General features: G+C 40.1%; 4 protein-coding genes across 6 annotated transcripts; 2 read left to right on the forward strand and 2 right to left on the reverse strand.

The window, feature by feature from the left end:
- Window positions 1-5,094: 5,094 nt before the first annotated feature.
- C2H3orf38 (chromosome 2 C3orf38 homolog) lies at window positions 5,095-11,253 on the reverse strand. 2 transcript variants are annotated; one of them, XM_064643818.1, is made up of 3 exons: window positions 11,009-11,253; window positions 8,673-8,865; window positions 5,095-7,030 (listed from the first exon to the last, which is right to left on the reverse strand). In XM_064643818.1, the coding sequence occupies exons 1-3, from the start codon at window positions 11,236-11,238 to the stop codon at window positions 6,455-6,457; spliced, it is 999 nt and encodes a 332-aa protein (XP_064499888.1). In that variant the 5' UTR covers window positions 11,239-11,253; the 3' UTR covers window positions 5,095-6,454. The 2 variants fall into 2 exon arrangements, with proteins under 2 accessions (XP_064499888.1, XP_064499894.1); XM_064643824.1 differs by having other exon boundaries at window positions 8,673-8,893; window positions 11,009-11,226.
- Window positions 11,254-15,291: 4,038 nt separating this feature from the next.
- On the reverse strand, window positions 15,292-47,963 carry ZNF654 (zinc finger protein 654). The gene is made up of 9 exons (XM_064643814.1): window positions 47,800-47,963; window positions 38,626-38,771; window positions 35,410-35,491; window positions 33,639-33,774; window positions 30,633-30,835; window positions 29,743-29,882; window positions 25,039-25,180; window positions 20,060-22,385; window positions 15,292-19,714 (listed from the first exon to the last, which is right to left on the reverse strand). The coding sequence occupies exons 1-9, from the start codon at window positions 47,929-47,931 to the stop codon at window positions 19,707-19,709; spliced, it is 3,315 nt and encodes a 1,104-aa protein (XP_064499884.1). The 5' UTR covers window positions 47,932-47,963; the 3' UTR covers window positions 15,292-19,706.
- A 303-nt stretch (window positions 47,964-48,266) lies between these two features.
- CGGBP1 (CGG triplet repeat binding protein 1) lies at window positions 48,267-54,970 on the forward strand. Its single transcript, XM_064643908.1, has 2 exons — window positions 48,267-48,352; window positions 50,548-54,970. Exon 2 carries the CDS (start codon window positions 50,570-50,572, stop codon window positions 51,071-51,073), a length of 504 nt encoding a protein of 167 aa, XP_064499978.1. The 5' UTR covers window positions 48,267-48,352; window positions 50,548-50,569; the 3' UTR covers window positions 51,074-54,970.
- Window positions 54,971-58,584: 3,614 nt separating this feature from the next.
- Window positions 58,585-67,712, forward strand: BTLA (B and T lymphocyte associated). 2 transcript variants are annotated; one of them, XM_064643825.1, is made up of 6 exons: window positions 58,585-58,932; window positions 63,662-63,973; window positions 64,910-64,942; window positions 65,612-65,749; window positions 66,036-66,082; window positions 67,159-67,712. In XM_064643825.1, exons 1-6 carry the CDS (start codon window positions 58,845-58,847, stop codon window positions 67,495-67,497), a joined length of 957 nt encoding a protein of 318 aa, XP_064499895.1. In that variant the 5' UTR covers window positions 58,585-58,844; the 3' UTR covers window positions 67,498-67,712. The 2 variants fall into 2 exon arrangements, with proteins under 2 accessions (XP_064499895.1, XP_064499898.1); XM_064643828.1 differs by lacking the exon at window positions 65,612-65,749.
- The last annotated feature ends 3,697 nt before the right edge of the window (window positions 67,713-71,409 follow it).

Genomic DNA, 71,409 nt, shown 5'->3' on the forward strand with positions numbered 1-71,409 from the left:
TCAGCACAAATGAGCTGCAGGACAATTTTGCTTAGCAGTTTTCTCCATGTGAAGTCACACATCCAAAAACCACCAGGATAACCAGACACCCTTACCTCTGTCCTGCTGGAGGACAGGTTTGGTGTTCTTTTCAGAGGAGCCACAGAGCTGTCTCTTTGTGCCACAGGACCACCAAAAGATGACCAGTTTCTCCCCATGAAGCCTTAGACTACTTGGAGCCCACAGCCAGATATTTGCCATGACAGAGTTTAAAAAAATTCTATACATCAAATTCAGCAGTGTCAGCTGGCTGCCAAAATTTGTCAGCTATAGCTTGTGAGCATCCAATTTTCTTCAGGTTTGAATCAAAGCCTTCTGTTCCATATGTAAAAGCATTAGAGCAAACACGGTGTTTGCACTCCCAGTGCAAAATTGCTGGTGGTTGGTTTTCCCTGATGTAAAAACCTCTAACAGTGTTTTAATTAGAATGCTCTAACTTGGTATTTTTATGATGTAATGGTTTTATTGTCACCACTCAGCATACCAGTGACACTGCTTGTGCTCAGCAGCTGTAAATGGGTGGCACGCTGGGCCAAAGCATGAGCTGCCTTGGCAGTCACTCCCTTCTCACTTGGGCTAATCAGGGAGCTCAATCCAGCCCTCCTGGGCTCCAGCTACAGCACCTGACAGATTCCTAATCCCAGTTTGGGCCAATAATATGGAAGATCAACTAGCACTGAGATTCAGCTCACCTGGGGGAGAATTTGCCCTTCTGCTCCTCTGAAAGCCCTTGTCCTCACTATTAACCCTTCACTAAAACCAAAGTAATCTGTGTATCATTCTCCTGCCTCCAGCAAAGTCCTTTCCCTTTATATCTGGGAAAGGCAGTTCCCACCAGACAGAAGTGTCCTTTTTTCTTTCTCAGCCAAAGCAATTCCCTATAAAAAGAGATTTTTATCATTATTCCAGTAGCTGTAAAGTCACGTGTGCCGTGGCAGCACTCAGATATCCATCAGTTCCTGTCACAGGCTACACTGCCACCAGCAGCACCAACACAAGTTTAAATGTAGAAATAGGTGTGCAAGCAGCCAGAGGAGCCCCCAGCACCCCAGCCCAGACATATTCCATATTCCAGCAGCTCCGAGGGGCTGGCAACACCCTGGGATGTGCAGGAGATACACTGGAAATACTGAGATCCTTTTAGAGCCATAACATTTATTTCTAATGGCAATGTTTAAAATGTATCTCATAATCTGAAATTTCTAATTCCAGAAAAAAGAAATGACTGTTCATCTGAGCCTTTCAGATGCACATCAGCCTGCAAGTAATTGAAGACAAAAGTGGTTTTTGCTGTAATAAACCTTCATAATGAAACACCAGAGGAAAATCCTAAAGTTCAACTCAATGCATCATGTTAATCTTCAGAATGGGATTATCTTGCCACTAATCTTGTTAGAGCCAGGGCACTGTGCAAATGTATCTAAACACATAATTACCGAAGAGATATTAAAAGGATCAATTTATTTCAATAAAAAATGCAAACTTTGAGAAGAATTCATTAATACTCAAAACCCAGCCACACAATAAATAATACTAATGAACTGAGAAAAAGGAATAGATGAACAAGTACTGACATGATGTCTGGTGCTTACTGGTGTTAAAGAGGAACTGACAATTACTCCACTTGAAATGTAAACTCTCACAAGGGAAATGCTAGAAAGCGAAAGACTTGTTAAAAATATGTATGTACATATATATACACACATTTTAAAAAGGCATTAGGATGAAAACTAATTTAATTTAGTCCTAAGGAGGCTGTATTACCATTTACATCACCCTTAAACTGTGTTTATGTTAGCAAACAGGGCTGTGCAACAGCTGTTGCCCAAATGCTGCCAGCACACAAACTGTACATTTTGGGGGGGTTACTGCCAGCTGGCTCCACGGTGGTCCTGCAGACTGACTGCCTCACCCCAGGGACAGGGCTGCAGGATCTCCCTGGTTCGGTTTTGCCCCAAGGGAACTCAAAACTGCATCCCCTGTAATGGAATCAAAACAATGAAATTTTCATCAAAAACAGCCTCCTTTACTTGCACTGAAGTGTTTGCTGCAGCAGAAGCACTCAGGACACTGTAAATGGCTCACTCCAGGACGGAACAGCTACACTCACCCACGGTGCCTAAATGATCCCATGACAATGAGGGGTTCCCTAAAATAGCCTTTTCAGTAACAATGGGCTGTGATAGCTGTCAAGAGAGAATGTAAACACATGTTTTTCCTTATGCTTGCAAGCTCCTCCAATTTGCTACAAGGATTTTTGATTTGCTAAATCCAAACCTGTGGTTTGGCATTTGGGGATTACAGTACAGCTATTCAAATAGCACACTTGGAGTTAGCCAGGCTGCTTCAGGGGACACTTGCAATAATTTTCCATAGGCATCCAGTGCAGGCTGAGACACATTCCACCAATACCTGTACATTCACCGCTCCTTAATCTGGCATTTCACAGAACCAGTGAAGTTGGAAAAGACCTCTGAGATAATCAAGTGTAACCTATGACCTAAGGCCACCACTAAGTGCCATGTCCTTAAATACCTCCACCACCTCCCTGGGCAGCCCTTTCTGTGAAAAAATTCCATCCTATTGTCCAACCTAAATCTCCCCTGGCACAGCTTGAGACTATGTCTCCTCATCCTGGAAAAAGCCCCACCTGGCTGCAGCCTCCTGTCAAGGAGTTGTAGACAGCCCTGAGCCTCCTTTTCTCCAGGCTGAACATCCCCAGCTCCCTCAGCCTCTCCAGACTTGTGTTCCAGCCCCTTCACCATCTTCATCGCCCTTCTCTGGACATGCTCCAGCACCTCAATGTCATTCCTGAACTGACAGCTCGGAGCTGGACACAGTCCTACAACTCCCTGGCAAGAGGTTGTAGTGAGCTGGGATTTGGTCTCTTCTCTCAGGTAACAAGTGACAGGAGGAGAGGAAACGGCCTCAAATTGCACCAGGGGAGGTTAAGAGTGGATACCAGGAATAATTTGCTTCACTGAAAGGGTGGTCAGGCATTGGAACAGGCTGTCCAGGGAAGTGGTGGGATCACCAGCCCTGGAACTGTTGCACACCAAGTGTGTGGTTGTGGCACTTGGGGACGTGGTTTAGCAGTGAACACAGTGGTGCTGGGCTGATGGCTGGACTCGGTCTTAGATGTCTTTTCCCAACCTTAGTGATTCTATGATTTTATTTACTCTTTTTAATTTATTTACTTATTTTATTTATTACTCTATTTTATTTTATTTACTCTTTAAGGAGTAACTTGAGAGAGAGGAAGAAGCTGGAAATGCAACCATGCAAAAAAACAGATGTCATAAGTATTTATAATTTTTACCACAAAAGCTACTCCCCCACCCCCAGTTTGTTTGTGTAGCTGAAAGGATTTAGAGTGCCTAGGTCTCCTCAAAAACAAGTTACAATACATCTGTGAAAACGCCTGTCCAGAGAGCTGAGACACTGCACACTGACTAGATACAACAGGCAAAAAAAGTATCAAAACCATAGAAGATACATTAAATGGAAAAATATAAAAATTAAAAACTCTTCCTGACACTTATCCAAGTGGAAAGAAGCATCTCCTCATTGTTTTCTACCTGCCACCTGCAAGTTCTACTCAATTTGCCAATTCTCACAAAAACCTCTGCTTTGTTCTCATCCAGTCTCTAAAGAGCTGCTGTTAGGGCAATTACTACTGGCAATAAACCCAAAAATGCTGGGTTTTGTTCTTTCTGTAAGTTTATCAAAGCAAGTTTCTTAGTTTTCATTCTACTCCATACAAAAAGTGATGGGCTGGGCATGTCCAGCATCTCTGTTCAAACATAATTTCTAATATATTTGGCTGTTTCTTTTGCATTTTTATGATTAGAACTGGGGAACCTGGGGTAGGGGGTAAAAAAGAAGATACACTTGGAACAAAGCATGATGCAGACACATATTACCACTGAATGAAGGTTCTCTTGTTGGGCCTGAGAGGTGATTAAAATTTGCAATTCTGAGCAATACTGAGAAAAAGCAACTACGGTGCCTTAAGGATCCCAGTCAGCAGAGCGAGGACAAAAAAATGGGGAAGGGGATGCCCAAAGAAATGCATCTGTTAACAAGTCACCTGAAATTTTGTTGCCAGGAAGCTACTTCATCACAGCCCTAGAACAACAGGTATCCTGAACGTCACAGCTTGACTTCACCGAGGGGTTGATATCTTTAAAGCATCCTTTCAGAGGCTTATCAAGGGCTGAGGAACTGCCTTCAGCAAGCGATGAATCTGCCAGCAGATGTCACCCACAGGCCATGACGCCTGCTGAGACTTCCCAAGCCTCTGGATTTCCAGCAGACAGGGCAGGGATGGTTAGAGAGCTGTTATTACCCCCGCAGCTACACGAGGTCGCTCCTTTCCACTGCTGAGCTGAAAATGAGTCTAAAAAAAAAAAGAGGATTCCTTGCAATCAACTGGTATCACTCCGTATTGCAGGTTTACTTACGTGGCATGCAGGTGTTAACAGAGAGAGAGGGAAAGAGAGAGAAAAAGAAAGAAAGGAAAGGAAGAAAGAAAGGAAAGGAAGGGAGAAAGGGAGAAAGAAAAGGACAGAAGGAAGGAGAGAAGGAGAGAGAGAGAGAAAGAGAGAGAGAGAAAGAGAGAGAGAGAAAGAGTTAAGTTCACATCAGCCACAAACCGAAACTGGAAATCTCACTGCAAGTATGTCAGCACTGCACAGAAGGCAGAAGAGCCCTGTGTTGGTGAACACATTACACTCAAAACCTAGTGGTTCTGAGTGAAATGCATCTGGAAAAACAGCTGCTGACAACAGTTCCTGTTGATTCCAAGCTGGGAGAGAAACACTACACTTTAACTTTAGATTTCTACTTTGTTTCCAGAAAAACAAAAGAAACTTTCAAACTGCTGTCAGTCTTCAAAACCAAAATTCTTTGAACACTGAAATACATTGCATGGGCTAAAAGCCAAATCCTATGATTTTTGATATCTTTACTGAAGATATATTTTATTTCTATTTACTATATTTCTCTTTTTACAGAATTTGATTAGTGCAAAGTTCAACACATAAAAAGAAACTCTTCTTCTGAATTTTAAATTTTGATTTTTAATTATTATACATCAGTAGCTGAAGAAGCTGCAGCTCAGCTGTTTATTGGCAAAGAACATTCCAACACAGTATTTGAACTTTAGCTTAGAAATTATTTTAGAAAATTCTAAGGAGAAAACAAGATCCAGACTGCTCATGAAAGTCAGTTCTGTGCACACCTGAATCTTCTTGTTTCCCCTCACCCACCCATACTTTACCATTTGTCCTCTTTAACAAATGTGGGAACAGTTCTTTTGGTTTTGTATCTTTTGGGGAATGTTTCCATTTTCACATGAATTGCTGAAGCTAGAAAATTAAAGCAAACTCACAAACAACCCAAATAAGGTGCAGAAAGAGGCGTTTCCATTTCGTTTCACCTCTAATTCCTTATAAATAAATAAAGTAAAAAAAAAAATCAAGGTCTATAATTGCAATAATTTCAGTTATTGAGTAGTATTTGGATACTTTTCTTAGTATGACCTATTGTTGTAACCAGCCAGTGTTAACAAACTGATTTCCAGTCAATGGAATAAAGCAGCTCAGAGTACACAAAATACTTATTTTGAGGAAACATACAAAAATCACAACTATTATATAAAGAACTCTGTTATAATTATATACAAAATAACTATCAAAGCATTTGGTTCATACAGTGCTGCTGCAAGTTATGGAATGAACTACTTGATCCAAGAGAGCCAGTGCTAGAAATGGGTGCCTGGGCAACCATCTCAAACCTGTCTGTTTGGGGACACAGAACAGCAGTTTGTCTGTGTTCATTACGAAGCTGGAACCATAAGGTAAAAGGAAAGGAAGTTATACATCCAAAGGCAAACTAAAAAAGACTTCAACAGTGTTAAATTCCCTGCAATGTCCCATTAAACCACATTCAGAACATAAATGGCAGCTGCCTCCATCCCTCCACTCACAGAATTCTGTCTGCCCTCTCCAAAAGCTTCTTGGGACTTAGATGTCCATTTAGACACCTGCCTATCCCAAATTCCCAAAGTCAAGTGCGATGACTTCCTACTCCATCTCAGGTAAGAGTTTAAACTGGTGTCCTGAAGAGAAGGAATGTGCAGTATGTGAACCCCAGGTCATCTGTTCCACATTCCTGCCAGCCCACAGTGAAATGTAACCACGTTTTGTACCAGGATAACCAAACTAACTCCACTCTACAGTGCAAAACCTGAAGTAATACTCTGAAATATGTGATAGCTCTTGGAAAGGTGCCCACAAGTAATCCCTGTGTTAATACTTTAGACTTTGTATCTCAGTGTGCCACCCAGAAAATCTTACTCAGAAAAGGGTGTAAGCATCCACCCTGACCCAGTGCGAAAAAATTTCTGAGATTCTCAGAATTTCTGAGGTTCAAACACAGTCAGTTCCTTCCCATCATAGAACTCTCTCAGTTGGTTCAGCTCATATTTTATGGAGGGTTCCTCAATCTGCATCCCAGGCTCCAGAGCGTTCTGTCCGACTATTTTAAGATTCACGAGTTTTATTTTCCAGGTGTTATTCCTGACGGGGCAGCTGATGAGTCCAAAGATTTGCTCAAAGATGCCCAAACAAGTGTTGTCTCTGTGCACTGTGCCAGCCACTGCCACCAGCACCAAGCCATGAGGAGACATGGCATATTTGAGGCCATTGCCATGCAGGTTGGGGTTGAAGAGAAGACATTCCTCCTTCACCAAGGAGAGCAGCCGAAGGCTCACCATGTCCGCACCAACGTACTGTTCCATGTTCTTTTCTGAAGTGTTGTAGCAGAATTTCATTCTGGCATCCTCCCAGAAATGCTGTGGTCCCCATGTATCTTCAGATTTTACTCCCAAGGGATGTTGAGAGTTCAGGAGTTCAAAGTACCACTGACAGAATTGTCCTCCCAGACCACCAATGTCATCTTGTGGCGGCTTTTCTCCCTCTCCATGACTCTGCAATCAAGCAAAATTTTTTTCTTAGAACTATTTAGCCTTAAAATGCAAAATTACCACTCAGAACATAAAATCATGCACATACTTATTTTAAACATTCTAAGTATTCTTCAAGTGTTCTGTGACAGAGAAAGCTCAAAGTAAAATCTCATTTATTTTTAAGAACATGATTATCTTATATAGAGAACCTAGAGAGGTTCTTTAAATTAGAAGAGTGCTTCAGTTTTGTCTTGGTCTCCTTACAAACAAAGAGAAAAATCCTGGTTCTAGTTAAAAGGGGCAGGGGAACGATTTTCAACAATATCCATGAGACTAAGATTCTCATACTGAGACAAAGTTTCTGCTGAATAAAGTGTCCGGGTTAGTAACTTTTTGTTGTCCTTTACATTTCCAAAAGAATGCTCCAGACCCAACCTAAAAAGCCAATCTCATATTAAGGCACATGAATTTACTGAAAATTGCTTATAAATAAGCAATTGTGTTGACAGGTTTTTCCTTTTTCATGTTGCCTTCGGCCTCTTCTTTTTGGTACCTTTTAATTTGGTGAATTGTGTTGGTTTCTGCATCTGCTGAGAAGCAGCTGATAAGAACAAATAGTATCTATTGAGAAGTTACCTTTTATTCAAATCCTAATACTGACAGAATAATGCCAATTTATGGGGGTATTTTCCCTGTCAGTGGGATGTGATAACAAAATGCACAACTAATCCAGGAAGAACTGAAACTCAAAACATTAATGTGCTCCAGAACTTTTTCTCCACCACACGATGTACTTACAATTTAGCCCTTTTTGGTAGGAAGACTGCCAAAATCATCCAAAAGATGTTTGGTAACTTTAACAAGAGATGTTTGTAGTCTTCACCAAGTTTGTTAACTCCAAAATCTAGTAAGCAATACATTACCTGTGTTTTAAGTTTTAAGTAATTAAGCACGAAAAGTTTGGAGACTTCTATATAGAAATGCTGTATTTGTTTCACCATCAACTGTAATTAACTTCTAATTGTGTTACATCCAAGATAAATAAAATACTGAAAGTTCATCCCACCGCCAGGATTTGCTAAATATCAAAGTTTTGAACTTCAAAATAACCTGGAATTGCCAAAACACATTTAGTTACACTGTGTTAAGTGTTACCAATATCAAAGGAAAACAAAGCACAGGGATCTGGCACTGCTACAAACTTTGCAAAAAGTTATTTGCGAATATCCTCTATTTTAGCTCACAGTACAATCTAAAAATTAAAAGCCCGGAGAAGACCCTACACATTAGAGTTCAAATGCAGTAATATACTGTGTGAAACAGAGCAGAAGACTGCGCTCTGCAAGTGATACACTGGCACAGACACCTTTAAACGATGTAATTAAAGAAAACTCACAAAAATGTAAAACCCAAACAAAACAAAAAAACCCCACCCCAAACCAAAACAAAAAACAAAACCCCCAAACAAACAAAAATAAAAGAAAACCACACCCCAAAGAAACAAGAAAACCCCAACCAAACCCAAACCAAGAGTTAAAAGGATCTGGTATCTTCCTAAACGCATCTGAAGGGCCCCATTTTGAAGGTGGATTACAACATTTCCACGGGGGTCCTGTGAAAGCAGAGCTGAGCACCCGCAGGTTTTCCAGAGAGCAGGACTCACCTCTGCAGGTGGTTTTGTCTGCCCCGACTCCAAGGCTCGAGCTGAGAGCTGCCCACTCCAGAACTGCCTCACACGGTCAATGAGCAGATGTTTCTCCAAGGAAGGAGGGACTGGAATTCCTTGTGCTGCCAAATACTTAAAGATTATTTCTCGATAGACCTTCCTGCGTCTCAGAAGTTCTTCCACGTTCTGGCTGTAAACCAGAATGGCGTGAATGGCTTCTGCAAGCAAAGAAATGGAAGTTAGCAGGTCCTTCTCTCACAATTAAAACCCAAATTAGACACAGGACACACCTGAAGACTTGCAAACATGTTTGGAAAACAGTGCTGTTTTTACTGAATACTTTTTTGCCTTATAATCTCTAATTCCAGTATCCATGACTGCTTGGAATTTAGTATGTATTATTTAAGATTGATGAAAAGGATGCAACTTTTTCTTCCAAATGGAATCACTAATATTCTTCAAATATTCTTAAGGTGCTTATAAATCTCAAGTGCTTCAAGAAGAGTAACAATTCTTACACACAATGCACTTCTCCTATATTCAACTTCAACATAATGTCATTTAACATGAAATCATTGAGGGGTTCCTGCTTTATGTCACCACACAGCCCTTTAGCAAAGGCTGATCTTGGTTTCCTTCTCCATTTGAGAAGCTCTGGGATATTTCAAAAGAAGCCACCCAGCTGTCTTCTTGGAAGCAAGATTACACAGCAAAAGAAAAACCAGGCTTTTATGGTTCCTCTGAACATGGGATGTGAATCTTACGTCCTGCATCAATGGGTAATTCACAGGATTTGGTCAAAGAACACATTGCTATTCTGAAGAAAATGCAAGTTTTCAAATGTTCCCTGAGAACAGAAAATGGACAGAAATGCAGACAGAGAAGTAACCAAAGTAATCTCTGATTCCTTGTGCAGCTCTTTAAACAAGAGTTCTAGCACCAAAGGTGTCAGTCAGTGGCAGAATTCAGAAACACAACAAACTTAAACTCACTTTTAAAGCAGTTGCAGCAGAGTTCTCACCTGCACTGAGGCTGGTACTTAACAAGGGACTTATAAAAACCCTAAACCTAAACAAGAAGAAACTAAGAGCTAAAGTTAAAAAAACATTCTTGTAAGGTAGCCTACAATCACTGCAAAAACTAGACAAAAAAGCAAGGAACAAGCCTACAGGCAAAAGACCTTTTAAAGAAATAGGTTTGGCAAATCTTACGTCTCAGTTATATCACATGAAACAAACTCAAGGTTTTGGGATTACTATATTTCAGAGCAACATATTGAGAGAGTTAGGCTTAAAAAACTTAACGTAATAAAAATAATAATATAATAAAATAACCCTAATAAAATAATAAAACAACTCTTATAAAAAATTAACGGTTATGAAACAAATCTTAGCAAAGCCACGGAGGGTGGTCACAACCGGGAGTGTTCTGTTCTGGGAAGAGCTAAGTTCAGTGTTAGATTTGTGTTTTACCCTTTCAAAACCTGAAAGCGTATGTCATTAACAGCAATAGCGAGAGACTCCTGAGCTTTAAATACGTTCTGAAGGGGCACAGCAGGAGCTGCCTGGAGGAGTGGGGGGGTCTAAGGGGGGAAAAAGAAGCGCTGGAAAGCTGAAAAATCTCCTAGTTTAGGGGTTTAGAGATGTAACAAGAACTGACAGTATTTACAACAAAAAACCCACAGAGCCAAGTGATTTAAAGAAGCACCGGGGAGAGGAACTGAGGTAGCCAGCGAGGCAACACCCAGGTACTTTTTAACTTGTCCTGAAGGAGTTTACAAAGTGGTCACTTAGAACTTGGGGGTGGATTCAGACAGAGAAGACACCGAAGACCACCAAGACCCTCAGGACACCGTTATAAGGACATGCATATATGCTAATAAGTGTTGGGAATGGTCCTGAATACGTAACAGGGAGGCGGGGAAGGAAAAATGAATAACCATGCCATGCTGACATATAACCTGCAGTGAAATCCCCGCGGAGAAACGATTCGCGGGGCATCCACCCGGCTGTGCTGCTGTGACCGTGCAGCGCGGCCTGATAAAAGCATCGATCTCTAAAACTTACAAATGGAGTGTTTAAAAGTTAAAAGTTTCCTTTAAGCGCCGCTTTTAGGGCAACACCAGCAGCCACCGCGAGTTCCTCGGCCTGAACGACTCCCAGACCCTCAGCAGCCCAATCCCGGCTCCCAGCGGCGACCCCCGGGCAGACACAGCCCCGCGGGCCGGGCAGGGTGCCCGGAACCCCCCGGGCATCCCCACAACGCGGGCCGAGCCAGGGCCCGGGGCAGGGCCCGGCAGGCGGTACCCGCTGTACCCGGAGCCCCCCGCGCACCTTGCCGGCTCTCCGGGTGCACCATGCGGCTGGTTACGGTGTCGGTGAGCGCCATGAGCTCCTCGGTGCTCAGCAGCTCCAGCAGGGCCCGGCAACCCGCCCGCTCCCGCTCGCTCAGCCCCGGCCCCGCCATGGTCGCCGCGGCAGCGCCGCCCCGGTGCGACCGCGGGCGCCGGGTGGAAATGGCGGCGGGCGCCGAGGTTCCATGTCGGAGCCTCTGGGCTCCTCATGACAACCTGAGGAATCTGAGCGGGCTGTGGCCGCCCCCCCAGCCCGTCATATACGTTATGTCTTGTGTGTGTGTGAAGGGTTTGTAATGAAACAGCTCTGTAATTAACCGCCCTCCCCTCCCGCCGGCTGGGCGGGGGAGGCCATTGTCCTGCTCTGCTCTGACCTGGGGAGGCCTCACCTGCGATATTGGGGCGTTTTGGGGCACAGCGATACATAAGGAAGATATGGAGCCATCAGTGTCCAAAGGAGGGTAGTGAAGATGGGGAAGGGGAAGCCAGATGAGGGGTGGCTGGGGGCACTTGGTCTGTTCAGCCTCCTCATGGCACCCACATGAGGGAACAGAGGGGCAGATGTTGGTCTCTTTGCTCTCGTGACCAGGGACAGGACCCAAGGAAATTGCTTTGTGAAGCTTTATCAGGGGAGGTTTAGGTTGGATACTGGGAAAAGGTTTTTCACCCAGAGGTTGGCACTGAACAGGCTCCCCAGGGCAGTGGGCACAGCACCAAGGCTGACAGAGCTCAGGGAGCGTTCGGACAACACTCTCAGGCACGTGGTGTGACCCTCCGGGTGGTCCGGGAGTTGGACTTGATGATCCTTGTGGGTCCCTTCCAACTCAGGATGTTCTGTAATGTTATTCTATGATTTCTAGTTTTACTCCCCTTGCCCCTCCGGCCAGTGGGACATTGCCAGGAAGCATCCTTCTGACCCTGGGCGCTGGCTCAGGGCACACGGACACGGCCCCTCCTCGCAAGTGAAGACGAACAGAAAGCGAACCTCCCACAAGTGTTTACTTTAATGACAGTTTCCCATCGTTGATGCAGAGCCCACACACCCAGTCTTGTCAGGGTGTGCCTGGAGTTGGAGGACTCCTACAAACAAGGCTTCCAGCAGGATCCAGCTGTGCGCCAGATCCTCGGGAATGGCTCAGTGTGCCTGCTGTGGTCCAGGCAGATGCTCGTGGTGGAAACAGCCTTTGGAAGCCAACTGAGAAGCTTCAAGCTTCTATGGTGGTCGCAGGACCAACTCGTTTTTGAATATCTGAGATGCAGCCCCTGTGGCATCAAGCAAATCATCCACTTGTGACTGAGAGAGCTGTGGAACTCCTTAAGAACTCATGCCAAGCAAGAGATACACATCCCCAGGAGTGGGAAATCTGACAGCACAGCACATGCCTAATGAAGTTCTGTAAGTCAAAGGTGCTTTTTTTTACCACATGCAAGGCCTCAGCCTTGTGCTGCTCCTCCACTTGGCAGTATTTTCTCTGCCAGGGACAGAAAAAACAGTGATGGTCATTTTAAGAGTGAGAGAAAGAAAAGGAAAATGAGGAAAGATGAACAAAAAAAGGGGAAAGAAGGCAGCAGGAGCTTCAGTTGAGCTATGTGCCAAGAAAAAATTAAGGGGCAACGAGTGCTTGACATTGGTGTGGCAGAAAAAGGAGCCCTCTCATTAATCCCATGTTTTAATATGGGTGTGTAAGGAGGCCACGTTTTGGTGCCAAAGCTGCCTGTAATTTCAAAACCAGGAAGACTTACTGTATTCTGTAAGAATACAGAAGACAGACCATCACCTGCGGATTCAAGTTAAAATTACTGATGATGTTATTGCACAAACAACTGAACTCGTCACTGTGGTGGGCTCTGTTCAGATCCGTAGCAACAAATGCCTGCCTCAAGATCATGTAAACCTAAGACAGAACACTTACATGAACAGAGAACACATTCCTACCCCCCATACTATCCATATGCTTTACATGCTTGTGTCCTCTTTGAGATCTAAAAAGAGTCCCTGCAGATCTCCAGGTTCATCTGAAGGAAAACCAACACACATCCAGCTTGAGGACCAGCTGCTCTCTTGAGCTGGAGCAATGAATTCCAAATAAACCAGAGACAGCTGACCCAATTTTGCCCATGAATTGCAAGTCCAACATTCAGATAAAAACTGAGTCCTAAAGCATCTGGAAAGATTGAACATAATAATGCTTATTGTCTGCTGGGCCAAATTATATTCCATAAATCCAGTGACTTGCACACTCTTCATGTACAAGACAGACCTCCCACCACAACATGTAGTGCATCATTCTACTTATCTGTGGAGTTTACAGAGCAAAATCCTCAAAAATGGGACTACCTACGTGTCACCGTGTTAATTGAGCTGTTGAAATTCTGAATTTATTAATCTCAATCCTGCAAACTAAAAATTAGAAAATGCATCTGAAAAATACAAATTCGTTTTTCTCGTATTTCAACAAACCTTTTTAGATTTGCAGCCTTCAAGGGAATAATATCTTGTTTTAAATCAAGGCCCGCCCTTTCAGCAGGATTATATGTGCACCTTGCAAGTGCTTCCCCTTTGGAGGTGGTGGTGGAAGAAAGGGAATTATTTCTGAAGTAGGTGTTTTGTTTTGTTTTTTCCTTTCTCACAACTTGGAATTTCCTACAGTTTTTATACAACTTTTAATTGACTTGAGCATGGAGCAAGAATCTAAACTAGCATTCCTAAAGGGGAAGAAACAGCAAAATTATTAGCCTATATGAACCTAAAGGTGAATAGAATTCTTGGAATATTAAACTGCTGTCTTAATTCAAGGAGTCATTATAAGGGATCCTCTTGACCCACCAGATTTTTTTTACATTTTCCCTCTCCTGTTCAGTTGAGCAAGTGGATGATAGAGCAGCTTTGGTGTCTGGTCATGGTCAAATCACCACAATTCCTTCAAACACTAAGCAAAATAAATAAGAAATTACAATACAAGCAAACACATAATACATTTTAGTGCCATCTGTAGAAGTAGCTGTTTTGTAGGTGGGCAGAGTCATAAACTATATCAATGTAAAGGATATTTACATACTTAAAATGACACTGGCCACTGCATTAACTGACTCTACCACTGCAATCCTATACTAAATTTTTCAGAAAGTTAGCTTACAATAATAATGTTGGTTATGCTGAGAGCCAAAGGTGACAGGTATGGCCTGAAATACATAAATAATAAATAAATACTGTCAATAGACAACAGCAGGTGGTAACCATATGATGGACATTCAGTTTCACTGTACCTCCCACTCAACTACATTTCATAACCTTTATACCTATTTATATAAATATACTTACAAATTGATATTTATGTATTTTATACCTGTCATAATTGATGGTTATTTTTTCTACGTAATTCTAAAAATAGTTCCCAATGATCTTTTCAACTTCCCAACATACAAAATTCAGTATGTACAAAGTTACCTGCATACTCAAGAACCTCAAAGTTGGCCTTTGTCTTAAACTTACTTAGACTATTTTAAGCCCCCTCGAGCACCCCTTTAGTCTTTTGAGGTCTACCTAGTTCTTAGGTGCTTCCTTGATCCAGGCACCTCAACCTCCCCTTGGGCTCAAAGCTCAATATTTAGTCCTCACAGTTCAGCTGTGTAACATGAAATTCAAAGAACATTAAGAATTTACAGGACTGTGAGTAATAATTCTAAATAAACCAATGTTTTCAGATTAAAGTATTGAACCCCCAGAAGCAAAATCAAAAAAAAGGCAACTACACTGTCTTTATCTCTGGACTACACCATTCAATCAAGGGGACCACACAAAGCAGTGAAAAACAAATGTATCACACCAGAGGCTACTATCTCTCTTGGCAGCATTATCAGAGACAAACATAAGTTCATGAAGTGCAAAAACCGAGGCCCAGCTCCATATATCAGTGCCTTCCCAAGAGGTTTAGGGCAGCATTTTGTACTTGTAATATAAGGTCGCTGAAGAACTTGAACAATTTTATGATGAAGACAATTAACCAGAAGCAGAGGGATCTTAAAACAGCTGCATCCAGACTTGTCTGTGGCCCTGTTTGGGTTTTGAGCCCCAGGAAACCACTTTAGCAGTTAAATGCCCCCTCCACACCCCTATTTTGAAGCTTAGTTTATTCAAATGCAAATATCCACACCTCCGGAACATCAAGACGTGGCACACAACTCTCCCATACCAAACACAACACAGCAGCTATGAAGGTCGCAGCAGCATTTTCAGAGGCATTCTCCAAAAGACAAGATCAATTTCTATCAACAACAAAGACAATGTTTTATTGAACAAATCTATGTACAGTACAAAAAGGTTTTTAAAATGAAACACTACTGTAGATTTATTGCAGTTTGATGGCTCAGTTTTAATTTGTACTCTTATATAAAATGCAAAGTAAAATAATTTAACATTCAACAAGGAAGCACAAATTTCCTTTCTTGCTGAACCTGTAACATCTTTTACAAATTAAGAGTCCCAAAATGCATACACTGCATTTAATCAGAAAGGTGTTATACAGTACCAAATAAATTAAGAAAATAGTAACACTACCACCCTCTTTGGGTCTTTTGTCCATAGCACTGGTGTTAAACAATAAAAGAAATGAGTACAGCTGAACCTTCAACGTGATATTAAAATCACAAAGTTTAATGTTATAAATTATCCAAACTATACAATTTATATAATTTTAATGAATATGGCTAAATAACCAAAGTACCAGTGACCTTTCCCCACAGATATCACCACTTTCAACCTAATTTCAGTATTCCTTTTTTCTGTGAAAGGTGCCCACCAAATGGCAACTCTTTGAAGTTAGAACTTCCATGACCTTTACAGTGAAACATGATCAGGTTAGAGAAGAGTCTTAAAAGGAAAGTCCAAATCCAAGTTACAGCCAACTGGAGGAATGTTATTGGAACACAATTATCCACAACAAATGCACAAACTTTGATCCAACAAAGCTCCCAAGCTCATGTGTAACTTCAGGCAGTTTTAAGGGAGTTGCAGGCTTACATTACACATGGATTTTAGTATTTATTGAATCAAAGTGATATATCTTGAAGGATTTCCAATTATATCATACAATGCTTCTTAATGCTTGGGAAAAAAACAACTTTCAGATCTAGATTTGTAGCCTTTTTCAGCCCTAGAAGTTGCAGGCTTAGTACAGGGTAATAATACTCAATGTACTAAAGAATCCTTAAAAAGCATGGTGAATTATCCCACACACATTACACAAGTACCCTTTTCCTTTTGATTCAAGTTGCTTAAACTGCAACTATATGACAATACCAACAGGTATCAGAGAGGAGCTTAAAGAAAATGCAATGTCTTCTGAAGTAAAAATCATGACTTAAAAATGTTACCACCCACTTGCTACCTTAGGTCAATTTAATTTACACTTACCGTATTTCTGGTAAGTGTTCGGATTTTTTGCTAATTTTCACCTACAGAAGAATTCATGTTTCCTGTTCTCCAGAGTGTATCTACTGAACACATGACATCAACAAATGGTGGTGTCCAAGAAAAGCATCTTTGAACAAAAATGAGTTTAATGCAGGTACAAAAAATTATGGTCACAGTTTATGCATGTACACACATGCCTTTATCTACACACTTAAAACCAAAGAAAATACAAGTCTCAATCGTGATTTTAAAGCATCTTCAAACACATGGAGCTCCAGGGAAAAGGCAAAAAAGCACCAAAGATTAAAGGTACATTGAAAAGATTTTACGCAAACATTTTTGTCATATCTACTGACTCGGTTTTCAGATTTTTAGAACTGTAATACTTTAAAATTAACCTTTTTCCCCCCCAAATATATTTAAGCAAATTTAACTAGATTAACAAAGTTAAGCAAAGAAAGGGGAGCCTGGGAACATTCAACATGAAAACTGGGTCCCTAAAAATTAGTTGGTAACTTGAAAGCAAAAAAGGTCAAAGTGCATTTGTCTGATAAGGACCTCTTTAAATTTAAACCAAACTTTTAATGTATTTATATATGTAAATATATATATATTGTGTGTATATATGTATATATAATGAACAATGCATTTAAATCAGGTTTTTTGCAACTGCAAAAAAAATTTCTTTGGTGCCTCAAACGTCATACAAATCTCTGAAAGTGGGCCATGATCGGTATTGATGTAATGCACACATACCTGTGATCATAATTTTATAACCTTTTCTGTTAATTCAACTCAAAGTTAAGGCAAAAATTTCCTAGAGTTCAAGAGTTAAGATTTTGAATTTGCATTCTTTTTACCTCCCAGGAGGGGAAAACAAAGCAGAAGGAATGCAAATCTGTTTACTTTCACAGAGGGTTATTAGCAGAGGCATTGCTGAGCTATTGAGTTTAGTTCCAGAACTACTTCACAGCCTATCTTACAACAGCCTTGGTTTTGCAAGCAGCCATTGCTACAGTAAACAGGTTGTATGCACCTCTTGATTTTTTATGCATTAGTTTTTCCATATCTGTTGATTTAAGCCCTACACACACTGTGATGAACTATTCCATAAATAAACCAGCTGAGCGGGAGCAGTTGGGCTTTGCCATCCCACATTTCTGTGAAGACTCCATCCCTGAACACCACTATCACCACTATCCCTCCCCTGCCTACAATCACATTAAAATTTTACCCGCATAGAACAGGATCTCAAAAACTTGTCAGGTGGCAAGACAGTGTGAGATAAATGAGAGGAGATTTTAGCACAGTAATTGGGCAATGTGTGTGTTTGCCACACCTCTGCCTGGGGTGGGAAGACCAAAAACTACAAGGGCATCCTTTTGGTTCCCAAATGTTCTCTATTTCAGTGTTACACATAGAGCTGAAAGACTCACACTTCATGTCTTCACATTCTGATTGTTTCTATGAACAGTGAACTTCGAATAAAGTGCTTAACATTTCAGTAACTCCTTCACCAACTGCTGGGAAAGGCTCTTTTCAAGGGATGCTACTAAATAAAGTAACGCTTCCATCAATGCTGCCTCCGAACAATCTTAAACATCCACTGGTCAGATTATGTGACCAACACATCTGTTCTAGAGCAAGCAGCAGTCACAAGTATAGAAGCCATGTTGATGAGAACACAGCTGCGCTGGGCAGGGCACGTCTCCAGGATGAAGGACCACCGCCTCCCTAAGATCTTGCTTTATGGTGAACTTGCCACTGGCTGCCGCATGAGAGAAGCCCCGACGAAAAGATACAAGGACTCCCTGAAACAACATCTCAGCCTTGGCCATATTGATCACCATAACTGGTCCACTCTGGCCTCAAATCGGGAGGCCTGGAGACACACCATCTATAACGCAGCTGTCTCCTTTGAGAACACATGCAGGATCACCCTCGAGGAGAAAAGGCAACGCAGAAAGAACCGTGTATTGCAGAATACACCATCTAAGGAGTCTTTCTGCTGTGCCTTTTGCAATCGGATATGTCTATCTCATAATGGCCTCATAAGCCACCAGCATGCTTGTAACAAATGTGGATAGAGCCTTCCCAAATCTTCGTTCACGAAGCCCAGCCATGATGATGACTAAATAAAGTTACAATGTGTCTTAAAGAGATTGAATCCAAACCTATTTTCTCCCTTCCACTAGACAGTAAATAAGTAGTTACAGTACTGAGTTGTGGCCTACCACCATTTATCACACATGTAAAACAGGCTCTTCCTGACCTTTTTTCCCCTCCAACCTGTGCTCTGCTTTTGTCTGCCTTCTCAAATTCTTTTCAGTTACACCAACAGCTGAGGGACCTCTGTATTTGCATAATAATAAACTCTGCTCTGTAATGCAAGTTTAACCTCCTCAACATTCTGCATTTGTTTCAATTAGTTCCTGTTAAAATCCACATGGATCTGTGCATGTACTGCTTGGATTGGCCTTCCCACACCTACAACAGATGTCTCACAGGACACTCTTTACCTACACCTTCACCTTATCCTTGCAAAGGGCTTCTCTTGCATTGCATCTGATTTCCATTGTGTTTAAGTTTTATATCACATCAACTCACTTTTCATTGCATGTGCTGTATTTCGAGTTTTTGGCTATTCCAGCATTCCATCTATCTTAAGATTTCTTTCCACATTCCTCTTTGGATTCTGAGTATAAGTTTATTAAATGAGCTCCATGCTTTTGAGCAGATAATGGACTCACACACTTGAGCTTTGAAAAAAGAATGCATGGTTCCTCTATGCATTTCTTATCCATAGTATAATAACTAACACCTTCTGGAATGATTCCTTCCCAGCTGTGTGGACAGACACCCCTTTAATGACACAAACTAAAGCAGCTTTCAGAATTGGCTGGTTTTCCACAAGGCAATTAACATCTCTGCTTCCTCTGCCTGCCTTATTTTCCTTAAACCTTCCTGCTAGAAAGGCTGTGCCATTCACCTTCAATCATCTATTTGGAATGAACATGGCTTTTCAGAGGACTGGTACTTTGGGGATTTTGTAGCAACCTTTCTGGACTCAAGACCTGCAGAGCTCCTATTACTCCTCTGTGAGTTTTGTCTAGAAAATGTGCTTTGTCTTTATCAAGGTCATGTTTCTCTCTAGTAATTTGAGACTGCTTCATGTTTAAGGCCAACTGGGAAACGAACTGATGCTTCTTCATGTAGTGTTTCCTTACACCACTCCTTATCTGATACTTTCCTCCACAACATTGAATCAGGCACCTGTAAAAGAGAATGCATTGGGGTCAAAAAGTAACTCATTCTTTAACCTAGAACACCGCTTATGCTTTTCAATATGTTTAGTTCCAAACATGCAAGGAAAGTCAGACTGAATTACCCCTTCTGTTTGAGGAGAAGGCTTTTCCATCAGAGTTGCTTACAAATTCTCATCACCTCTTTCTTGTTCTAAACAGCACGTCCATTTAAAAGCCCAATTTAACCAAGTATTCTGATTTAGTTGTCTAAGTTCTAGCATATCTATTCCATCAGGCTGTCTGATTTCAAAGACCATTTTCTGATTGGTATTTACCCCCAAAGAAACCAACCCAGAAGGACTGTAGGACTTACTTTCATCATCTGAATCGAATCCAAAGAGCGTCTGACACTTCTTTTGTGCAAGGTGAGCCTCAAGTGCTTCTGAATTACAGTAGATGGTCAAGCAGTTGCCACATCTAAATCTTTCTGTTGTTTTGCTACAAATTTTATCTTGTTCAGAGTAAGCATCTACTTCCTCGGCCAAAATTTTTCTCCGTTTTGGCATGCTAATGTAACGTTCATCAAGGTAACTCGGAGGCAATGGTCTGACATAGGGTTTTGTTAAGATGACACCATATGAAGTAGTCTCTGTTGTCTGATTTGGTTTAGAAGGTACTTGTGAGGCAGCAGCAGCAGCATTATTATTTTGTGGTGCATCGTGACAATTCTGTAAAACTGGTAACACTGACCCATTTTCTGTCCTTGTTTCATCTGCCACTCTGTCCAAAGGTGTCTGTGATGACTTGGATGACATCTGATGTGGGTCACTGTGCCCATTGACTAGTTGGTCACTAACAACATGACAGTTTTCAGAATTTGGCTGTAACACAGGTGTCTTTTGGTCTATGGAACTTAAAATGGTAGCACTACCCTCAGATGAACTTTCATTTCCATTGTGAATTACATTATTTGCTTTCTTCTCCACACTTTGAATATATGTCTTTGGTTCTGTAGAATCCTTCCTTGACTTCCAAGTTGGAATTGGTAAATCTACAGTTTCTTTTTCTTTAACAGATTCATCATCATCCTGGAAACTACAAAGTTCTGAAGGATCATCTGAAGAATCTTTTTCACTTGCATCTTCCAAACATTCTGGGGTTTTATTTAAATAATGCTGAGCCTCATGTTCATACAGCAAAGGGAGCTCCTCAAATAGCTCACAGCAGTCTGAAAAATTGCACTGAGCTTTAAACACACTATGACTTTTTGTATGTTCTGCAAGCTCAGCTGACAGCTTAAATCTCTGATTACAATTAAAGTGTAAACAAAAGTAAACATTTGGATACACATGTCTCTTTAGGTGGTCTATAAAATGTTGAGAATCAGCAAATTTTCTCTGGCAGAACCGACACTTTCCTTTATTCCATTTCATTATATGTTGCTGCACCTTCAGATCAGTTGGATGACTTTTCCTTGCATGTTTATTGAGGAACCTTATCTTTTTAAACACTCTAGCACAACCATTAGCAGGGCACTTAAAGGTTCCTTCCTCATCCAAAGCATCGAGGTCTTTTTGAGGGCAAAAAGCCCCATTCACTTTATGCAGAACAGGTGACTCTTTACTGGAGTTCTCATCATCTTCAGGCAAACTCTCTGTACTTAAAGCATCAGGAACATTATTAAAACAGCTGTCACTACTATTTTCAGTAGCATCATCCTGGTCACTTAGATGGTTTTCCACCACATCAAAAACCTGTTCTGCATTCTCATCCTCCTCTTGGACCACTTGCTCAGCACTTGGAGCTATTGCAGCCGCTGGTTCAGTATCTTTGGAACCATCGGAATTCCCATTTTCAAGAGGGAGAGAAACATCAGAACATCCTAATTCCTTAAGAGCAGGAGCCTGCTGACCAGCCTCAAGAACTGCAGCAAGATGTTGCCTTTCTATCTTCCTGACATGATTCCTCAAGTGCTTCAGCATCAGTCCCTTTTGCCTGAACTTTCTGGTGCAAAGTACACAGGAAAAACTGCCCTTTTTCTGGTGAGCTTGTGCGTGTTTCACGATGTGATCACCGAGAAATTCCTTGTTGCACAGCACACAGCGGTGCCTGGGTTCACTCGCATTCAACATTTTAGATGCCTCCAGAGCTTCATGGTTCTTTTTGGCATTACCTTTGGATTGGGCTCCAGAGCAGTTTCCAGGGTCGAGCTCCCCATTGCTCACATCAGTCAAACAGACACATTCCTCACTCAGAGCCCTGTATTCTGCTATTTTCTCTGGATTTGCAGTCGAGTTTTCCAGTGTACTTTCACTTAAGCCATCCAAGGCTTTATCCCCCAACAACGCCAAACAATTCTGCTTGATCATCAAGAAATTCCAAAACTCGGGATCAAAAAACAAACCCTTTTTCAAAATGGGAAGCAGTTCAAAACGCACACGGTTTTGAACAGAACTAGTGCACTCATTGTATTCTTCATCTGCACATTTATATAAATGTTCAACAGTGTAGTAAGATTCCAAGGTGCGCTCCAGAAAAAAGATGGAAAGAGCACAAATTCGAAGGATCTCCAAGTCATTTGGCAGAAAATGAGCAATTGCTTTATAAATAAGACTTTTCATGTTGGGATCTTCACGGAGGTCCAGCTGTAGGGCACATCCACATATCTCAACACAGATCTGAAGACCATCCTCACCAACCTGCAGAAAGGAAATTATAGTGTACCCAATTATAAAGTACAGCTATTTTCCTGATGGGCTTACAGAAATCTACAGCTTGAAAGTAAAATAAAAAATATCAGACCCACAGGAAAAAAAAACAAAACACAACTAGTATAAACAATGCCCAAATATCAACACCACATGTATTTATATTCATCTACTTGTAAAACAGAAGTTCAGAAAGCATCCTGCTAGTAAACTTTATGCAAAGGCACCGACATTTTTAAATATTGCTCAAACAAGACTATAAGTACAGATACAAAAACTTTTGGGCCATGCAGTTCTATAGTTAGACAACTAATTATTTGGGGATACAAACTAAGACTGCAAGAAATCTGATCTAAAATATAATACAAATATCTGATCTGTGATTATCTCCTGTCTGCCTCTTCCTTGCCGAGGTTGTTCTACACTATAACACAGCTACTCTATATTTTGACCTTGTTCTAACTCATTTAGCTTGCATTGCATAAAAATGAGGGTAATACAGCTTGCAATTTTGAACAAAAACCACCAGGGAAACCATAACAACTCATGGCCAAGTAATCTAAAAGGCTTGAATTTTCAGAATTCCTATTCCACACTTCAGGCTGGGGGCACTGTCATGAAATTGTAACTCAGAGGGACAATCAGAAACACACTGCCCAAAAGGTAGCAGATTAAAGTCAAAAGAGTTTCAGGGAGCTGAGAAATAATTAATACCTTCTATATTTAAATGTTTGTTAACAAATGTAGACAATGCTCCATATGCAGTAGGTTATTAAAAAATAAGACTATTCAGATGGAAATAGAAGTTATTAATACCACCACAAGCATTTTAGAATACATACCAGGATGGAACTCTTAAACAGCAGTAAATTACTGCATTTCGATCTGTACAGCAGCCCCCATGAAAAATAATTTACAGTTTATTTAGGGCATAAAATAGGAAGGAGCTCTGTTAAATCAGGTTAATGTTGGGAAACAACTCACATACCCGTGTGCTTTTGATTCCAAACTGTCCAGCCCACAGCTGGATAAACACATCGTGTGGTGGGAGAGCAATTGGCTCAGGGCTTGAGCACAGAAGGTGACAGTGACTGGGGTGACATCGGACTGTGACCGGTCACTAGGGGGGTTCCACAGGGCTCCATCTTGGGCCCTGTGCTCTCCAACATCTTCATAAATGACTTGGAACCAGGACTGGAAGGGACACTGAGCAAGTCTGTAGATGACCCCAAACTGGGAGGAGCTGTTGAACTCAACAGGGGGCCCTGCAGGGAGACCTGGACAGATCCCAGGGCTGGGAATCACCAACCATGGGAAGTTCAACAAGGGGAAGGGCCAGGTTCTGCCCTTGGGGTGGGGCAACCCTGGATGGATGGACAGACTGGGGAATGAGAGGATGGAAAGCAGTGCCAGAAAAGGGCCCTGGGGGTCCTGGTGAGTGGCCACTTGGCCACGAGTCAGCAGTGCCCTGGCAGCCAGGAGGGACATCCATGTCCTGGGGGGCACCAGGGAGGGGATTGTCCTGCTCTGCTCTGCCCTGGGGCGGCCTCTCCTGCAATATTGGGGCAGTTTGGGGGGACACAATGGAAGGAAGGTATTGAGCCACTAGAGAGTGTCCAAAGGGGGCAACGAGGATGGGGAAGGGCCTTGGGGGGAAGCCATGTGAGGACACTGAGGGCACTTGGTGTGTTCAGCTGGAGCAGAGGAGACTGAGGGGAGAGCTCACTGCAGTTCCACCTTCCTGGGCAGGGGCAGAGGAGGGGCAGGGGCCGAGCTCTGCTCTGAGGGGACCAGGGACAGCAGTCAGGGAATGGCTGAAGCTGTGCCAGGGCAGGCTCAGGTTGGATCTCAGGGAAAGGTTCTTCCCCCAGAGGGTGGTTGGGCACTGACCAGGCTCCCCAGGGCAGTGAGCACAGCCCCAAGGCTGCCAGAGCTCCAGGAAGGTTTGGATGTGTCCCCTCTGGGGCACAGGGTGGGACTCTGGGGATGGGCCTGTGCAGGGCTGAGGGTTGAACTCTATGATCCTTGGGGGTCTCTTCCACCTCAGCCCATTCTGTGATTCTGTGACATCTTTTGCAGATGTTTGCACAAGGCAGTACAAGACTAACATCTGAAGCATGAAATACTGTGCAATTTTCTGAAGCAAAATAATGTCTTCTCCTGTACTATTCTAGCTCTTCCTTTATGATATATTAAGCACTTTTTCAGGTTTGATTAGAACTGGTAAAAGGATTCAGAATTTAGCAAGGATGAAGGGTGGATACAATTACACAAGTCCTATTTCCTTGAGAAGCCAGGAGAAGCCAGGCTGAACCCCCCTCCCCCAACCAATAAATCTTTATATCTTCAGATCTATTTCATGTACTTATTATTAATTTCCACATTTATTTACAGAAGATGACATTCCTCAAACTTACTGCAGAAAAAGAAAAGCTCAGAATTCAGTAAAAATAAAACCTTAAAAACACAACTAATCAAGAGTAATCATAATATTGATGCATATTCTGGAACTTGACAAAATTATTAAGTTAATAGTGTCCTTTTAACTTTCCATAAAAACTGGTCATTATACAATATAAACATCACTTCTCTTTAACTAGTTACAAAAAGAATGGTGGCTGAGGTAAAAACAAACAGAACTTACTTCATCCTTAATGACTTTCATGAAAGGGAAAATGACTCTGACATTTGTAGCAATTCTTAGGAGCTGGTAGCAGTGGTCAACAAATACTTGTTTTGAAGGGTTAGATTTAAGCTGCAGTTTACTCCAAATGAAGATCAGGTCCCTATTAAGTACAGAATAAAATATTCCAATTAGATTGAGTTTTAGAACTCTATCACTAAGCATGATGCATTACTAAAGACAATTATTTGCATGTTCTGTGACTAAAATCATATTTGAGGGCTTAATACCAATCTAATTAACACCACAATGTGCACAATGAAAAATGCAACTTAATTACTTTGTTAAAGCATTCAGGGTATCTCCTATCACTGAGCCAATTAAATATTCAACAAAATATTAACGTATTCAGCTTAGTTTATAGAGAGAACTGCACAATAAAATCAGATGGTACAGATCTAACCCTTAACATCACAGGCAGTAAACATCAAGCTCTGTGTGTTCTCAGGATCAAGGTACTTTCAGTGCAAGGATGAAGAGTCCTTCAGGAAAAGAAGCTTTTCAATGTGGAAAGTGGAAGCATTGTAGAAAGGTAACTTCTGCTAAGGTCCAGCGACAGGAATAGTGATGTTCTCCAGTTACGTGCATTACAACACAAATTTCTGCCAATAGCAATTATATGAAGGTATCAGGCTCTACAGCTATTCCTGCATCTCTGGGATCTTCAGTCAAATAACATTCCTGCCTGAGACAAGGAAAGCCAAGAACAGGCTGCTGGGCTCTGCAGCAGAGCTGCTACACAGGTAACGTGCTCAGCCTGTAAAATAGAGCTAATTGAAATGTACAGCCTGTAAATTCTATGCACTTTAATTCAGAGACTCAGAAAGGCAACTGGACTTAACTTTTAGTGATAAGATGTGCTAGCACAAAGATTTCACACAGGCGAAGATGAATTAGGACTGTTTAGGAAGAAATCCCACCTCAACATTACAATGAAAACAGGACTAACTGACTTCCATTTTCTGAAAGAAGACACTTTTCTATTCCACCAGTGTCCTCCCTCATAAAACAAATGTAATTACTGACAAAATATCTGGTTGATCTTCCAGAGTCTCCAGTCTGTGCCAGCTACAAATGAAACCTTTCCGGATTAAGCTTCTCTTAGTAAGGTCAGTGCCTGAATGAAGGGAAGTGATGGAACTGCCTGTGACAAAACGCCAACTTCACCTTTCGATTTAGGACATCTCTACAGTTCTGCTTGACATTTTAAGAGCTAGACAAGAGAGCCTGATTGTTTTCTTTCATTCAGAACCCAAGAAAACTAAAGTTGAAAGGAAGATTAAGCTTACATCATGAAACTGTGAAGAGGGAGACCTATAAGCAGCTCTATGCACAAAAAATTAGTTTTGCAGGTTTTCTAATGATATAAGCTGTCCACCTCTGCCTTTACCAGGCTGGAAATCTGATTTCTACATCTTTGCTGATTTCACACAGAAGTTTAAAATGAGTGTCTTTGTGGACCAAACCATTCATAACAACTCAGTAAAAGTCTCAATCTGAAGTACAGAAGTAAGAACTGAATATTTCTGCTGTTATATGTTACCACAACTGAATAATCCAGTTTACCTCTGCTTTGCCTCATACCATTTCAGAGCAACCATTTCAACATTAATCCCAGAAAATTTGAGAAAACTCAAATTATCCTTGTGAGAGATTAGTGGTTGAAGTGGTTTGTGGTGCTCAGACAAGTGTGATGGCTAGCACAAGGAAAGAGCTGAAAAGGGAATGGAGAAAACTTAAAGTATGAGGAACAGCTCCCTGGGGGAAGAACAAGGTGTTAACCGCCATTTGACTAGACCCTATATTTTAGTCTTTTAATCTTATTTTTCTTGTAGACATGGTGGCTTCTTCTCAAGCACATTTCTGACTTTGACAATCATTAAGCATTAAAGTCTTCTTAAGGAGCTGATTGGACTCTTTCAACCACTTCTGTGCTTTAGATACCAACTTTCATGCTGAAGTCAGCAGCACTTGAGATAATTCAGTGCCACTGACCAGAACAGAGATGATGAATCTGAGACAACATAGGCAGGGGTAGTTTTCTCTTTGCACAATCATTATGGCAGGGTAGTATAGTACTTAAAGACCTTTATTTCTTGGATGGTATAACTTAGTTCACACTGAGGCCTTTCCTAAATTTTTATAGACTTGTGTTAAGGCCATTTAAATTGTTACTGTGAGATCATAGAACTCAGTACCTCTTTACCAGAGGCAACCATGCATTCCAACTACCTACAAAATACCACAACCACTGCACATCTCCATCAGCAACACAAGATGATGGTTAAACCCACCCTGCCTGAGCTAGATCTCAACCCTTTGATACCTTTGATAAGCAGAAGGTCTGTCTTTCCTTGGGTATAGAGAGCACACTTTACCAAAAGACTGATCAAACGTGTGGTAAAAATTCCTTGACTTACTTTGAATTTACTGCATAGGAATCACTCGAAAACAGCCAAAACAGCATTTAAAAAATTGCCTGGCAGAGAAGGAAGGCAATCCTGCTGTGTCTGTTTATGACTGTTCCATCAAAACACTGTCTTGCTGAAGAGATATCACCTTAATACTACATCACTCTGACTGACCTCTCACCAATACCTCGTATGAAAGTATGTCTAGTAAGACCAAACACAGCTTGCTTTGTGATTAATTTGTAAGTGGGCTTTGATTTCCCACAAACAATTCAGTTCATCTAAATCTAGAATTTATTCTTAGCATCAATGAAAGTAAGAGTTGTGCAACAGAGCTGCTTAAAATTCCTCTTCCTCTGAGATGGCAGTTGACGGTTTCACCTTGAAGACTTCATACAGGTAGCAAATATCTGCTAGTTACAACTTTCTAATTTATTTTGCTGTCTTAACTTTGCTACTTAACTTTTGCCCTCAATTCCAGACAAGGTGAGATGATTTATGCTGTGCTGAAGACATTAAAATCTCCTCTAGGGAAAAATACGCTCTCAAAGCTAAATTATCCTGGCTCTTACTTCTTCAAAAATTTGAATTACAGTGTAGTCATCACATGATGATGTAGTACATGCAGCCTTCATATGATCTATTACGCATTATACAGAATTCTCTTGTTGGGAACACAATTGTTAAGGCTCAGCATCTGTAAAGAATGAAACAGTTGTTTGAGCTGCACAGATGTAACTGCTCTGAACTCTTCCAAAGATTCCCAAGTTCTCTATTCTGAACAGCAGATTAAAAGACTGAGATTGTTTCCTTCTAAAACAGGTATCCAAAAGTACTTGAGTCTCTTCTGGAATTTCATCTTTGACAGAACATAAGGAGATACATCTTGTTTGGAACAGCAATTTCAAAAATGGATGATGCAAAATCAGATTGGTAAGAGCAAGGCTAACATTATATAGCATAAGATATAAGAAGGTGGTTTAATTACAGTATTAAAAATGCATTTTTTAAAAACACTGAATCCCTGAAACAGAAAGCACTAACCATGTAATTAATACATGTAGGTTATATCTGTCAATTCTCTAAAAAATAAGAAGCCAGGAGAGGCAGCATTTGGGCAGGAATCAGCAAATAGGGATTCCATTCTGAAGTGGCCACGGGGCTCACACAAACTATGTACCTTTTTGGTTGAACTTCTGTCCAGTGAGGACAGCCATGACCACCTTTTTCTGGACAGACTGAATGCAAAACACCACCAGCTACTGCCAACACGTTGTACTACAAATGTATGTCAACCATAATCCCAAAGGTTTTGATTGAACAATTACTCATCCAGTAGTTAAGGAATAAATTTAGTAACAAACCAAACATTATCATGTCTGACCTTCGTTACTTCAAGACAAAAAAACCTTTTCAATTCCCTGAAATCTGGGAACACAGAAATCCTAGAGATTCTAAACTCCATGTGAAAATTAGTTATGCAGATGAATAATTTCTTCCAATTGATGGAAGAAGAATATCAAATCCTTGCTAAGCTGTTTTCCTTTAACTACATCATCAAACAAACAAATAAAACATACTTCATATCAAGGAATGCAGATGTTCCTCCAGGTACACAAATTACAAAGGCTAAACAGAAGAATTATCTTCCTTCCTTTCAGTCCTCAGAATGATGAAATTTGTTAACAACTCTCTAGAAAACACTTTTTACCCCTAAAAACATCCAAGTATCAAGATGATTCAATGTGTATGAAGACATTCTTACTTAAATGTTTTATAAAGGACCATCATTTATGTAATGGCTCTGCTTATGATGTAGAAGTTTCCATAATTAATAGCACATTTCAGAATGACATATTCTCTTTATAGACACATTTAGACACATACTACAGCTACAGAGCAAAATATCTTCATTGCTAAGAGTCTACAGACCGCATATTGTTACACATTGCTAATCATAAATGCTTATAATAAATTTTTAGGTATTTATAGCCTCAGGTATGTAAAGGCTCACTCTTCTCTTAATTTGAAGCAGTTAGTAAATGTTATGTACTATGTACTACCACTGCACATGACCCTGTGTAAAAAGGCAAACAGGCACAACAGATGCATGAGGAATGTTTAAAAATTGTGTTAGAACATTTTTTAACTGGTATTTTAAACTTGAGCTACATCTTAAAAGTTAGGTGAGTTTCATTTTGGCAACAAGCATTTATTTCCTGCTAAGCTGCTTCACCAGAAATAAAGTATTTACCATATACAATACATGTCCCCATTTTGGAGCTGTGGGACTAGGAAGGATTCACAAAGCTGTAAGGCTAAGGTAGTCTTCCCTTCTTTTTCAGTGTTGCAGATGATCTCAATTCCACTCTTGCAATCAGTCCTCAACAAGTGCTATACAATTAAAATAAAATCAATTTAGATCAGTTGGCTGACATGAAATAAAAACCTACCAGACCTTGCTATACTAAAGTTACTGAAAACTTCAGGAATTGCTATTAACATAGGACGGCTTTAGAACAGCTTTTGTGTAGGTCTGTAAATTAAGATTTTGGAGGTATCTAGAGCTCCTTCATATTTCTTACAGTAGTGACCATCAGAATAGTTGTCTGAAAAATTAAAATACTACACAAAAGCACTTCTTTGCATGATGGGAGCTTGTTCTTAAAACAAGGTTAAGAAAAGCACTATTATTTAGTAAGTGCTACCACTGGAAAAAGCAGGGCCACATTCAGCTAAAGTGTCATTTTACGCAAAAGGACATCATTAAAAAATTTCAAGCCTACCAAAACTATATAATGTACAGAACACTGGACTGGCATCAATTAGGCTCAAGTGCTTTTACTAAAATAATAGTCTATAGTAAAATAGTCAATACACTGAAGTCACAAAATATTAATGTTTTAAGTTATTTAGGGAATATATCCACAAGCACACTCGAACCAAAAAAATTGCATTTAGGTCAACAAGATCTGCAGGCACTTAACATTTACCACCTCCAAGCTTAAGCCAGCACTAAGTTAAGCCTGATTTTATGACATTTGGTTCTACAAAAGCAGAGTTCCACACGCTCCTCTTGACAACTTGTACCCAGCAAGTATAAAGTCCCACTTCATGAAAACAATGTATACTGACAAACAATACCTCCTGGAATAGCTGATCTTCTAATGGTGACATATAAAGACAGGTGAAAAGAGCTTGATGGAAATACAGATCTTTACTGATATCTGGATGATTTATGCAAGATTTGATAAGAGCCATTGCCTCAGGGATGCGTTCACAGGCAATAAGGTATCTGGCACGCAGTTCAAAGAACAGTGGATTTTCAGAGCTTAAATATTTGTTAACTGTACAGAAAAGAAAGATTTAAAGGCAATTAGAATATGAAGTCCAACCAACAATTATTTTTATGTTGTTTTTAATAGTGCAATGTCAACAAATAATATAAAAAAAATTAAGGCTCTGCTAAAGAAGCGATCAAATATTAAGTTAAATACCATAAATCTGTCCTCCTGCCTGGAAACAAATTGTTATTTTTCTTACACCAGTAATCTAGTTCAGTATCTTGTTTCTAACAGATTAACACAAGGTGCTGTAAAGGATTAGTAAGATTTACACTATATAGAAGATGTGAACATTTTTAAAAAAATTCCCTCCTTTCTCAGCACTGGAATCTGGGTGACTGTCAAAAGTATAGGATTGATATCACTTCCAAACTATAATCACAAATATTTAAAACAACTCAGGATTCTCATTACTCATTAAAATGTAAGACCTCAAAGTGATGAGAAAAAAGTTAACTACAATCCACATGTTGTTGCCTTAAGCAGCTTTGAATGCCTTGATTTTTCTTGCCGAAGTGGAATATATACTTTTCCCTTCCTCTAAAAGTGCTACTGGGCAGAATTTATATTTAAATACCTTTTAATCCTAGCTCCTGATTTCTGGAATTCTGTTTTTCAGACCTAAAAGATAATCTTAAAGCTAATATATGAGTGAAATGATCTCAATTGAGAAACTAAAAATATTTAACATTTAAGTAACTGGAAATTCAGAAATCCCTAGAAGACATACTTTAGATCTCTATGAGAAACAGGATTTCTCTAGCATCTTTATTTTTATGGAAGCTAATGGTGTAACACGCTAAAAAAGGAATATTATTCAAGGTGTTAGGTTTCAGATTATATTTGTTAACAGGGAAAAAAAAATCTAATTCCCACTATCCATTTGCACTTCTGGGTACAAACTCAGTAAACAAGAGGACTCAAAGGAAAGCCAGTGACTAAATGAGGTCATTCACTGCAAGAAAAAGTGATTATACAGAAAAGTCCCTAGAGCCAAGTAAAGATGTCAACAACCCCCTTAGAAAGTAATTAAGTGGGTGCACCTCTCTAATGATCTTTTCTAGATCCTCACATTAGACCACCTTATTCTCCCTAATCTATCACAAGTTTATTGCTCCAGTGTTTCAACCCTACAATTTTTCTTTAAACTCAATAACTGCCTTTCTTTCCAGCCATCTCAAAATAGAATGTAACATCTCAAAGTATGCTACAAGTCATGTAAAGACAGACATAGAGAGGTTAGTCTTGGCCTAAGCTGCTCCAGACAGTTAATGAATCCAAGACAGGATTATGTAGTTCACACAAACTGACTTTTGCAAGTAATGGTTGGTGATTCAGCAATAGGCAGCTTTCCCCATTAGAAATAACGATCCCTGTGGGAACTACATGGCCAAATATACAAAATATACACCAAATAATGCTAGCCTGTAAAGTAGCACAGAATGTCTGCTTTCTGTAAGACTTGACAAGAATCAGGTTTTAGAGGAAGTGAGACGAGAAAGAACGAGCTTCCAAAATGTCATTATCTAACAGAAAACATTTGTCATCACAGATAAGATGTCAAGGGTGTGTGGGGGTATCAGAAGATAAAAAGCAGAGAAAATATCTCGGCAGAGGGGAAGGAGATGCAGCCTGAAACAAAAGGAAACAAAGTGATCATCTGGTGACAACAGGCAGTCTCATTCCTACTCTGCCAGGTTAAAACTAAGTAAACAGCCTCAAACTGTTACCAGAGAGGTTTCCTGATGACCAAGAGAATCACTATAGCAAAGGATAAACTAATTCTTTGCTGGAGAGACAGAGATTGAGACCTAACCTCACATCATAATCACCAAAACCGTGCAATGCAGAACAAAACAAGGTTAATACTTGTTTTCACTTTGTTTCTGTACATATTTGACTAGAACTAAACCAGATATATTATAAAAATAATGGGCAAATATGTTGCTCAAGCACTTACTTCACAGCAGAGACAAAACAACAAAACAACTACCCCTTTAATCATGTTAATTTGCTATCAAAATACTTTTTCTGGTTAAGGAGGCAGGCTCAACTTTAATCCTCTTCCTCTCTCTACAGAATGAGCACACTGTCATAAACACAGGAATGAGTTTGTATCATGCACTACACCATAGCAACTACAGAAAAACTAGCATTTTCCATCACTATCAAATAGAAACAACTTTTAAGAGATCCTCTGTGAGCACTGCTGGTAAATGTTAAGATATTAGTAAAGACTTCACTGTAGATTGGATATTTTTCCTCTTATGAACTTTCATTACCATTCCGGTGATTTTGTTTCCATCTTTCTCCTACTCTCAGCTCTAGGAATTACACACACACAAACAGAGAACAGCTGCCACATGTAATCATGGGCATTGCTGGAAACAGAACCCAGAAAAGCCACAGGCCCAAGTATTTACAATTTAAAAGAAAAATTAAATGAGTCTGACGGGTATTTATGAGACATAAATACACATCAGATCCTCTCCAGTAGCCTAAGTGAAGTCAGGTCAGTCTCCAATGCTCTGTCAGGGGTTGCACATCTAGATTTGGTAAATCCATGCCATGAATTTTATGAACCACCTGTGTCTGAACAATCTGATCTCTACACTATAAAATAAGTCTTAAACCAGTAGCAAAGAAATTTAGCTTTCTTTCGAATAAAAGAGGGACCAGAATGTTTTACTACAGAAAAATAAACTGTGTGCAATGCCAGCTGATAATACCTGACTAATAGTTTAAAAAAAGCATAATTTAACACATCTTTCAGTGCTCTAGAAAATTACTGTGGTAAATGAAGTACCTAATTCCTGTGACACAGGCTTTGCTTTCAGAATTGCTTGTAATACTGGATCTTCCCATGGTCCACCATCTCGAATGATTCGAGTCACTAGTTCCAGGTTCATATTCCTGTATTTGTTTAGCAGGTTCTGACATTCCTACATGCAAAAAGAAAAGCAATTAGGGAGAAGAAAAAGATGTCTAAAAACAGGCTATCCAAAAGATACAAAACAAGAAACCCACACATGTTTGAGTATTTCCTCAGTCAGCAATTGGAGCTACAAAGTCTTTTACTGACAGATTTAGACGTGTCAGTGCTGGATTTGTGATCCGGTGATGGTGTCTGAATTCCAGGAGGGAAAAATTAATTAAGCCACATGAGTCACCAGCCCTCAAGCAACCATTTTTCTCCAGATCTCCACGTATAAGAAACTATGTTTGCCTATAATATTAGGAAATGCTTTAGCCACCCGTGATTTTCACATGTCAAGTTCCCTCTCATCCCCACATCTTGTTATTTGCTGGTAAAGTGCCAATATTAACATTAATGGACAGAAAATTTTAATCATGAGAAAGTTATCTAATTTTGAAATAAAAAATGCAGCTGAAGAATGGTTTCCATGCACATACAATTACCTTCTTCACATATGCTTTCCTGCTGCAAGTTCTTTTATTTTCAAACCAATTTTTTCTTTTATATTCAAAAGAGTAGGTTTGATGGTAAGCACTGGTTAAGTAACCGAAATAATGCTTTTCACTATCAGTTTGATGACACAACTGAGGCAGAAATTCTTTATTTAGAAAACTGTGCAAAGATATTTTAATACATTCATTGTTTAAAAGTAAAAAGGCAATTGAGAACTGTAATACAAAAGTACACATCACATTTTTTGCTGAAGTCTTTCTTATTCAGAGACTGCTTTTGACAAGTACTTATTGTAGGACTGCCAAACTGTCCCACTATATTTTTATGAGAGACTAAGCCACTGCTTGCCCACATTCTTCCACTAATTGTAATCAAGCAAGTAATGGCTGCGGGTTTGATAATTAAAGGTAAGCAGTGTTGATACATTAATTTGTAGAAGCAGTAACAGACAGGTATCACCATAAAAATAACTGAGGAATAGCTGTTTTTCAAACTGCAGCTCCATGATCAGCATTAACAGAAGATACAACCTTGTTTTTCATCCCTTCCTTCCCTACAAAGTTTCCTCTCATGGTGGTACAAGTGCCTGTGGTCCCATGCAGTGAACTCAACCCTCAAAATCAGGTAACATAAAATACCAAAACCAAAGCCCACACTTATCTGGCAAAAAAAAAGGGCATATTTTTAACCCAAGATCACTTATCTTATGCAGTTATATAGAGTCAAACAAAACTTTGTCCCAGCCTATGCAAGAAAAGAACAGCTGCATATGTAATTTGTGCTGACCTGAGGATTTCACTAAGGCAGAGCTTCGACTTCAAATTTACTGTTTAAAACCACAGTGGGGAAACAGGAGGTTTCATGTCATGACACTAGATGACATTAAGCTCTAAATAGACACAAATAAGCAAAGCTTCCTTCTTCTATGTAGGAAATGCACAAAATATGACTAACAAGATTGGTACTACAAAGAGAAGTACATTTTGCTTACTCCGAGTAGATTCATAGAGCAATACTGATGATAAATGAAAGAATAAATGGTTTTCCCTTCAATGGCGTATTTCCTCCAGGTTATATATCCACAAAAACTGTCTTTACATCACCTAAAATAACATTGCAAGGTTTATATGAAAGCAGGCAACACTACCTGGATTGAACCTAAAATATCTTTCAAAGGATCTTCATAGAACTCATCCTTTCCAAAGAACAGCAGCAATTCAAAAAAACTCCTAAAAAATAGAAGTAGTGACAAGTCAAGCTAAAAACATTCATTCAAAAAAATGAAACTACTACAAGTCTATTAATTTTCACAGCACTTAAAATCACAATTCTAGACCCCGTGCCCATGCTGGAGTCACTCAAATACAGCTCTATATAAGCTAACAAGACCAAATTGGCAATAATATAGATTATATTGAAAAGTCAACTTAAAATCCCTCCTGCTGCACTTTTTTCACAAGTTCATGGCATTAAGACTCACAGCACCTGCCTGATCTTCTCCCTCAAGAGGTCTTGTATCCTCCATACAACAGTGAACCTTCTCAAGAGCCAAAGAATTTGTCAGATGCGCAGCAATTTTGAGGAAGAAAGCAAGATTTAAGACAAATCAGGTGCATGTGCAGCAACAAGTGGCAGACACAGGAGCAAGCAGAGCTGACCCTTTCAAACTATATTTAAACTGACTTGTGGCCTCCATGTTTTCCATCATCTTAAAATACTGGTCTAGCATTTTATTTCTTTTAAATATAGTGATTATGACAAACAATCCTGTTAACAGGTTTTTAAGTCAAGATCTTGCCAGTGCAATTTCTTTCCTGACCTATTAGTCTTTTGTTGCAACTGCTCTTGAAACAAAAGGCAGGTTTTCATGAACAGCTGGACAAGGAACCCTTTGCAGAACAAGTAAATTCACTGCAGTTATCCCCTAATTTCAAGTCAAACTTCAAAATATTTGAAGGTAACACCCAAAGTACAAAACAAAATGTTATGGTTTTAATAAAGCAAATTCAAAAAAGTTCATTTTTCCTCTGAATAACATTTTCAGAAATACTGTGCATTAAAATATTCACACAGACAAAATTAAGTTTTTCTATAGTAATAATGGCAAAGGATCATAAAATTTGGTTTCCTTTAGATTATGCTGTAGTAATTTTTTTCCTAGCCAGGGATAAGCTATGCCAAAAACAGACCTAGAAAAATGAAGTTACAAATTCATTATGTTCAGTGACAGAATTTTTCCTCAGGTTAGGTCCTCAAATCTCAACTCATATATGGAATGAAAAAACAACCACTGTCTAAGTAAGTCCTTTGTTCTGAAAAAAACATTATCTCATTTCATGTTAAACAAAATTTTGCAGCACATTTGACTCTCAGGAAAGGTCAGACATGAGTCATGTCAGGATCTGGAAAGCAGCCAAACCAGAACTTAAATAATAAGACAAAACTAGTTATAGCAAGTGATGTGTGCTTGTGTTTAAATCTGCTTTGACTGATTTAATAAGAACAGGACTTTGAGAAAAAAAATCTGTAAATCAATAGTGAGCAAGTGTAAACTGTAATTTTCTTCTCTATCAGTGCACCTGCTTATCACACTCTTTTCAGAATAATAAAGGAAGCCATCAAAATACTTCTTTTTCCTCATTACCAGTTTCATTCAGTTAAAATTCAGGCAATTCCAAGTTGGTCCAAGTTATCTTAAAACCTGCAGCATTGCACATCCACATTTATATCTATATCTAGATTTATCACATCACTACTTTGGTATTACTGGCACCAGAAGATTGCCCAAGATCACTGGCACCAGTAGGAAAACCCCTGGGATTAATGACAATACAGATGCTCCCCCATTTGATATGAATAGTAAGGCTATTAAATATAGGAAATAAAACAGTTGTTACTGTTAAAAGTTTATTGTCTGGTTACCAAGGAAATCTTACTCAAGTATGAAAATACAGTCAGGCAGATTTTTTGCTCTCCAAGAACTAAGACTTAATATACACACAATTTTCAAAAGATATTCCAGCAAGGTTTCCCAGGTAACTGCAGCTACTGAGCCCTGGGATCCCTTTATATCACATCACATGCAAAAAAATGCCAGTCAGGCAGAGTAAAGAGAAAAAATGATCTGACATTCTGGAATGGAATTTACTCAGTGAGTAAACCGAGCTCAAAGACCAAGACAAACCAGGGTGGCAGGAACTCAGCTACCAATTCACTTCTCAATTATCAGGGAGTGTCCAACCCACACACAACAAATACCTGAATTTCCACCTCTTTACCTCCCAAGCTTTCATATTTAGAAGTAGAAAAGCACGGTCTGAACTTTGAGGTTTTTTTCCCCTAGAAGCTGGGGGATAAAAAACCAGCAACAGAAGTCACCATGTTTTGATGTAACTGCTCAGTCATCCTCAGATACCTGAGCATTCCAGGTTTGAAAACTGTAGTCTTGTGATTCCTTAAGTATGTCAAATAGTTTCACACACACAAAACAGTAAATATTACACAACCAGTCCTCCTGAACAAGGAAACTAAGAGAGGAAGACCAGGGGAGCTTCACTCACTTGTGATGAGCAGATGGGGGAACAAGACATTTCCACAGAAAATTCTGAGCTGAGAGACTGAGCTGGATTTGAAAGCACTGCTCAGCAAGGAAGCAGTTTAATCAGCTGGACAAATAAACCTGATTTACTCAACCCCAACTTGCAATAAATTCAGTGCTTAGGCTTCTGTCTCCATCTGCTGAGAGAAGATCAAGTACATCTCAACTTAAGTATATCTAATTCACTTGAACATTTACTTTTCTTCTTCTATTCAGGTCTTGAACCCTGAAAAGCAGGGGTTTAGAACAAGAGATAAATGGGACTTTGACTTATTTACTTGTCATTACCCTGACACTTTCAGTCTTCATGTGGGAAAAATCACCAATGCATCAAGAAAATTGGAGCTAGAGCAAGATTTATGGCATAACATTCTCCAGGTCTTTAAGCTGAATGTGACTGTGGGCCAGTTAACTGTAAAACAAGTAATTCCCATAAGCATTTTGATGACTCAAACATAAAAATCCATTTAAAAATCATTGACTTATTTCTTAAAGAAAATTATCTTAAGAAATATACTTGGCTTATTACATCACTGGAGGCAGAAGAGTAAAAACTTGAGATAAATTACTACAAAACATTGTAACAGCCAACCTGAATATTCAACAAGGACACAAAATGTCAACTAAATTCCAGGTTTTGTAGCTGCATGCAACTGAGGATACATCTCCTAGTAAAAGCAGTCTCTTGAAAGCTCTGAGGACATGAGACCCTGTTGCTGTTAAGACCTGTATTGTAAAGGAAACAATAACAAATGATGTACTTACAAAGCCAGGCTACTCAACACATACTGGACGTGCTCACATTCTGCTGGGAAGGACACACAGGCAGAGGTGAAACAACACAGAGCTGTTTGGAGCACCTGGAGCTGAGGCAAAGGAACCTGCCACCTCCCAGCATAGTCCTCAACAACCTAAGGACCAAAACATGGAAAGAAATATTACAGTGGAAGACATTCTCCTTAGTCATTAGTACTTAATACTGTACCTCCTTTATCTCCCCTCCTTCTCACTCAGAAAACGTTCAGGTTTTTTGCTTACAAATTCTACTTCTGTTATTAAACAAAAAAAAATAAAAATAAAATAGACACTTTATAACCTACATCATAAAAGGCACAGCACAAGGGACCTAAAACTATTCTTTTCAGGCAGGAAATATTTCCTTCTCATGCTGCACCACAGTAGATATTACACTCTGCATTTAAACACAAGTTTTTGTTTTGTGAGGGGATACAAATTAGAGTTTATAACAACATCCAGACATTCTAGTCTAAAAACTTCCCAAGAGGGGAAAGAGTAGCCTGCACTCTTCTGGCCTTTAGTTCAGCACAAACACACCAGTCACCCTTCCTTATCTGATCAAATGAGTAAGTTTGTTTTTTTTTATCCATATGGTGGAACTAAGGCTAGTTATGCCCTCATCTACAGTTACAGAACTGCATCACTATTTATAGAGATACATGAAGAGGAAAATAGATTTTTTAATGAGAAAAGACCTTGGTTATCTAATCAATCTTGTTTTTATTAGTAAAAGCAAATTTCTGGTACTGGCTCAATAACCCAGCACCACCTGATATTTCTACACAGGTAACCCTACCCTGAAGGCCTCTGAAAGGCCCAGTCCATGTCTAAAACACACAGCCCCAAGTTCAGCAGGAAGTACAGCAATAAAATAAATGTCTGTAAAGGCACCCACCAGTTCTGTGAAGGATTAATCACTAACTTTAAGGCTGTGCAACATGAACAGCCAGTGTCCCTTTGCTGACACTGGACCAGTAACATTTTCTCCTCACCAGCAGCAGCTGAGAGGACTCATATTTTGTAGGTAGATTCTGACTTCTCCACCATTATTTCCATTTATTTTAATAATTTCTGTTTGAAAATCTGTTAGCTTAATGCAGCAAAAATCTAGGTCAACTGAAGGAGAATTAGCAGACTTGTAGATAAATAGTCTTCCTCTTCAGAAGACCAGCCATTTTATCAGATAATACTATCTCACACATCTATTAAGAGTTCTCTGAAATAGTTTTAACAAAGCTCTTTGTATAGAAAACCACAAAAGCCTTGGAAGAAACAAAGTAGACAGAAAGAATAAACATCCTTTAGTGGTGCAAAGGGTCAAACAAAGGTAGAAATAAAAGTTCCCACCATGGTGCTTCACAGTGCTGTGACCTGAGTGGCACAGCAAAGACACATTTATAAATGATTTCAAGCAATAAAAACCATGCCGTAACAATATTAGTTTATTTTCTTGGTAGCCTCAAGTGTTAACTGTAAAGAGGATTTATGACAGTGAGTGACTGAACTCAGCATAGACAACAGTGGTACTTAGGGAACAAAACCAATAAAATGGCCTTCAAACTGACAATTACCACCCAAAAGCAAGGCTGTCTTATTATGGTAGATGTTTTAATGAAAAATCACCTCAGTGTTCATCACAATGGCCAAAAAAGCAAATTAAATCTTAGAAGGGCGATATAAAACAAAGCATAAAAAGAAAAATCACACGCTGGTTTGCTACCTACCCGTTCCTGCCTCAAGAAACATAGAGAAGGCCTTAAAAAAAGCTTTGAAGGAAAGCAAGAAATGCTAAGTAGCCAAAATAAATGTCACATATGGATCAATGCAGCCAACTAGGACACTTTGGATTGTGAAGAACAGACAGGTGCAGGGGGGACACCAAAAAAGGTCAGTAAGCAGGATCAAAACAAAGAACAGGAAGTGGTTCTTCACACAGTGTGTAATTAAGCTGTGGAGCTTCTTCCTAAAGTGATGCTACATGAATTTAAAGAGGCTGCAGGAGCTGCAAAAGATGTAAAAAAAGTTACTAACTACAGTAAATTAGTCACCCTGGAAATAGTTAAAGAGGGGAAAGCTACTGTATTTTCTCATCTCATTCTTTAGTTTGGCATATATGAAATTTGGATAATATTTTGGTCCTAATGTCAGTGTAGGGCCAGTGCAAACAATCAGCATTCAAAAGTAATGCAGCATATAAATTAATCATCAAGTTAATGAGAATAGATAGCCATTGTAGTCTTGAAAAGGTGCACCCCAAACTGGTCAGGAAGAATAGGAACACCAATCTTTCTTCTTAATGTGAAACATTCCTCAGTCCCAGGAAAACAAAACATCAGTCAGTTCTGAGCAGACTTGCAACAATCACCAGTAAAAGATGGGAGGGTTGGAGGTGGGTGGAGAAAAAGCTAAACTAAGTACAAAATAAATTTCAAACCACACTCCACACACATTTATATGGAAGGGTGAGTGGGGAATAATGCACATTTGGTTTAGATTCTATATATACTTCAATGTCTGGTTTTAAGTCATCTCATGGAGTAACTTTTTCTGTAACAGAAATCAACTCCTTTTTTTGTTCAAAATACTCAACATACCATGCTTTGAAACAGAACTGTAAAGGAGAACACAGCTAAAGGTTTATACCAAAAAAGAGCCCCCAAAACAACAAAAAAAACCCCAACTTTGCAATTTCTCAAGGCAAACAAGTTGAAGGGACATGTATATGTTCACCCTCATGTGGTGAAGCATCATCACAGCACTTCAGAAAATCAGAGAGATTGTGCTGCTTGAGTCCTAAATGTTTTATATCAAGTGTATGTTTATCAGCACATTTCTAACAGACTAGTTTCAACATAATGAAGTCACCGAAACAAGAAGCACATAACATTTGTCAAACTAAAGTGGCCTGGTCCTTATCCAGTTAACACTGTAGAAAACCAGAAGGGTGGCAACATTTTTACGTGACTTTCTGCAACAATCCCCTTCAAGAACTCTTAGGGTGCAATTTTTAATTTTGTTTTTTGGGCTTTTTGTTTCCCTTTCTCATTCAGTGCAGACAAAGGTACTGAAAGGGAGGTTTTCTGATACCAAACTTTCTGACACCACCCTCCAGCTCAGCTCCACTTTTTTCCCACACCAATATACTTCCCCTTTTTTTAACATGTTTGAATAACTCAGAGCAAAATCCATGAGTCAGATGTGACCTATTAAGTAGAAAATCAAGACCAGACTTATCAGAAGTTACTAAATACAAAGCTAAGGCAGCTCACTCTAAAAATAACAAGGGAGTAATTAAAGACCTGAACCGACAAAAAAATAACTTCCCAGAATATTATTTCTTAACCGATTAAATATACATATATTTTAAGTGACTAAATATGCTCATACAAAGTTATTGAACTATATTCCAAAGAGAAATAGCACTGCAAACAACTTGATTTGCAAATACACACAAGATACAAATGTTTTATGCAGTGCTAGGTCTGAAGTTGCCACAGCCTTTCCTGTTCCTCCCCACAACAAAACCAGAAACTACAAATCCCACCAATTATAAAGGCTTGTCATTATTAGGATTTCAAAATTACCTCATAATTTCTTGTGAAATTAAACAGTAAAGGAAGTCACCACAGGATTAAAACCACAACAGTTCTGTATTTCTGCTTATAGTTTTCAGACAAAGAAAGTTTGTTGGCAAATGTAGTGGCTGTCATTCGTTATAATAAACATGCGTAGTCATTTGTTACAATAAACATCTAGAGTGGCTGTCACAGACAGAAGGAACCAAAAAGGATTTAAATTGCCAAGCAAAAAAAAGGGGCATGGTTAAAAATAAAGTTTCCTGAAAATCAAAAACCATAATTAAAAGCAACACCTGGTCAGCAGAAATACCAGAGCAACTCAGACACTGAAGCTCCATTCTAGAAGAGAACTTGACTAGAACTACATTTACTCTACACCTGGAAACACCTCAAGAAATAATCACTTTATTTTTTTACTATCTTTTTAACCTGTTTAGTGGATAATGAACGTTTTGTTCTGTTTGCATAGAAACAACCTGTGTCCTTACAAATAAGGATTTCATTATCCAAATAGAGAGTAGAAAAGGCCTGAAGATTTCAGGGTAACATAAAACATTATTTAACATATAAAAGTTTAAAATGGTTTTATGTAGAAAGAAAGTAAGTAATGGCTGTTCACATTCACCTAAAAATGTGAACTTTTACTGCAATTCACATGTGAATATTACATAAGGAGTAACCAAACATAATCACATTTCTGGCAAAAGAAAATACATCACCCAGCAACAGCATGACACATCCTATGAGACAAGTTGCTGCCAAAGCTCTACCTTAAAGCTAAAATGCTTCCCCCCACCCTTAATCACTGAAATCTCAACCATTTCCTCAGCCTGCTTGAGCCAAGAACAATCCCTCAGACTGGGTTTCAAGTGCCCAGCACATTTGGGTATTTAAAAAGGCATGTACAGTTACACTCTGTCACTTGTACAACAGCAAACACTATGTACTGATTCGAGAAGAGCAGTTTGGGCTGACTGCAGCACTGGAGTAAATGTTTTTGTGTAGGATTTATGACTGAAAGATACTTATATCAAAACCAGAAATATTCCTCCCCATCTTTTAATTAGCACCCACCCCCCAAATGAACGTCAACTAATTGAAGGAATTGAAATATGAAAGTAAGGACTGACAACTTTGTGAACACACACAACTGTTTATATCCACATCACTAGTAATTAGTAAAACACAATTTATGATGTGTTTCAGTTAAGAAGTACAATTATTTCTTTCCCTTGTCTGAACAAAAGGGCTTAACTTTTTGATTTTTGCACTAAGTGTGCCTTCTCTAACTTGAAAAAGCAAGGCTACAGACAGACAGAACCATCACACAACCCAGATCCTTCTTTTTAGGTATAAAAACCTGCAACTCCTTTATCAGTTACAACCCTGATATATTTTTTCCAAGCTTATTTTCATACACTTTAAGAAAAGGTGTTAAAACCTGTAGAAGTAGCAACATCAAGAAGTTTGAAAGTGTTCAGTGGGGAAATTCCAAAGAAGTAGAAGGAGAAAAATGTTGCAAAGACCAAGAAATGCCTACAATCTATTTGTATAATGTTTCTTTTTTAAATACTAACTCCTTAATCCCACTTGTAAATCAGGGAGATAATTTCTCAGGGTAAAACTAAAAGGACAGCAGGCACAAGAAATATAAAATACATAAAATAGATGGTTTTAAATTACAGATTCTGCCTTCTCAGAGAAAAAAAGCTTCAGAGGTACTGAAGAAATCATTTTCTGCTACTACTCATGTGAGCAAGATTTTTGTAGCTAAGCTTTAAAATGATGTATGCAGATCAAATATGGATCCTAAGAGTCCAAAATGTAATAAAATAAAAGTCTGTCATAACCTACATGTTTGGGGTGGTTTTGTTTGGAGATGTTTTGGTTTGTTGGGGTTTTTTAAAATAAAATATAAAAACAACTTAACCGTTATTGACTTGAAGTCCAAAACAAGAGACAAATACTTTTAAATTTGAAGTATGTGAAAACAATTTATATTTGTATTTAAACTATTTGAAAACACAAAACAAAAAGTGTGGAAATGTATTAACCCTCAAACCAGGAGAACAAACATTCCAAGTTGTGTATTTTTCTACCTCCATCACCACAAAGACAGACACCAGTTGAGTCACACACCCCTGCAATTTTGTCTGCTAAAATAAACCCAGAAACACCATCTTCTCTAGTGCGTTACTAAATTTTACTCCTGAGCTTTTGAGTCTATAAGCCCAGGAATTATTTTTTTCAGCAGTGACTCAAGATGCCACCAATTAATGGAAGCAAATTGGGTAATCTTTATTTCAGGAAGGCTGTAAACTGATGCCACAGTAAGTGTTTATTCCTCATGGCATCACTTTGTTACTTTAGATGAACTCACCTTGCATTTATTTCAGTCATAAAATAACATCCAATACAGCTCTGCAGCCATGTGGACAACTACAGAAATGCTGGGAGCAACTTTGAATATTTTGATAGGATTTAATGTTATGAGAAAATATCCTGAATATTTATCAAGCTGGTTGATAAAACTGTACCCACTCCAAGTGCAATGAAGGAAACTACATCCATTTTCCAGCACACTAATAAGGTTTGTTTTCAAATCAAGTAAATTTGGAAACTCATGCTTCTAATTACAAAAGCACCCCCCTCAACCCTCAGACTAAGAAGTCACCATCTATGCTATTTTCACCATTTGTATTTAGACACGCAGGAAATCTCTCAATGGCTCTGGTTCCTGAGAAATCTCATGGAAGAATTTAAAATTCTGCACATAACAGAAGCTGAAATTCATGGAGCTCTTCCAAATGTTTAGGCTGAGGGGGTTTCTTCAGGTACAACCTTTCAAATTAAACTTACAAAGTAGTTACAGGGACCTTGTTCTTTTTTCCAAGTGGGTTTGGAACTCCTCAAATAAGAAACGTCTCATCAGCACATTTTAGAAAGTACCAGAAACAGCTGGTGAGATGCATAAAGTGGGCACTTGACTCATCTTCCAAGTGTCTCTTTTCAGCTCCAGCCACAGAAATGTTGATTTTTTTTTTTCTTTCTGCATGTCATCAATCCCAAAGAACAACTTAAGAAAACATTTTATTCCATTTTGCCTTGAAAGATTCAGGCTGGGATGACTCTGTGTGACCATGACCACCTACAGCACATAAATCCCCAAACTACACATGGCTTTAGAGATGTCACATTCCAATTGATCCTGTATCATTACATTGTATATTTATGCAAAATGCTCTGATAATCCTGCCTTCTTCTTTAATTGTTATTTAATTTATCTGAAAGAAGTTGAGCTGCAATACTCCAAAAAACTTCACTACTATATGATATGATTTAACGGTCCATATGATTTAATGGGATGGTACTCTAAAAATAAAAATTATCCTTTTGGGTGGTTCAAACCCATCACTAAGCAACTATATCTACAACTACATTCTGACAAAAAAAGGAGGCAAACTGGGACATTTGGAAGTGCCAAATGACTATTAAGACAAGCAAAACTCTGTTATCGGTGCAGAGAGGAATGAGGTGGAAATCTGCACAACAGCCAAATGTGTCCTTCAGATCTGGATACACAAGTACAAAGCATCGGGCTCTGATAAAACTATATCTAAAGGAAAAATTGCATTAAAAAGACATCTGAGGAGGGGGAGAAATGAATTTAAATCTAATAAAGCAACGCAGTGTTTAAGGGAGATGGGTTTTTTTCCCCCTCAACAAAAGTTATGAGAAAGAGATGACCTAAACTTCATGATATTTTCTGAAGAAAAATAATATGAATATGCTTCATTCCTCATTAAATAGGCTGAGGGTTCTGTCAGCCCTCTCTACGTACAGGGGTATATGGGCCAAAATAATTCCACACTGTCAATCTCATGAGGGTAAGTTGTTCTCTTTGACAACAACTTCATTTGTTGTCAAACCACAAATGTCACACAGCTTTTCCCAGCAACACACCCCTTAAGATCTTGCATTTATGTAGCTAAAGCAGCAGAAAAATCCATCACTAAAAACATGCTTAAGTAAAACTCAGATTATACTGAGCGAGCACATGACTGCTGATCACACCAGGCCAAATTTAAACCAACCAAACAAAAAAAATCCCTGCAGACAAAGTGTTAATACATTCATTTAACTGACTTTCATCAGGATCATTTAAGCTGTGGATTGTTAAAAAGAAATCTTGAAGAGAAGAGAAGCAGAGCCCTTTCCATGCTCAGAGCATTGGCTGCCCACGTGGAGAGTTCACCAACTCAAAGCAAAACCAAAGTAGGGGAGAGGGTTTGGCCTCATTTCTACAGGAAAGAAACTGCAGGAGAAGTCAAGGTCAAATGTTTTAGGTACTCTACCAATAATAACTGGGATAAAACTATTTTACAAGAAAATTCTTCACCCTGGTCTTGTCCTCTGCTATTCCCTACTAATTCCTAGTTTCTTCTTGGAGATGGGATTGGTATTAGGATGTGAAGGTATTACCCTGCCTGCACTTCCTCCTTAAGGCAAGAAATTCAACACACATTAAGCACAGACAGAAAAATTTAAGATAAAAGTCTGAGTGTCCAGCAGAATTAAATGTCTTTCCAACCAGGCAACGTAAACAAACGTGGCTGTGCTTCCTCTCAAGTGCCGTTCACACCACACTTCCACAAACATTCGCTTCTTTCACTGGCTCCACAATTGTCCCTAAAACGTCCAAGTTCTCAGAGATCACTGGAGAGAAGAAAATTTAATAAAAGGAACAGCAACCTCAAAAAGCAACCTGTGGACTTAGGGAGCAGCACCCGAGCTTATTAAACCACCCAAGATCATAAAGCACATACCTCAGTAAAAAATACTTCAAACAGATATTTCAGTGAACGTTATAAAACAGAAACATAACAACGACATAGAAACATATTTATTTAAATTGCAGAAAACAATCGTGGCAGCCAAAAAGGTAATAGATTGAAGCAATTCTATATACAATACCCTCTAATACATTCCATATAAAATAACCCGTATTATATCCTACAAAAAATAATATCTATTTTATTTCATATAAAACAACCTCTATTATAGCCTATATAAAATAATACCTATTATATTCCACCTAAAATAACCCCTATTATATTGACCCAGGCTAACCAACGTTCCATTAGCAGGTGTTGGTGGAACAACTAAGGGAAAAGCAACCTGTTGTTGCTCGTTACTTTGGGGGTTGCAAGGAGCACGGGAATTCCGGGGCCCGTACCGAGAAAACGCTGCTTTCAAACGGGAAAAACTAAAAATAATAACAATAAAAATAGTAATAAAATTGCCTGGTTTAATTCAGGTACGGGGGCCGTTCCCGAGGCCCTCCCGGGGCGGTTTTGCCCGCAGCCCCACACGTGTCCCCGCAGCCGCCCCCGCCTCTCCCTGCCCCGCTCCCGGAGCCGCCTTCCCTCCCCTTCCCTGCCCTTCCCTCATCCCGGGAGCCTCCCCGCCCCTCCTCAGGCCTCGCCATCACCCCGGGCCGCCCCTTCACCCGCGCAGGCCCGGCCGTGTCCCCCCCCCGCCCTCCCGGCCGCCGGGCGCTGACCTGGCAGAAGCGTCGGCAATAGTACTGGCTGCGGAGGAGCGCGGGCAGCCCTGGGGGCAGCCCGGGGGCCGCCAGCGCCTCCAGCTCCTCGCTGAGGCGCTCGGACTCCTGGTCACTCTCGTCTTCCGCCATGGCGGCCCCGCCGCCCCGCGCGTACCGAGCGCGCCGGCCCCGCCCCGCCCCGCCGGAAAGGCCGCCCCTCTGCCCTCTCATTGGTTAATTCAGCTGTCCGTCAGCGCGCGCGACAACGCGCGGCCCCGCCTTCCCTCCGCGATTGGCATGAAGCTCTCAGCCTCACTCCGTCCATTGGCTGAGAGACCCGTCAGTCGCGCCTCACCCCTGCCACAACGCCCCGCCCCGCCTCCATCGTGCCCGCCCGTCCGCTTCTCATTGGGCGAAAGCGCCGCCCATCAGCGCGAGGAGCCAATCAGAGCGCGGCTCGAGGCGCCGTGGGCGGGGCCGTGCGTGTGGGTGGTGGAGCGGCGGGCCCGGCCCGGCGGGGCCTCGGCGGGATCGGCGGCGGCGGCGGCGCCGGGGGCGGCGGGGACGGAGGGTAACGGGGCCCGGCACGGCGAGGGGGGCACCAGGCTCTGCGAAACGGGCTGCGGGGCATCCCCGGCTAACACTCGGCCGCACCTGCGCGGCTCGGGGAGCGCCGGGCCGGGCCCTCCGCGGAGCCCGGGGCGGGGAGGGAGGGGCGGGTGTGACCCCGGGGAGCGATCCCTGAGGGATGAACGCGTCCAGTTCCGGCTCCAGGAAAAACAGACCCACCCAGAATCCTGTGTGTCACCGCTCGCGGAATCCCCGCGGGTATTGATGAAGTGCAAACACCTGGTTTGGTGGGGCATTTCTGCCGTCGTTTCAGAAGCCAAAGCAACAAGTTTGTCGGGTCAAGGCCCGTTTTTTGCTTGATTTCACAAAATTGTTGCTTAGGAAACTCGTGGGCATGATTTGGAAAAAAAAAAACAAAGTTACATTGATGCTGGAAAAAGGTTGTTTATCTTTGTAGTGTGTCTGTAGTGTGTCTTTATAGAGCTGTTTAAGTCAAGACTTAAAGTCAAGACTTACAGTCACAGAAAGTAGCAAACAGAGCAAAAAAAATTAACTAGGAGAGTTGTTATTACCAAGATCTTTGCCCCCCCTTTCTTTTTTTGAAGGTTGTAATCTCTTCATGTAACAAGGGTTTAAAAAGAGTTAATTTTAAAGACTGAATTATTTATTGTGTAGCATGGTGCTGTACCAGTCAAGGCTTACAGTTCAGGGAAGTAGCAAACAGAGCAAAAAAAATAATTAGGAGAGTGGCTGATACCAAGATCTTTGTCTCTTTTACTTCAGAAGATCGTAATCTTTTCCATGTAGCAATGGGGTTTTTTTTTAAAAAAAGACAATTTTGAAGACTGAATTATCTATTCCTTCAGTTCCAGGACAAGCAAAAATGCAGCAGAAACTGCATTCTGTCTTTTTTAAAAACCTTGCAACAGCAAACTGTAACAAAACAAGTGCAGAGAAAGTACATCATACCTATAGGTAAATGGCCAGGCAACTTATTGTATTTCTTAAAAAAAAAATTAATATATATTGAGAGAGACACATATATATTTTGGAAAATACTTTGAAGATTCTAACACTTGTTGCCTTTTTTTTTTTTTTTAAGGAAATGGGTAGTTAGTGTGATGACCACTTATTTTGGTCAGAAAACCTCAAACCTGAACAGAGCTATTACTTGATTTTATTTTTGAAAGGACTTAAATTATCTTAGCTGAGATTTACACAGCTACTCCAAAACATACAGGTCTTGTTTGATTTTTGGTGCACTTGAGTACGTCATTGCCTGCTTTGACAACATAAAGTGTAGTTTAGAGTGATGTTAAAAGTGTCCAACTCTCTTAGTTATCAGTGACCTCCCTCAGAGAAGTTGTTATGTTTGAAAACACTGTTTCTTATTTTACATCGAAATATATGGAATTTTCTGTTCCCATTAGGCTGCCCCTTGGAGCTTTAGGCTCCAAGTTAAGGTTCACTCTAATAGTTGTGGTTTGAGCTGGAGTAAAAGCAAGGGCTGTTTCCAAACAAGTGCTGACAAAGCTCATGTTTGGTTTTGTTTAGTTTGGGTTTGGTTTCTTTTTTTTTGTTTGGGGGGAAAAGGGGCTTTTGTAAGTGACAGTAATTGTCTTCTTGCCTGCCATTTGGACAACTAAATTTCTGATAAATAAATGAATTTTTTACTAAACTGCTAATAGAATAAATACTTTCAGGAAATAAACAGAAAACTACTGACTGAACTTAATGAAAACCATCAAATATGTTGGAAATACTAAGAAGAAAGCATCCTTTGTCCTAAAGTGTAAAGTGTAAAAAAAAGTCTTCAAGAAAAGCAGAAAGCCTTTCTATTTGACTTTAAGTGATGAACAGATTTGGTTTGGATGGTTCTGAGAGTTCTGAGGGCTGCGAGTTTGGAGGGCTGTGAGTTTGAGGGTTCCAAGTTCTGAGGATTCTCAGTTCTGAGCTTTGTAGTTGTAGAAACCGAAAGTCTTTTCCTCTGACCCATAAGGAACTTCATTCTCCAATTTCTTTAGATTTTTAAATGAAGAGCCTTCCTTTCAGTAACAATTTCACAAGTGTATCTTCCATGTAATTAATTATCTTTTAGATGCCAATAAATGCTGTATTGGGTGTTGAATAGACTCTATCCAGGAGCGTTTGGTTGAAATCCTCAGCACACTTTGACGACAGTTTGGTTTTTTCCAGCTGTGCCTTGTTGGAGGCAGCAATGGAGCGGTTTGGAGTGAAATCCGCCCCGTCCCGTAACCGCTCCAAGACTGCCCTGTACGTGACCCCTCAGGACCGTGTGACTGAGTTTGGGAATGAGCTCCACGAGGACGGAGGGAAACTCTTCTGCACTTCCTGCAACGTGGTCCTGAACCACGTCCGAAAATCTGCCATCAACGACCACCTCAAGTCCAAAACACACACCAAGAGAAAGGCGGAGTTCGAGGAGCAGAACGTCAGGAAGAAGCAGAGGACTCTCACTGCCTCCCTGCAGTGCAACAGCACTGCCCAGACAGAGAAATCCAGTGTCATCCAGGACTTTGTGAAAATGTGCCTGGAAGCCAATATCCCTCTGGAGAAGGCTGATCATCCCTCTGTGAGAGCCTTCCTGTCCCGCCACGTTAAGAACGGCAGCTCCATACCCAAGTCAGACCAGCTCCGGAAGGCTTATCTGCCTGACGGGTATGACAACGAGAACCAGCTCATCAACACCGAAGACCGCTGAGAAGGAAACTGTTTTCATCATTGTTGTGAAGTTTTACATATTGATGGTGTGGTTTATTTTTATATTCATGCATATATACAGTGTTACATATTGATTTTACAAGCTATTTTGTATTCTTGTAGAAATGACAATCTATTCCTGGACTTAGTGGTGTGCCACAGATTGTTGCTGACCCTGCTGTGGACTTCAGAACTCCTGATGAATGTAGGGAACATTCATGGCGTACATCTGACCTCTGCCCAGTCCAGCTGTAACTGATGCTGAGAAAAAGGCACTTGGATGGAGGACCTAAACAGTGCATCCAAATATCTGTGGAAGATGGTGTGGTAGGGATTGTTAATGATGTCAGTGGATTGCTTTGTCTGGTATCCTGTCCCTGAGTGACCAAGAAGTGGTGCTGCACGTTTGAACTGCAAGAAGCTATAGAACTGTTAATTAAAATGTAACTGCTCTGTTGGGGGAAGACTGTTGCAACTTTCTACTCCAGTTTGGTTTACCTTTTAAAACAGGAAACCTTTTTTCTTCTAGGATACTCTCTTACTCTGGTGCAACTGTGGATGTATCCATTAGCTTGAATAGCCAGTCTCTTGTGTTGACCTCTGAGCTCCACAGTTCTCACAAGGCTGGGAGTTGTGCAGGTTCACCATGTCTGCATTTCTGAAATCACTGTTTCAGCATTTCTAAAATCACTGTTCTGTTGTCTCAGTTGTTGCCCCTTCAGCTTCAGTGCCAATCCTTGAAAGCTGAGTAGATGAACCAATAACTGAGTGTGGTTTGCAGTGCAGCTGCTAACAAATGAACCTTGTGCTGGACAAGTTCTTAGGGGAGAGGGTTAACGCCTTTTTCCTACTGGCAGGACTAAGGATGCAAAATCTAAATTGGGGCTGGGGGAGGCACTAAACTGTGAAGTTGAGAAGGTTTTTTCATTGTGCACAGGAGAAGAGACTCTTCCATCTTCCCCTGAAGGTCCTCGACGTCTCCAGCCTTGTCATCGGCCTTTCAGTCAAGGGCAGTAAAGCGATTAAAATCAGCACTGCAAAGACTGGTCAGTACCTGTAAGCACAAGTAGGGAAGTGTTTATACTTGGAAGCTATACTGGAATTACAGACCTGGGCTGTATTTCTTGCTCTGTGCTATGGCCACATCTGTTGGACTGGCAGAACTAAAATGGGAAAAGGAAGAATTTCAGTCATGTTACCCTCTCCAAACTCTGGTTGAGCCAACTAACCCACTGGATGCAAGGGCTCTGTAAGAAATGAGAGAGCATTGTGCAGAGTGCTGGAGTACAACTGACCTCTGCCTGCTCTAGATTTTCTGGAGATGGTCTGGGTTCAGAGAGGTGCCAAGCAGTTTCTGGTAGCACAGAAATCCTCCCACTCAGTGGATACAGCGGAGTAAACACGCTTTAACTCCCTTGGGTGGAGCCAGTTAGCCAGCTTCCTTTCCCCAGCAGAATTTCTCAGTATTTTATTCCAGATATTTCCAGCAATACTCGGTAATTGCTAAAAAGAGACAAAACAACCTGATTATTTTGCTTCTGCAATTATTTCCCAAGCTGTTCCTAAAGCAGTCTTTTTTGCTGGGCTGAGGGAGACTTACATACTTAGCAATGACTGGTTTTTTGTGCACTTAGCTTCGAAAGAAATGCACTTGTGTTACATGTCCTGCTAAGAAACTCTCTGGACAAAACCAAAAGCAGGAGGCTGCCCATCCATGTGCACCAGGCCAGGGGTGCTCAGCCCACTGCTGCACCTCTGGGACTGCACTCAGTCACATCCATCCCCTCAGTTGGGTTGGTTGTTGGTCCAGAACTCCAGACAGAAATACCAGTAGCAATTCTTTAATCCTAACTAGCAAAATATGCCTTCCAAAATATCATTTGCTTTTGCACAAGCTTGGGTTTAGCTTGAAATCATGAGCTGCCTTGGGCTAAAACTTTTCTGTAAATCTTCTTAAGCCAAGCCTTTTCTGTCCTGACGATAATTGAAAGTGTTCTTTCACAGCTGCTGTCTCACTACAGTGAAACAACATTCTCACTTTAATCTTTTTTTTTTTTTTTTATCAATGGAAGCAAATGGAAGACAGTGAACTGTTGAGAAAACAGGCTTCCATTAAACAAAAGCATCTGGAGAAAAGAGGATGATTAAAAGGTGTGATTTTGGGCCAGTTAGCTCAGTTTTTACTAATGTGGGATTTTTCAGGCTGCACCCCCATAACAATTTTGTATAAGATTCAATGTTGTATGTTTTTTTCTTGACTGACAAACTGACAGGCATTTTGAAAAGCTTAATGGTGACATTAAATAGGGTCTTGCACAGCTTAAAAAAAATAAATCAAGTTACTTTTACAGTTTTACACAAAAATAAAGAAGTTGGCAACATCAAGAGTTTTGGTTTAAAAAAGAGAACCAGTCATTCTCAATAAGGCAAAGGAATATTAGAATATTTACTTTCTCAAAAGCTTATTCTACTTACAGAGCAATCTCTATAGAGAGATTTACAGAATCAGAGCAATTCTATAAGTATTTTCATTAATTCTTCTAGTACCAATTTACTTTTATGCAGTACAAGCCTGGTGAGGAACATGATCAGCAGAGCCATGGGCGACCATCTCCTAACAGTTTGGAACCACAAGTTGGTCATCAGAATCTTCAATGGAATGACCTTAATTCCACACAGCAGTTTGTAGGACTTTGGTGTCTTAGCAAGGGGATACTTTCATTTAAGAAGGAGCTGCAGCATTTTACAAGCTTTTTGAAAATCCAGATGCTGATCTATTGCAGCAAACATTAATAATGGAGTGAAACAATGAAAAATAAAGCACTTGCAGGTAACCTAGAAAGAAGAATGAATAAATAAGTTTATAATTATGGACATGACCCAAATCATCAAGACGGTTCTACTTTTAGAGAAAATAAGTGTGAGTGGTTCCACTCAGTTGTGGAACAGAGTCCTGCAAACACTCAAATTTAGACCATAATTTTTGCCAGTGTGGCTAGAGTTGGATAAAATTTAATTTATAATAACCTTCTAATTGCTGTTGATCTGAGGGAAGATTTACAGCAGAAGTGTTCTGGTATATCTAAACTAACTAATCACTAAATCCTAGCTCAGGGGCTGTGATTAAGTTATCAGTCTCCATGCAAGAACACTGCATTATTATTTTTCTATGAATTTCCTGCAAAGAAAAGTACCTTCAGAAGTAAAGGTAAGATGGTAGCAATGTCTGCTTTTCACTTTACATAGGTGGGGACAAGCTATAAGGGATAGTTTTTGCCAGGTGGTTTTATTAATATATTTGAACTCTAAATGTAATATTAAAAAAAAAATAAAAAGAAGAAATATTTTCTTCTCTGACCATGTACTTCAATCAGTTTAGGCAACTCACAGCTAAAATTACTCTGAAATGCTTTCCTTGAAACAACACTTTCAAAGAGTAAAATAATGAAAATGAAAAAACATGAGCAAGCTTCCAAATTTTTAATCATTTTGAAGCCTCTGATATGGCAGGTCCTTAGGGGAGGTGAAACATCCAGCATAATGAAAGGGAAATCTGTTTTTCAAAACTTGTTCTGCAAAGTATGGGATATTTTCATGATAGAAGGGCTATTTTTAGCCAGAGCCCCTTTTAGCAGTTCTGAACTGAACAGTGAAATGCTCCCTGGTTTTGCAGCATAATGAGCTGGTTTTCATGAAAAAGAAAAGAGAATAAAAAAAAGCTGGAAGTTTGGCAAGGATAATCTCTATATTTACATATAAAGAGAGGCAAGACTCGCTGTTGTTGCATTCACATTGTACTCACTGCTACTTAACTCTTTGTGTAATTTGAGTGCTTGTTGTCTTTGTACAATTTTAAGGTTGTGTCTAACTTTCAAAATAAATCTTTTTTTTTAACAAAGCTTCTCACTGTAGTGATTCTCTTAGTGTCTTTTGGTCTAGTGGAGATGCTTTACTTCTGGTTTGGTGGTAGGGATGTTTTGCTGATGGCCACAGAAATGGTTTTATTTAAAAAAAAGTCCTGAACTTATGATTAGATAATAAAGTAGGGCTGAAAATACCTGCAGTGCCACAAGATTTCCTGTTGGAACAGTTAGACCAGAGTAAGTGATTTAAAGTTTTCACTCGGTAATGAAAAAGTAGTCTCTTTAAAAAAATAAAAGTAAAAAGGTATTCCTTTTTGATAGATTTATGCATGATCACTTATTTTGCCAACAAAGTGGATGAAGAACATGTGGTAGTCCATATATAAAGGCGTAATGTAAGATGGTAGAAATGGATTGTGACTGTCTGCAAAAAGGTCACAGTTTGATCTCTGTCTCCCTTAGGGACTTGCTAAAAATTGAGCAAATAGCATCAATCAGCCCATCAAAAATTATCCAGAGTGGGTTTGATTCCTTACACATTCTGAATTCTTACCTGGCTTGACATCTCATGATGGATCAACAGTAAACTCATGCAACCTCCTGACTGATGAATTTATTAACCATTGCTTTCTCATTTTCACTCATTTCCAGCACATTAGGATCAGGTGCTGTTTATTACCTTGATATGAAGTGGAAAAGCAGAATAAACATAGCCTTTTGTAAAGTTTTTTTTGTGTGTACAACTCTATGAAACAGCACATGCAGACTTGCAAAATTGAGTGTATTGGTGAGGATTTGTGTGGAAACTAATGCAGAACTGGGTGAAACGTGTATTTAAAGTTTAGTTTTTAGGCCATGCTGAATTCTTACAGTGACACTTTTCTATCTGAATCCAGGCAGTTCAACCCATATCCAGGATGCAGTAGGATAAAGGATACACAACTGCTTTGAGGCCACACTTACATTAATAATTAGGTTTGGCATTTATCATTTACACAGGGGAGGCAGCAGAGGCTGGAGGAGACACAATCGGGGCAGTTCTGCCAATGTCAGGTAAGAATTTGGGGGGGTTGCCCATCCCACCACTTTTTTTTACAAGAGGTTTGGAATTTGTGGGTCATCTGGTGGTGGAGGCCACCTCTTTCCTATCCAAAAGCAGATCATTGAGCTCACAAGTAGGAGCAGAAAGTGTGAGGTCGGACACAGAGAGCTACTGCAGCTCCATTAAGGATATATATCATTCAGCAGCTCTGTTCAAAGCTGGGAGAAAAAGAATTAGGAGCTTTAGAGGTTCTTAGGGGGTTTTGTTGTATTGGTTTGCCTCAAGTGGGTTTTTAATCTGCCCTTCAGTGGACAAAATAGCTCTCAAATTCAGTGCTGGATTTCACTGGAGTAAATGAGACCTCCTCACCTTTGTTCTTCTATAATTAGCTTTAAATTGCTTCCTCCCTCCCCTTATTTCTGAAGCCCGTCATTACCACAAGACAAATCCAATAGCTACAACACCCTTGGAAGTGTTTCATGTACAGCAAAACCCTGAGTAGAGTCTTCACCACCTCTGTATTGAATGAACTGATGTCTCTCGTGATGAGAAGGTTCAGGCCCAGGCTCAGCCTGCACTTTAGAACCTGTTCTCTGTTCTTTGATTTAACAAGGGTTGGCTCCTTTCATTAAACTGAAATTGCTGGGGGAAAAGGGAGATGCAGAGAATCTCACAGGAAAAGGAGAGGGCTTGCAAAGAAATGAAGTAGCTGGTCTTTAACAGGGAATTACAGTGATCACAGGCAAGGAGCTGGATGGGACACTAAAATATTGCTGTCAAACCTTCATGTAGGGTTAAGGTAACTCTCAGCAGACTTACTGGAGCCCACTGTCAAAATGGTGTGTCTCACTTTGTGGTCGGAGACTGATCACCTGCAAACAGGAAAAAAGCAACCCCAAACCACAGCTTTGGTCTTGTGATACTGTAAAAATAGAAAAGCTCACAGGAATGTCTCAAGGTGGTAACACAGTCCCAACAAAAAACATGAGAAATTTAGATTCTTTGCCATTTTCAGAAAGATTATGAAGAAAAAAACCCTATCAAAACAAACAAAAAACTCAAAACAATTAAACAGATACCAACCAACAATCCCAGAGCAACCATTCTCCAGGAAGGAGATAAAGATAATGATGTATCAGCAGGGGCAGTGGAAGTCTCATTTGCCAAAGGCTTTTTACCAAAATATAGATGAGTGTCCAAGCTATTTACTATAAAAAATACAACATAAAGAATCCTTACAAGCCATCTACAGTGTGCAGGACAGGGAATATCTTCCTTCCTGCCACTCTGACCCATGTCTCCTCTCCCAAAGGGAGACAGCACAGAAGACTTCCACAAAATTGCCAAAAAGGGATTGCCCACCCAGAAAGTCAATCTCAAACCACCACAGAGAACAGACAAAACCTTGTTTAATGAAAAAGCTTCAATCTGCAGCAATCCAGCCCAAACCACTTTGTCTAATAAAAGTACAGAGCTTAAGTACAAACTACTAATATTACATTCCTGGCATAGGCTTTGGATAACTCGACACAGCATAGGCAGAAATGGCAGTGGCAGGAAATCCCTCCCTGAATAACCATTTTTTCTAGGTTAGACATGGATTTACCACTAGATGTCTTCACTCTACAACCCGTGGTAGGAGTGTTTGTCTCCAGCGGAGGCAATGCCGTGTGTGCAGTTACACTCCGCGTGTTTTCTGTCCTAAGTAGTTGCCATTCAGGCTGGATTGTAATTTTGTAAGGCTTTTTCAGTTTCTCACGAACATCAGGATGATTCTCCTGTGACCAGACCCTTCCAAACTCAAAATTTCAGAGAGTTGTTCCGTTATTTTCTCCGAAACATTATTTTGAAAAAAGACCCGAGAATTTAATTTTTTTTAAGACCATAATATTCAGTATTTTCTCTAGAAAAATATATATTTCAGTGTTTGACTACCCTCTTGGAAAGTTTAAACTCCATCATTTTAACACAGTGTTTTATAACTGCATTATTTTCCTCTCTCTGGTTTCTTTTTGGGGTTGTTGTATTTGCATTATAGGCAGAAGTGATACCTTCTATATGTACAAAGTTCCTGTTCCACCTGAATTTGGCTTTAACTTCATGAAGAAACTTTGCATTGTCAGCAGTTTTTGGGAAGTTTCAACTAACTGGTTCAATGTTTCAGAAATATTGGGGCAAGAGAGAAAAAGGACCCACAAAATCAAAAAATCAAATTACTTGGCCTTCTGTTGTGAGGATGCTAAAAATAACTAGTAGAAACAATCGTACAATATTACAAACAATATTACAAACCATAGTACAGTAGTACTTTTAGTGCAGATTGCTTTAAATTAATCTAACACAAATTAACATATTCAGCCATGTTTCTGACATCTACCAGCTTGGGAATGGTGAATTAGTTCAGCTTCCTAATTTGCTAATGTTGAATTAGAGTCAAAAACAAGCACTGAAGGACTGAACAAGTGCCTCCCTTCTCTCTGCTATATTTGCTGGTTATAAAATTTAAACCTCACATGCAGGAGCATCTTTCAAAAAAAAAAAAAAAAAAAAAAAAAAAAGCTGTGGTTCCCTGCACTGTGAGGGCAGAAGCAGAGAGTTCTGAGGTGATGTGAAACAGTGAAGCGGTTCACGTTTCAACCACACACACACACAGACACACACACAAAAATCCCCCCAAAAATAAAGGCAACTGTGTAACCCATCATATTTTTGCAGATTTGTAGCTTCCCCACCCCTTTTTTTGGCAGCAGAACTAGTGGAGGGACTCGACTCAGACACACACCCCAGGGACACCTCATAGGATGTGAGAGACCGTCAGAGCTGCACCTTTGAAACCCTCTGGAACATCTTTTTGCAATGCCCAGAGAATGAAGGTTTCTGCAGTCATGTTGATCAAAAGGATATTGCTGTACCTTCTCCTGGTAATGCTGGCTCAGAGCATCTGTCAAGTTTACGGTAAGATGTGGCTTTATAATTTAACCTGAGTGGAGTTTTATTAAACACTGTGGGTGGGGAACAGAAAGCAAAGCAGTGCTTAGTGTACCCTGGAGATAGCATCTTGTTTTCTTACCATATCAGAGACTCCTAATTTGAGTGAAGAGGATGATAATGTAATAATTGAGAAATATTCAGTGACTGTCTAGACAAGAACTCCAGCACCTGGGGACCAAATACATTTTTCGCTGTGGTTGGGGCCGAAGGCTCTTCCTTCAAAGGGTTTGTGCCTGAAATCTGGGAATCCTACTAGCTCTGAACTAAGTCTGCTTTGCAACCAAATTATCCTCACCAGACAACTGTCTCTGCAATTACTTGGCTTACTTATTATCCCACTTTAATTATCATCCCACTTTCAACTTTGAACTGCCACGGTCTTGGAACAAGAGGTTCTTCTAATTTGGACTGACATGAAGACAACCCTGTGCCCAGTATACTCCTAATACTATTTTTACTTTAGTTTCCTTAAGGAGATTATTTTGTTTCAAGTTAGTATACTCCTAATACTATTTTAATTTTATTTTGCTCAAGGAGATTATTTTGTTTCAAGTTCTCCCTGCCTGATATCATACAGGAGCCATAAGTGTTGGCACTGAAAGGAAGGAAGTGATACAAAAAGGCTCAGAGCTGCTGCAATGGATACACTCAGCTGCTCTTCATACATTTCAAATGGATCAACTGCTAAATTGGTTGAAATAATGTGATAAAATCCTGCTAAAATGACATAAATTGAATTGGCTGTGCAAAGCTTAGCTGACACATGTGACCAGCCCTGCAAATCTACAGCGTCTTCTGACACTCCTCTTTTTTGATTAATAAAACACTTTATTAATACTAATAGGAAATGTTAAACAAGTAGTCAGAGTATCCCTGGGAAGAGAAACCCAAATATTTTGCTTAAGAGACACGAGTTATCATGCTAGCTGCTTAATCAGGGTGTGATCTGAGCTCGAGCAAGCTGCTGAACTGCTTGCTTTACACTTGATTTTCAAATGACTAAACTAACATGCTTCTGAAGGGGTTGTATCTTGAGCTGACAACCTCCTTCATTCCCTAAAGGAACGTATTTTCTTCTAAGAAAATTAGAAGGTTAGAAAATTAGGCACTTCATTAAGTCCCTCTGTTATTAGTCCCTCACATAATCACCTCTCTTTATTGCCTGGTAGAATTCTTTCCTACTTGGATGAACCCTCCACACTCCTCTGCCAGGTTCCAAATACTGCTTTTAAAACAGAATGGAAATTCTGTTTATCGCATCAATCTTTTTTACACACGGTTAGGGGTTTTTGTTTGGTTGGTGTTCACATTTTATTAGGTTTTATTCTTAGATCTAGGAGAGAACTACTTGGAACCCTCCAAGAACACTAATATTTCTTTCTCTGCACCTACTACAAAAATAAAAATGATGTTCACAGGAGCATTACAGGGAGAAAACTTTTGCAAGTCAGTCTCTACAGAACCATGATACATTTTTTAAATGTATTTACGTTTTACCCAAAGATTTCCCCAAACTTGCTTAGGTTTTATTTGGTTAAAAATAAGCCAAAAATTGAAGCCAAATTATTTAAGCTTTGTGTGTTGCAGATCTATTCAAAGGTTCCCTTACTCCAAAGAGAAACAAAGTTGACCCCTCAGATTTCATAGACCAAGTCAATAATAATAATAATAATAATAATAATAGCAACAACAACAACAACATCAACAACATTAATAATAATGTTTTCTAAATTAGGGAAAGAAAAATAAGCCTGTTTCTAATAAGTCACAAGCAGAAGGACCTTCTGCCCCCACATCCCTGTAATTTTAGTCCAGTTAGACCCTGTTTCCTTTGTAACATCAGAGTTTTTCCTTACAAAGAGTGGTTGTTGCTCTCTGGGCTGCAAACACAAAATAAATGAAGTGTTTCATCCTAGTGAAAATAAAACCCAGCAAGCTGGGTTTTAATAACAATAAAACTCATTCTTGCTCCAAGAATCCCATCCAGAAAGCAAGTACGTGCCCACTGCTGGTGGGCACAGCTCTCAGCCCCAGTGACATCTTGCTGTCAGACCTTGTGGGATACCCTGCACGTGCCAACAGAAAAGTCCCATCTTCAGGTTTCAGTCATCAAAACATAAAAGCGTATTTTCTGCACTTATACAGCTTTCATCAAGGAATAATTAAAAAAAGATGCAAGTCTTCATTAGCTACATCAGCAGACAGGCCAACATTGCAAACACCAGTACTGCCAGAAAAAAAAAAAAGTTGTTGGCTTAATTAGTCATGTCATGGCTGTTTTCTAGAATGTAAAAATGAGGAAAAAATTTTAAAAATATTTTTATTAAAGTACTGTCAGGAGTATTTCCCTACTGTACAATTATGGAATACCTGCTTTCATTCGAAATCCTGGCAGAAGCTTTGCTTTACTTGTGCAAATTAATTCCTGGTGCAAGAGAGCCCAGCTCACTGCAGCCTCTTCAGAAATACACTCAAGGGATCCAAAAGAAAATGTGCTTTTAGTCAGTGGGGATCTTACTGAGGAGTTAAAGTTTGAAGCTGATATATAAAGTCTGTTACAGATTCTTTTCCCCTCTTGAAAACTGCACATTCAGAGACTCGTCATGACCACCAATGTTTGTGAGACTGAAAACTTAAAGCCTCAGTGTAAAACCTTGTAACTGGCTTCTCTACTATTGTTACAGAAGTTAATTAAACTTATTTTAAAAGCAATATGGAACATAATTGGCAGTGTCTCTACCACTGACTTCCCATAAGAGAAAAAGACCTGAGATACTCTTCTGAGGAAAAGTTCACCAAGCCATGTGTGTGCTCAGGTTTTTTTGCATGTGTCATTCTAATGACAATTAATGAACTGAAGAAGTGTTCTCTCATTAGCAAATGTGTTGATTTTTTCCCCTCCTATTTAAAAAACAAAATATATATATCGCTCATTCTCTAGGATATTACAATTTATATTGTTATTTCATCCCAAATCTACACCAAAACCTATCCCTGCCAAATGGCCTTTGTAGGAAATCCATGAAATACATTTGGGATATATATATGTATGTATGTATAAAATATATCCCAAACATTTTTAGTTTTAAAAGGATTTTCTCCACTGCTTTTTGTCCATTTGCAGTTTATTGCCAAGGGAGGTGTGATTTGGGACAGAGGAAAGGTTAACTAGGGATTTCAGGGCATGCTCATCACCAATTCCAACACTTAAGCACTAGAGGAAAAAAAAAGATGGATTATAAGAAAAGACTTTCTCTAGTCCAGATTTTTTTGTTACTGAAGTTTCTTTCTTGTGTCAGTGAAAAGCTTGCTCATGATTTGGCCAAGACAGTCTTTTCCTGCACTGCTGCAGTGCTGAGTGCTTGTACTCTTGTCACTTATTTACATCTGAGGAGTTCTTATCTCCCACATCTCCAAACTTACCGAAGAACTTACTTTCTTTGCCAAACAAAACTATTTTTATTCTGCTGCTCTCATTCCTTCTCTTCTTAGGGCTATTGAATCAATTCTGCCTTCTATTTCCCCTTGGTTTTTATCCAGGTATTTCTCATTAGTAAAAGATATTGTTTGTAGCCAGGGCTCTTCTCCTGGTTAATTTTCTCATCTCCATCCAAATTATCTGAATTTCTTCCCCTTGCCCCTTCCACAGGGACCAGTTCTAAAGTCCTTCTCCAAGTTGCTTTACCTGTGTGTTTTTGCCACTCTCCTCACCCCACTTCAACCCTCATTTAAAACCATCCTGACTAAGGGAAAGTTGGTACTCAAGGATGATTTCAGATTTGGACTCTTCAAACAGAAACTTCCTGGCATTCCAAGTTCTGTGGGCAGAGGAGTTTCAATATTCCACATGGCAGAGATATATCAGAGACCATAATTTTTGCAGTGGCTGCAAATAACAGTAAATAACCCCCTCCTTGTTATCAGGCAAGACCAGGTACATTTAACAGGGCAAAATGAGGACAATATTCAAGATACAGGTTTGAGTGCTACCTAATTTTTAAATGCCCATTTCCAAAGCCACTGTAAAAGAAGGTAGAGCAGTAGGAAGAATGTGGGTATCACATAGTTTTTGTTACTTTGAACTAGCCAGAGAAATAAAGCATCACATGGATCTTTGATAAAAGGTCAGGTAATTCAAATATCAAGTCCCAGAGTTACAGTGAGTCAAACCCTTGACCTGAACCCTCAACTAAACAAAATGTAGCACAAATTTAAAAAATAGATACGATACATTTGCATTAAATATAATTCTATTCAATATTACAATTATAAAAATCTCTACCAAAAAAAAAAGCCTTTACTTCTGCAAGTTAAGAAGAATTCTGAAGTAACTAATCTCAACTAAATCTAAAAGGAACATGAAAGATCTGTGAGAAGGATGACACAGGAAAAGTTGCTATGTATATCTTACATATTTTCTTCCTAAAATATTAGATTTCTAACTTGATTGAGACACAGAAAAAAGGGAAAGTTTATATCAGAGAGAGAAAGTGCGTTTTAACAACCCTGTGGAAACAAAAGCAGCAGTAGTATTGATGTTATCTGCTCTCACCGACCCATACAGAGATCAGATCTGCTGCAAGGAGACAAGGGAAGTCTTGAGTCATGACAGAGACAAAACCCTGTGATCAGAGTGATGGGGAGTACACAGCAGCCTCCCACTGCTGGGATCTGTGTCATTTTTTTCTTCCAGGATCTGATGCCAGAGGTTGTTCACCCGAAATTCAAGTTCAAAGACGCTCCCAGTACAAAGCTCATGTTGGGGGCTCTTTGTCTATAGAGTGTCCAGGTCAGTACTGCCAGACAAGGCCATCCGTGCAGTGGTGCAAGATGGAAGGAGCTACATGTGTGCAGCTGGAGAAGGGCAGAGCAGGATGGAAGTCTGACTCTGTGTTCACCCTGGAGATTTTCCCAGTCCATCAGAACGACACTGGACGTTTGCGGTGTCAAGCAAAAGTGGGCAACTTGTCCATTGAGAGCCATGAAATAAAGATCATTGTTGAAGGTGAGCCCCCTGTGTTGTGAAAGAGCCCTTTTAAACAAAAAATGTAATTTACAGCAACACTCCTGCCTTCTGGATTACAGCTCCTCCTGTATTTGACTGGGAGCACAGTTGTGCTGGTACTTGCCACTTCCTCCACGCTTTTATGCTGCTTCTTGGTAGGACAAAAACATAAAGAAAGAACAAAATAAAGAAATAACAGGAGGATCTCAAGAGAAAGGCAAAGCTGCCAACCCCAAACAGCCTATCTGATAATTAAAAAAATATCAATTGGAACAAAAACAGCTTGTGGGAGCACAGCCTGGTTATACATCCCATGGACTAGACAGGACACAAATGATCATGGAGCAGCAGTCACTGAGGTTACACAACAGTATGGAGGACAAAGCAATTCAAGTGTCTTGTTGAAAATTGTCTCCTTGCAACAACCAGGGTATGATCTTGTACCCCAAGAAGTTAAAGAGCAGGAAATATTACAATAACTTTAAATGATCTTAAAGGCAAATCAGGTCTTCTCATTGATTTAGTTGGCATTCCGAGTCTAGATATGAGGAGTCATGTCTGCCCTGCTCAGTGTTGCTCTGCAGCTCTAGAAAGTGGTCTGTGTGGCCTTAGTGTCCTACCAAGCCCAGGCAGTGAGCTCTAAGGCTGTTTGTTCTGTTGCCAGTTCCTCTCCTGGCGAGTTAATGAACTTTAAAAATTAAAATTATAAAAAATTATGGCAAACAGAGCCCAGCTCCTGATACATGTTTCCTTTGAAATATGTTCTAGTGATCTATTTGAATGCCCAAGGGGTCTGAAAGATAGAACTACTCTGTTGGCAGAGGGAGACAAACTCATCATCCCCCCTCCTCCAAAACACCTTTCCCTTTGCTTGATGCCATTGGTGCCATAAGTCAAGTTACTGTTTCATTTCCCTGTCCTGCTTTTATCTTTCAGAACAGTCTATAAACATCACAGTTTCACCAGAAAGTAAGTTCTAATTCTTATTTCCTCTTTAAGAGAAAGGAACTAACCTGTATTGCTATGACTTTCTGGTTTATGCAGTCAAGACAATTTTTAAACTCATTGCTAAACTACAATTGCTTTCTTCCTGCTTGAACAAAATACAGTCTCTCAAGGGGTGCGGTTTTCAAGGCTGGGACTGTCCAGAATTCAGCATAAAAGGGATAAAGCCAATTAAATTACCTCCTGGTGCTATACACTACAGTTCTGGCACACTCTTTAGTATCCCAGTAATAACTGGCTTACACATACGAAGTGTTAGAATCGTGCTATACCATCACTTCTAACACAGCCTGAAATGGGGGTTTTACTCACAGCTGGTTGTTGTTCACAGGTACAATTGCAAAAATATGCTGGAAGTTCAGAGCATTCCTCTGATTCTGAGCCTTTCTTTGCTCCTGCCATGCATTATTCATGAATCACATTTTCCCACACACTTTTCCTTCCAGTATCTTAATGCTTTGTGAGATGCCCGTGGAGCTCAGGTTATCCCCTGACATGCTGCACCAAGTTAAAGAATGTTTGTACATTAAGAATTCAGTCGCATCAGAAAAGCACAATACTAAAAAAAAAAAAAAAAAAAAAAAAAAAAAGAAAAAGCCAGTCAAATATTTTTTTCTGCTAATGTAATTTTAGATACCACCAGCATCTCAGAAGAGTCTCAACAATCTGGAAACTACAACATATTGCACATTATTTATGTCTCAGCACCCCTGGGTCTATGTTGTCTGTTCATCATTGGATGCATGTTTTGGTGTCTAAAGAGGTGCCACAGTAAGTAGTTTTAAACTTAGTTTTAAACTAAGCTTTGCCTAGGATGCATTTGATTACACTCCTTTTCATGGCTTCAGGGAAGTTGCATTCAAAGCTCTATGAAAATCCCCTTATAATTATCCCAAGTGATTGCTGTGATGTCCTTGTAGAGTGTGCCAGTTAAGATACTGAATCTTTAAGTCTTTAATTTGTCCCATATATTGTTCCCTTACAGAGACAGAAGGATGGAAGTCATAAAAACCTCAGACTTTACAATAGTCTTTTTTTTTCTTTTTTTTTTTCCCAGCAAAGCAAAAGAGAACTCCACTAACACAACAGAGACAAGAGAGCCTGGTACGTTTAACTTTTCCCAACAAAACCTGACCACAACCACACACCAAGAACAAATCTTTGTGTAGTATAAAACATGGCACAGGATCAGAGGCAGTCAGTGACCTTCCTTGTGCCTGGATGGTTTGTCTGGAGTGAGATATCACCATGGCTGAGTTGAGGGAAAGAACTAAGGGTCTTAGACACAAAAGTACTTTACTTTAAATTCCTGTTAAAACATCTAAATTCCTCTTAAAACATATTAATTTCTAAGTACCCTTCCAGTAACAGTTCAGGCACTTGAAGCACCTGTGTTGAGCTGGTTCAGACTGTCTGTGTAAGACAAAATATGATCCACAGAGCGAGGAAAATGACCGAAAATAAAGACTTTAATATGGGACTAGCAGGAATTCATCAAGTTCTGCAATTAGTTCCAGAGAAATCAGATGGGAAGAAGGCAGAACACAAAAGATGCAACCAGAGCTGACAATTATCAGTCACTGGGGTGGTGCTGGTGAGGATCAGAGGACACCAAACAGGTTGCAGAGCCCCCAAATGGCAAGTTGGAGGAAAGAAAAGACAGTATATTCTAAGTGGCTAGAAAAATGAATGACAGCAAATGGCTTAGAGGGGGGGAATTTATAGAGGAATTTTGTTTTGGAGAAGGAGAAAGATTTATTTGGAAAATAGTAAGAAAGAGGATAAGAAGCAAGAGAGCAGGAAATGAAGGAATAGGAGGCAACAAGGAAAAGGGAGTGTGGGGTTTGGAGGTGAAGATAAGAAAGATTTCATAAACTGCTGAGGGAAAGCCTTGAATGAGCAGTATAGAAGAGCTCTCACAAAATGCTAAATCAGTTTTGCCTTAAGTTGGCATCTTGTAAGAAAACACATGAGAGTTTGGGAAGGGAAATGGAGGAAGGCGGGAGACAGAAGAGTGATTTCTAACTTTATTCCAAAGATCAGAATAAAGTCCAGTGACCAGGTGAATCCTATCCACCTCTGCTCAGATGCAGTTTAAATGGGATAAAACTACTTGGACAAAACCTAACATGCCTCTTATTTAAGAAACAAAGAGCTCTACCCTATTGTGTTTTTTGCAGGTCAGGAGTCCAGCAGCTGCTCCACCCCCTGGTGCTGGAACAACTCAAGCTTCAGAAGAAAGCCCCTCACTTCACTGTTCCATGGCCAGCCCACTACAGGCCTGGAAGGACAACACAATTTATGACAACGCTGTCCCTCCCTGGAACGCTCAGAGGAGAGCCCTTCATTCACCTTGCAACACTTCTGGGATTCCTTTCATCCCAGTTTTACCTGAAAGCCCAGATGTCATCACATACGCTGCACTAAACCATTCTGCTGCTGCAGAAAGGTGCCAGAGAAGGGAACAAACCACAGTAAATGAAGTTACAGAATATGCCTCCATTAATGTGCATCGATAAATATGGCCAGGACTCTCCAGACAACTACTTTGCAGTTTCAGTTCCAGCATCCCTCCAGGATGTTCATTTCTCTTTTGGGAAAGCTTCCTTTTATTAAGAAGGATCAGTGGATGCTCTGCTGTGACACCAGAATTCAAAACACAGCCCATGTCAATGGGTGGGTATTTGCACTGTGTGTTTGTCTCTTAAATATTGGAATAAAACTAGTCAGCTTTTTTTTCTCTTTTTTTTCTTTTTTTTCCTTTTTTTTTTTCCTTTTTATTTTTTTCCCCCCCAGTATTCTACTTCTACTACGTTTTGGTTATGGTTTGAATATCCACAAAGGAGAGAAAGGAAAGGTTTTCCTAGGATAGAAACATGTAAAATGAACCTGTGAGGAAGATGATATTGAGTCAGGTTCATTTCTCCCAAGAAAATGTCTGTGGGAGAATTTTTCTCTGAGTTTCTAAGAACGCCCTTCCAAGAATCCAGCTTTTCAATCCACTTCACTCTACCTCCTTGCAAAGTTCTTTGAGCATCATGAATGTCTAAAGCTATTATTGACCAAAATCTAGTGAATACTAATGTGTGTGTTTGTGTTCTGTGGATGAGAAGAAGGGGAGGGTTGTTTTACAAAGAATTCTCACAAATAAGGTGTGAGAAAATATTGAAATATAGCAAATTCTCTTACATATATTTGTAAAAATTTCTCTTGGTGGGATGATTGATTGGTGAAGTTATTGCATGTTGCTTTTGTCCACAACGGATCAATGGAAACAACAAATGATCAGCAGTGACTGACCCCCAGTCAAAATCAAAACTTCTGTTCACAAGTAACTGTCTGTGTCATGCTAAGTTTTCTTGCCAACACTGGCACAAAAAAAGGTGATTATGCTTCATACCTAGGTTTGTGGAAAAGAAGATAAAAATGAGATAAAGATCAAGGTGCCCTTTGAAGTTTGAAAAGAACACTCATGCTCCTTGTCTGCACCAATTTTTCCGCTCTACCTTGGACACTGCGCATCTGCTCTTGCAAAATAATGCTCTTAAAATTACTCTTAGTGACATTTGCACCAGAGGTTTTTACAGCAGCAGGCAGGGAGTCTTTAACTTGGTTAAAGGTTTGCACCCCAGTTGAAAAGGAAGGATGTGCCAGATCTCAGGCTGCACGTCACACACCGGATGGTTTGTTGATGGAAGAAAGTAAAGGCTCTTCTGTCTTCACTCTTCATCTGGGTGTCCAGCAAAAACCAAAGCTGTTAAGCACACACACATCCACCTTGCTGTTCTGGTCAGCTGGATGGTTTATTATGCTTAAGGTGCACTTGTGATCTGCCTCCCCCTCACCTTTGAACTCAGTCACAGTATCTGTGTGGAGAAAAATCCACAGTAATTAGTTCTGTACTAAGTTTCTGCACCAAGTTGTTAGTTCAGTTTTAGTGGGGTTTTTAAATGTATAAATTATCACTCCAGTAAATCATTGATAATCCTCATTAAAACAAAAGTAGTAGAAAACTGTCTTCTAGAAAAATTCAATTGCTCTTTTTGTGTTAGTGGGCCAATCCTTATATGGCCAGAGATAAATTATTTTAGGTGAAAGACTGAGGAACTTGGAGTAAGTTGGGTATGAAAAGGTCCAGAAACAGACCTTTGATTGTATTTCTTGCTCAGATGGTAAAGGTACAATTATTTTTATAGACAATCTGTTTCTCTGACACAGATTCTACCTCAATGGCCTTAAACCGAAAAACAAGGTTTGTTCAGAGCAGTCCCGGAATAACAACTGACATTTGGGACCTAGAATGAGGCTGAACACTCATGGAAGGTGTATCACACCATCAAGAGATGCAAAGCCTGGTGAGATCTTCACATTGTGTACTTCACTTGTACAGCAAGGCTGAGTCTGTACTTAATCAGGTCCCCAGAGAGCCCAGTTTGATTTGGAAAATGAGATTTTTGTAGGTAAACAGGAAGTTTCTCACCACCTCACCAACATGCACAGAAAAGCAAAGCTCAGGAGCTTGCAGTAGCTTCACATTTTTAAAGCAGACAAATTGAAAGGCTGTGCCTTTTGAAGCAGGGAAACTAAAGGTGCTGACTGAAACCTTCTGCCTCTTAAGGTGCAGATGATCCGTGCAGATAAAGCTCAGTGTTGCTCAGATTTCACAACACTCTGGAAGAAGTGACAAAAGGTTATTTCCACCATCCACTGGCTTTAAAACTGGCCAGTGCAAGGAAGGACTCTACTAAGGTAGAGTCACTTAAGGTGCTACATACTCATCTCAGTTGTCTTGTACACCTTTCCATAACATAATTCACATTTGAAACATCACACCCAACACTGGTGGCAGTAAGGCTCGGTGGATGGTCTCCAAATTTCACACATTCACCTTGCAGCATCCCACTAGAGGGGCAGGACAGCCTTCTGACTCACTCTGTGAACTCAAAGCATGACTGAAAAGGGCCAGTTCTGGGTGAAACCACACAGGGAAACCACACAATCACAACAGTGTACAACGACACAAAGAACACAAGGAACAAAAAGGCTCAGGAACCCTCCTGAGGGAGATGAACAGCCCCCCTAAGACATGATCTGAGGTCCTCCAATTTATATGACATGATTTCCGAAGTCTTGCCTTTCCCTTGCTATTTTTGCCTCAAATATTCTGTACAGGTACAGTCACACAGGAAGCCCAAAGAACAGAAGCAAAGCTGCACAGCTCTCAGTTACACCCACAAACCCACACAGAGGGAAAAGAGTGAAGTCTGTGGAACTGAAGGTCTGTTCATGCCAGCAAAGCACAGTTACTGCTCTTCACTGCAACCTCTTGCAAGGGAGGGACACGTGACAGGTTCCTCCCTCCGAGCAACCCACACAGCACACGAGCCTCTGAAGAGATTAGATGAGATGAATGAGCTCTTAGACAGTAAAACACACCAACCATCCTGGTTTCACTTTGTCCAGTTATTCCCATTGTCCCAAACTGTGTTTCTTTATGAAGACATTAAAAGTTTACACTGGTGTGACGTTTATTCACTTGGCAACTCTTGTGCCCCAAATTTCCACCAGACAGGGGACTTCTGGCAAACCACAAGCTTTTTCATACTGCTAGATCAAGCAACAGCCTGCTGAGCCTTGCTTCTGCACCTACCTGTTTTGCAATACTTTCCCCCACATCCCCACAGTAGCCTGAGCCCATTTTAGCTCATAAGGCACACAGGCAGCAAGGAGAGCACAGAAGGAGGTGCTGCAGCTGACAGCATGTCAGAAGTGGAACTTGAACCTCCAGATAAATGGCATGCCTCACATTGCTAATTTTCCTGTAGTTTTCCATCTAAGAGAGTGGTCAGAATTGCAAATTTGCAGGAATGCTCCAAAAAACAAAGGAATAGGGTGTACAATGTTTGTCTTCCAGTTCAGCTGAGCTGCTCCACCCAGGTACTGCTGTGCCTGCATTACCTGCACCATTAAGCCAGTGGACTTGGGAAGAAAAAGGGATGGCACAGAGGGAAACATGGGATGGTTCATGACTCAGCAGCCAAGCTCCACACCAAAGCCTTGTCCCTGCACACCCTGTGCTGCCAGCTCAGATCTTCCCAACCTCTGGGCAAGTGCTAGCATTCCCAGGATCTCTCTACATCCCATGTGCTCATCTGGGGACAGAAGGCACAAGCCCAGAGCTGAGCCCTGGGACCAGACCACAGCACAGGCAGCTGCGGGAAGAAGTGAGCATCCATTTCTCTGAAGAGGGATGTTCCCTGTCCTGCTCTGTGCACGGAGTTCCTCATTCTGTGGTTTCCATGGCTCTGCTTCCCCACCATTTCATGTCAACAAACATCAGCCAAGGCAAATGGGAATCAGAGACAGGACCAGATACTCCAACAGTGACCAGGAAAGAGAGAGGAACAGATTTCAGGGGTAGAGAGAGGGCA

The sequence above is a fragment of the Pseudopipra pipra genome, chromosome 2, assembly GCF_036250125.1.
Source record: "Pseudopipra pipra isolate bDixPip1 chromosome 2, bDixPip1.hap1, whole genome shotgun sequence".
Lineage (NCBI taxonomy): Eukaryota > Metazoa > Chordata > Aves > Passeriformes > Pipridae > Pseudopipra > Pseudopipra pipra.

Excerpts from the sequence above, each read along its gene's own strand:
- BTLA (XM_064643825.1), top strand. The coding sequence starts at position 58,845 with ATGAAGGTTTCTGCAGTCATGTTGATCAAAAGGATATTGCTGTACCTT. Across the intron at positions 64,943-65,611 it reads CATCACAGTTTCACCAGAAA|ATACCACCAGCATCTCAGAA; the intron begins GTAAGTTCTAAT and ends ATGTAATTTTAG. Across the intron at positions 66,083-67,158 it reads AACAGAGACAAGAGAGCCTG|GTCAGGAGTCCAGCAGCTGC; the intron begins GTACGTTTAACT and ends TGTTTTTTGCAG.
- C2H3orf38 (XM_064643818.1), bottom strand. The coding sequence starts at position 11,238 with ATGAGGAGCCCAGAGGCTCCGACATGGAACCTCGGCGCCCGCCGCCAT. Across the intron at positions 8,866-11,008 it reads GCACCCGGAGAGCCGGCAAG|CCAGAACGTGGAAGAACTTC; the intron begins GTGCGCGGGGGG and ends TCTGGTTTACAG. Across the intron at positions 7,031-8,672 it reads AGACAAAACCACCTGCAGAG|AGTCATGGAGAGGGAGAAAA; the intron begins GTGAGTCCTGCT and ends GCTTGATTGCAG.
- ZNF654 (XM_064643814.1), bottom strand. The coding sequence starts at position 47,931 with ATGGCGGAAGACGAGAGTGACCAGGAGTCCGAGCGCCTCAGCGAGGAG. Across the intron at positions 33,775-35,409 it reads ATATTTTAGGTTCAATCCAG|GAATGTCAGAACCTGCTAAA; the intron begins GTAGTGTTGCCT and ends TTTTGCATGTAG. Across the intron at positions 30,836-33,638 it reads GCCTGTGTCACAGGAATTAG|TTAACAAATATTTAAGCTCT; the intron begins GTACTTCATTTA and ends TTTTCTGTACAG.
- CGGBP1 (XM_064643908.1), top strand. The coding sequence starts at position 50,570 with ATGGAGCGGTTTGGAGTGAAATCCGCCCCGTCCCGTAACCGCTCCAAG.